General features: G+C 41.8%; 1 long non-coding RNA gene across 1 annotated transcript; it reads left to right on the top strand.

Moving 5' to 3' along the window:
• Positions 1–18,058: 18,058 nt before the first annotated feature.
• Positions 18,059–70,642, top strand: LOC108545332 (uncharacterized). The gene is made up of 3 exons (XR_001890079.1): positions 18,059–18,130; positions 70,096–70,200; positions 70,302–70,642. It is a non-coding gene; the product is annotated as an uncharacterized LOC108545332 (long non-coding RNA).
• Positions 70,643–72,089: the final 1,447 nt, after the last annotated feature.

Below are 72,089 nucleotides of genomic sequence, written 5' to 3'. Positions count from 1 at the left end.
TTCCAAGGATCCTCACCCTCGCACCCCTGGTTCCATTCATCAGCCATCGCGACCCTTATAATTATCCAAAGGAACGACCGCAGCGATCGGCCAGGGATGGTTTATAATCATTCGAAACGCGATTGTCCCGCGAACGTGCGAGGTTCTTCTCACCCTCGGGGCCGAAGGTATTTCGCCTGGGATCTCTTTGTTTAATATAATTCGTCCTGGTGGTCGTGGTCGTAAAAGCCCGTGGAAACTGTCGAAACGAACAGGTCCGGGCAGTTACTTGGAAGAGGTTTAATGGCCACTTGAATCCAGTTTGCAGTCCCTTCGCCTCCCCGCCGTTCCTTGGCAGGAAAAAAAATAGGGATCCAGCCGGGCGACGAGAGGGTTGAGTGGTGGTGGAAAAGGAATAGGAGGAATCGTGAAACGAAAGATCCAATTTACTCGTAATCGCGTCACCGCTTTCGGCTCGATTAATCTCTCGTTTCTCCTTTTATCCCTTATCTCTGGCTTCGGCGAGACGATATCGCGTTATGCTTCTCCTCTCCGCCGTTTTCACCTGCTAAAAAGGTTTGCACGGGTTTTTCTTCCGCTGGAATCGACGACCGTGGAACACGGCCGAACAGACACCGCGAAACACCGAGATTGTTCGAGGTATCGGTAACACTGGGATCTATAGGGTGGTCGCGAAGATGGGGGATGAATTTCGTGCATGATTCGATCCTTCGTGGATGAGACCATTTTTGGATTCTTGCCTGTTTCCTATATTTCCTATAAAGCAATTTATGGGAATTTTAAAATCTGAAAAGAAAATAAATCAAATCTAAAGAAGAAAAATTATTATTAAATTATTGAACAACCCAACCACGAATAATTCTCAAGTGAAAATTAATAGAAACGAAAGAATAAAATCTGGGAAGAGAATAATAATTAAAATCTTTAAAAAAGTTAAAACCTATTTTGAAAACATATTTTTTTTTTTAATATTTCGGGATCTAAAAGGATTAGATATTTTTCTCGAAATATATCTTTTTACATGGTGAATGCAGGCATGAAGAGATTTTTATGAAAGATTAATTTGTTTAAATAATATATTGTAAATAAATGATAATTCTAATGGAACGTGGAAAATAAATAGGTATATGTAATAACGTTTCTATCTATAATATATAAAAATGAAAATTAATTTTTCTAAAATAGCCACATGTTCCGGGTAATTGTAAAAATAAAATGTCTGAAGCGAGTCGTTTTAATCTCCTTGGTATTTTTAGTGTTAATGGATAATCGATGTCAAGTTTAAAATAACGTGATATTATAGCATTGAAACGTATTATGGTAATAATATAACGTAATGGAATAATTTTATATATTCCTTTTTACGTCATTGCACCTTCAAAAACATTTAACTAAAAAGTCGTCTTGATGGTAGATTAACACAGTTCCATTTCATATAAATTAATTAACATTATCTATGTAAATTATATTTAAGTAATACGAATTAATTTTCCTTTTATAATTTATAATTACTTATATCCTTCTTCGTTTTAGAATTACAAAATAATAAAAATTAATCGATGTACAAATAACATATATATACATAAATTTATCCTGCTCCGAATATAATTTATATAGGTAATATTAATTAAAGTGCTAGAAATAAACGTATATGCAAAATATTTATATAAATAAATGATATACGCAATCGAAATAGATGGAGAGATAAATATAATGGATATTTAATTTTTCAAAAGTAGCTATATGATTTCGGTGACTGCAAAAATTCTACTTTCGACACCCTGTATATCCCGTGTATTTCCACGCCAGGGTGGTTCTAATCGAAACTGTTTTCCGACGAGTATCGGTATGATCGTTGAATGATTAAGTTGGAGCGCGTGTATTTGAACGAAGCGTATTGATCTAGCGTACAGATGCGGGGGATTTAATACGTAATTAGAGTATAGCGATCGTGTTCCCGTGTTCCACACAGGACCACTGGACCATTGATTTTTTCACAGGCAGCCAATCAATTTTTCAGTCCTCCTTTATTATAAATGACTGCTTTTTTTTGCACTCCATTCGATTTCTCTTATCTATCGCTCGTTCCCGTTCGATAAAGCGTTTTCGTGTAACGTCCTTGTGTCGCTTAAGCAATAATTACGATGCAAATTAATCGAACTGATTAACTAAAAATAAATATCAACGGGAAAAGTAAAATGAATCTCGTATTTGGTCGCTTTATCGTAAAATTTACGGAAATAATTCGATATGTAATTATATTGTACAAGTTGCCTAAATCATATATATCCGTTTTTATATTATTCGAAATATTAAAAGTTTCGTGCTTTGAGTGTATTACAAATTAAAAATTTAACTCCTCGATGAAAATCATTTTATTTTGTCGAAATGTGAATAAATTCGACACGAAATGAACCATAAAAACACTTCTTTTGGATCTCTTGCTTCAACCATTTTTATAATTACTGGTTCATGTATAAAGTGCCTTTATCTAATTAATTATGCAACTTAGACAGATGTATTTATAGTGAGAAATGACAAAATTTCTGGTAAAGGATTAATTTCTGAATTAATCAATTTTAATTCAACCAAATGAAGGTAAAAATATTCGTAATTACGTGACGAGTTAACTCGTCGTCCTTAATTAATTTCTGAACGAAAGGTACAAAATTTTCAATGAAATTTTCAAGAAACTTAAATCTTTGAGAATTCGATATTCGAGGAATCCAACATGAATCGCGATCTAACCTAAAAATAACAATTCAGAGATAAATCAGGGATTAATTTCAATGGAAAAGGGACACGAAGTTACGTCGATAGGATTTCCTTGTTTAGCGCATCGGGGATGAATCTTCATCGGCCATTTTGAAGCGACTTCAATGGATCGAGGAAAATCTTTCACGCGCTTTCTTTCGCCAGTCCACTGTTCGATCCCCGTGAAAGCAACCTTGTCATCCGACGAGTCAAACTCCGCGTTGGATCGTCTTTTCATCCCCATTTCATCCCCATTTCGCCCCACTGTCTTCCTCCTTCTTCCTTCCGGTCCACGTCCCTCCAGCGTTCTACCGATTTCATAATTCTCACCCCAACGGCTTCCTTTTTACTCGCTTTCTTCGCTTCTCCTAGATTAAATCGCATTATTTTCCAACCCCCTAGCCCCTCGTCTTCCATGCTTCATTATTCCCGCGAGCAAGAATTAATTTCTCGCGAAACCGGCGTCCTTCTTTTTACCATTACCCTCGACACGTGCGAATTGGACATGACACTGACGTGCTGAGTTTTTAATTTTATTATTAAAATACGACGCCATGTTGAAAATTCTTCTTTCGTAACAGATACACGAGATATCTAACAGGTTTGATATTTTAATTTTTGAAGCACGAGAAAAATTAATTGGAATAATTAGAGTCGTTCCTTGACTGCCTTGTCATCCTTTATTCTTTAATGGGTGTTATTACAGATATGATATTGGCATGAATGGTTGTCAGTTTAGATTATGGTATATAATTCGATGTCCATGGCTATGTTTAGCGGAAAAGTATGAGAAGAAATTGGTATATTCGATTTTTCTAATTTTTGGAACCCAGGGGTGGATAAACAGACATAGTTGCGATGGGAGAAATCGCAGTTTGGTACCAGAATTTTCTTATTTTTTGGTATCTTTTGGTTCGACCGATTTATTGCAATTTCACGTGGATTTTATAGCGAATGATCGTCAGATTTTAATGCACCGGAACAGTCGTAAAGTACATATAGCCATTGGTCCGAGGAATTAAAAGACGCAGTCGTGAGGTGGGTCACGACGTAAAGTTTTACGATATTGCGTTTGTTTATCAGGAAGTTCGTTTGCTTATGTCGAGATGGCGGAATTTCATGGTCACCCCCTTCCGAGTCACCCCCATAATCGAAAGAACACGATACCATGCCTTTACAGGTACTCCGAAATTTATACCTATACCACTAATTTCCTTCTATTCTCCACGGGTCTCGAGAAATCGAGATCGAAGCTCAATTAACCTAAAATTAAGAAGAAAAAATACGATTTCAAAATTTGGAAGAATAATGCAAATTTATAAATCAAATTTCACCTTTAAAATTTCCAATATTAATCCCGACAGGAGAAAATTTAAAACAAAACTCTGAAAGAAAATGAAGAGTACGGGGAATTAAAGATTCATTCACAACAAATCTAAACCAGGGACCCAAACTCCGCGTTCCTGCATGGCGAAAATAAATGGAAATGGAAACAAAGGAGGACACGAGGAACAGGATGATAACGATCTGAAAACAAAATTCTGAAAGAAAATGAATCGTATATAGAATTAAAGATTCATCCACAATAAAACTAGAACAGGGACCCAAACTTCGCGTTCCTGCATGGCGAAAATAAATGGAAATAGAAACAAAGTAGGACACGAGGAACAGGATGATAACGATCTGAAAACAAAATTCTGAAAGAAAATGAATCGTATATAGAATTAAAGATTCATCAACAATAGAACTAGAACAGGGACCCAAACTTCGCGTTCCTGCATGGCGAAAATAAATGGAAATGGAAACAAAGGAGGACACGAGGAACAGGATGATAACGATCTGAAAACAAAATTCTGAAAGAAAATGAATCGTATATAGAATTAAAGATTCATCCACAATAAAACTAGAACAGGGACCCAAACTTCGCGTTCCTGCATGTCGAAAATAAATGGAAATGGAGACAGAGGAAGAAAAGGGAAGGAAGACCCGAGGAACGGGGTGATAGCGATCTGAAGGCAGATGGATGAGCAGCGAGTGAGATACCAGATATCCAGGGAACGGTTTCTCGCACACGTACAGTAATTTCGTAGGTCGACGTCTGCTTTGAACGGGCAGAGAGCCCGATAAGACCAGGAAGGAAGTGGCTCGGTTGTTTCCCGTTGTTGCCAGCGAGCTTCTCAGCGCAGAACGTAAGCATCGCTCTTCCTCTCGTTTTTCCCTCGCCAGACAGTTCCTCGGTGTAATCGGCCGAATTAGCAGCCGGCCAACGTTGATCGATAACGTTATCAACGTGTTCCTCGAGCTTTCGTCGCAGGTTAGAACGCTGGAAATCCTTGCTCGCTGAAATAGGCTTAAGACGATACCCCACGAGCGTGGAATTCAGTTGACGGGGCTAAGTTATACCTCTTCGATTCCTCAGCATTCCCTCCTGCTTGCCTGGCTGTGCATTTCGCGACAGCGGTTTCGAGTCACCCTCTGTGATCGGGAAGAATACAACTGGTCCTGGCATGAGGCACAGGGGAATTCTCGTGGTTGTGTGGTTGATGAACTGGTCCGGGAGTGTACGAGGTAAATCGCGGAGACTGTGACGAAAAGTTTGGCTGCTGGGTGATTGTCTCTTGGGCTAAACTGTATTTCGTTGATCGAAGTGGATGAAATGGTGGGTATTGGAATATCGGAATTATTTTTCTGCTCTGGTCCAGAGAGAGCCTAGGTTTCTATTGGACATTCAACGACAAAGCTATGGGACCTGAAATGTGCTGACCTGGAAATAGTTTCTGTCTCGATAGAAGGCGATATTAATTTTGTCGAGGAAACAGCTGTAAAGAGAGGTCAGGGAGCAACCATTTTGAGCGTTGGAAGTAGGAGCTTGAGAAGTTTCTTGTTCTAGAAATTTCTCGACCATTTAAGTAGTACTTATCATCAGTTTGGGCTTGTGTCTTTAATATCCAACAGACATGTCTTTCATAGATTTGAGCTTCAAGAATCTTCTCACGTAGGGATAACGTATAAACAAATACTGGTATAAATAGGGTGAAAAGGTACCCCAGGTGTACCTGTAGTCGAAAATCTAAAGAATTTGAGGATTCGAAGACATGAATGTAAAAATAAGCGGTTATCCGAATAAAACAATTTTATCCTTCTTTTTGGTATCTAACAATAAGGATCGTGGACTACAAGGTCGGTCTAGAGTGCTGTGTTGCTGAGGTCGGTGATTATTAGACTCGTAGACGATTAACACTGTACTAGGGAATCGTGAACCCCTAGCATGGGATACTAGGAAGCCCTACCGATGAGTCTACTAGGGGTCCCTAGACGGGGTCTTTCTTTTTCCTTCTTTTATTATCCTCTTTCTTGTCTCTCTCCACCCAGCCTGTCGTTACAGAGACGCAGACGCAATCCCATTAAACACGTTTATACCGGCGGCATCTAAAAGCCCTGCTTTAAAAAATAATTTCCCTTTCTAAGCCGAATTACGTTGTAACCATTATCACGGTTATAATCATTCGACGCTACCACTCTGGCAGGCTTAATTTCCCCATACAAACGAATTATCCCTCACTCAATTTTCGCGCGTACCATTTACCTCGTAATTCAACCCTCTTTTCCTTTGTGCCTATTACTCGAATAATTCCCCAGCCTCGACCGATTACCCTTTGCTCGATTTTACCTCCACCTAGTGCCATTCTTGCTTTATACCTCGCTCTATATCCATCAACGAATTATCGGGTGTTCAAGTACACTTCGCTCTTCGCGTTCCATCCTACGTCTGGCTTTTTTCATCCCCTGTAACAGAGTAAACAAGCTTCGTCCAGAGACCAGACTCGCGCTGAGCTTCGAAAGACATGTCTCGAAGCACGGTTCTAGGAAGAATGGGTCCAAAATTAACGCGATATTTTTCAACATTCCGCAATCGTATCTCCACGATATATTTGTAGGAGTAGTAAATGAGGGACACCCATTTGTTAGGATAGAGTGTCCCCGTCAGGAACTCAGGTCTAGAGAACCCGTTAGGCTCTGGGTTCTGCCAGATGGGCCGTAGGAGGTCGGGGCCAGGCCACGTGAGGTGGCCTCGCGCAACCCCGATCACTTCTTAGGGTAAGTCCCAGCGAGAGAGACCCTTTGGAAGGGCTAACTCGAATAGAGGAATCTCCTCCACCCTTAACCTCGGCGCGGAGATAGTTTCTCCTCCTTCGGGGAGGCGCTGGTCCTCTGAACGGGCTTTAATCCTTTGACTGTCACGCCGAAATCACATGTTTCGTTGAGGACGTCACGGGAGTATTTTTATTATTCAAAGCACATAAGCGTTTCGGTCACCAATGACCACTGTGGTGTTACAGGAGAAACCGTAGTCGGTCATATATGACCAACATATCGGCAGTCGAAGTGTTGAAGGGGCTCGTCGATGGTCGAGATTGTCATACGAGATAGAGTTATTCAGTTTCAAAAAGCCAGCCAAAAGAAAATTCCTACGTATTTTACTTCCGATCGACCCACGAACGAGGAACAAAATGGAAAATTTTTCGTTACACGAGAAACAAGAAGCACCCCTAGCCTAGCCATTTGCCTATCGATCCCGACGTGATCTCGAAAAATACCATTTTCCCTTGACATCCGCCGTACCTTCTCATGCGAAGACGTTATTCTTCCCCTCTCTGTTCCTTTACCCGTGCAACCCCGTGCAACCCCGCCCAACCCCGTTTCACTACGGGAGCGCAACATTGGATAGGACGGAGCCGAATTCTCCGGATAGTTGTTGATTCGGCGCGGGCCGTGGGCGGGAAAAAATTCAATCAATTCCGTTGCAACTCAATCAACTTTCCTGACAGAAGGTAAAGCCACTAAATTGATCGATGCGTGTACGTATAGCCGCACACGCGCAGCCCGGCTCGCCGACGGTGGCGCCGGAAATAATGCCGTGGAATAGATTTAAACAGCGGGCCGACCGGTTACAACGCTGAAACGTATTTCGGGGCTTCTATTTCACGGTAATTTCGGGGGAAAAACCGTGAACAAAAGGCCGGTCGCGGAACAAACGGTGAAAAGCGGCGTTATCGGCGTACAAGCTGCGGAACAATGGGAGATCCAGCTGAAAATCTTTATTATCCAGCCGGATCGCCCTGGGAATCGGGCGTAGGGCGTAAGGGGCGAGAGGGTGGATCCCGTTTAAAGTTACACGGCAGCTCGGAAGGCGAGACAAATCGTCCCGACTGTTTACGCATCGACGTGCTCTGAAGTGTAACTTGCTCGTACGAGCGCGAATTCGAGATTCGTTTCGTCCGGAATTGCACGGTTTTTGGAGCGGAAAGCTCACCGTGGCCACGCCACGCGGTTCGATGTGCCAGTTGTTCGCGGAATTATTATTTACGAGATGTTGCCACCCGTTCCTCCGTAATCGTCCTACGACCTGGTTTTTAAATATCTTGAGCGATGCACTTTGGGGATTCGTTCGTTGCAGATTCGACTTGGGCAACTGGGGTGTCACACTGGGGTGGGATATTTGAAACTGGGCTAGTTCTTCGGCTGCTTGTTGTGCTGGATTTGGATTTAGACTCGGTGTAGGTTTTCGTATTAAAGTTCGTATTAAACTTCCCAGGTCTGTGTAGGGATCAGCGTCAGATGTCTGCAACGGAGATTGAGCTTGGATCTTCGACCTGAAAGGTAGAGGAAGTTTTGTCTATTTATATTTCAGATGCTTCTGTATAGGAAGTAAGGGTAGATTGACCTGATTCGGCGTTGTAACGCTGTTTCCATGTGAGGGATCAGGTTAGGTGTGATCCGAATATGCGATTTCTTCTTGGTCTGTTTATTGGTTTGAGAACAATTTAACTTCAAACTATAATATTTAAGACTCAGTTACTGATTAAAAATATTAGCTTCAAATTCCTGTCACTTTCAAGAATTTAATTCCTTTCCGATAATTAAATTGCAACGACCATCATGCTCACTTGCTACTAGATGAATCCTAACTACATGGAGGTTCGAGGACTTTCTCGCAACGAGGATACTTGTGACCAGTGAGCGTCAATAACCACGAGAGAGGACCCCCTATCAAATTATAAATTGCGAAAGGAATCATAGTCCTGTGACTATTCAAACTAAGTCCGTTCCATTAATCATCGTCCTTTTTATCCTTTTCGTTCATTTTCGCGGTACTCTTAATACAAAACCTACCAGGGCCGATAAAATTGACCGGTAGATGAATAAAAAGGAGGAAGAAAAATCTTCAAAGAATGGAATAATGAAATATCGAAAAATTGATTATACCTATACTAAAACCCATATCACGCTGTCAAGTGACCAAAGCGATAGCGTTGTATGCGAAATTTTGAAACAAATGTTTCGAAATAGTTATTTAAGTCGTAGTAGATTCAGTGTTAAAGATGAATATTTTTATCCTAGGGCCCATATGGTCGATAAATAATCCACTATGCAAATGAAGTCTCCATCCAACAAATTCTCACGTGCTAATCCCAATCCCTAGTCTAACATTCGACACTCGGGTACTCTGAAAATTTCCCATTCTTGCGTTCCTGTTACGTTCAAAATCTCGCACTATTCATGGACAGAATTACGAATCACGAATCAAATATACTTGTCTTTTAAAGATCAGATTCCAGGTATCGGTAGCTAGGAATCCAGGATCCAAACGTGGTCTCTCGATTACCATGGGCGAAATTGCTTGGCTGACCGTGACAGTGCGAAATGAACGGTCAACAGGACGGGGTAATCAGGCCAGAGGATCCTGGTCGCGAAACTTATCAACTCCATGGGACGGGTCCGCGAAAAAGGGAGCCGCTAAAAGCCTGGTGACTGCCGGGAACGAACGAACGAAGCCGGAATAACGACGTCAGCTCGAACTAGTTTGGAACTAGTTGGGGCGGATGGAGGATCGGCCGGTCGGTAAAAGACGAGCGACTACGTACGGCCAGATGCGTGGCCGGTTGATTGTCGAGGTGTGAAATCGCGGCGATTTCGTGCAGAAGAGGGCTGCCGCGAGTGTAATCACGGGATTCCGTGGAATTGGCCGAAACTCCGGGAAAATTCAGGCCGTGAGGTCGATCTGCGGAACCTGCAGACGAGGCTTCGTCATCACTCGCGCGATTCGATTAATACGAGGATTGCCTGCGAGCTTACGATGCCGTAATTCTGAAATTTCGATCCGAGGGGATGAACCAATATCCTGTGTGCCTGGAGAAAATTTGCACGAAGAGCACCGATTTATCGCGAAGATTCGTTTTTCCAGATGAAGACGGAATCTTGACTCTTCGAGAAGGTGCATGCAGATGAAAGTGGATGCTAGAGTCTTTGAGGTGCAGTGACACAGAGACTTGTATCCAACTTGTTTCAATATGGAGTCCTTTAATGAAGATGAAACTAATAGAAACGTCTATGAAAATAGGCTGGTATGAAAGGAAGTCTCAATTTTCTGGCAGAGACCAGGGCAACATAAGATTCTCGACAAAGGAGTCTGCATTTTTGTTCGTGGAATGCACAGTTTCGTTGAGAAATATTTAACCGAGTACTCGACATTTTATTAACGCAAATTGCGAATGATCCAGCAAGTACCTCGATCCTATAAATATCAGAACGACAAACACTGGCTTTATCTCCAAGATACCAACTCAGGAGGTATTATTGGATCAATCCAATATACCAATACTCCATTGTGGATTATAATATATTATAATTGTAAGAGTACCTTAAATCTTCAAAGAATCGATAAAATCTTATTTTTTGGAAATTTAAATTAGACCACTTGCAAGTTTACCAAAATTATCTCGACTATCATAACCTCAAAAATATCGAAGGAACGGATCCCTGGGATACGTAGCTAACTTCCTAGATACCAAGACAGTCCCAATTACAATCTCCGGGATTCCAAAGCGACGACCGTCGAAGTCAGCAAAATGGCGGAGCCAATAAATACCGCGATCCTGGAAACAACGTACCATGGAATACCGAACCAAGCAGCGCTCGTGTCCCGAAGAAATCGACGTGGAACACGCGCGATTACACCGCGAGGCGTTTCAGAAAGCGGCACTCGAAGCGAGCGGGGCTCAAAGAAACGCGCGAACAGAGAGCGGGAAAAGAGAGACGATGGCGAGAGAGAGGGGGTTGAAGGAGAAACGCGAGAGAATTCGAAAGGGGATGTCGCGTGGTTATGAATGAAGGGAGACGAGGGAAAATCTGGGTCAGTCAGCGGGCGGAAAATCGCCGGTTACGGCTCGGTTGCTGGCCGACAGATATTAAAGGGCCGACGACCAGCTTCGTCCCAGAGTCTCTTAATGCCTCTTAATTAACGTCGACGAGAGGCTCGCTCGTGTGCATCCCTTTACCACCTTCCGCCACCTTACCCACATTGCCGCCTCGCTAACAGCCTGCGGAAATTGCCGCGGTTACGCGTCCACGGCGAAAAATGGCGCTCGCGCTCAGCCGGCCGCCATTTTCTCCACACTTCGCCGCCATTTTGGTGTCACTTCGACGCGGTGGTCCGTTAGAGCAGCGTTTAGACTCGGATGGTTCACCGTTTCCAATTTTGTATCGTTAGATTTGGAATAAGTGAGTGGTGAACTAATTTATCATTTGATTTATAGGTTAGGTGGATTTGCGAGTTTTTTAGTAACATTTATTAATTAATCGACCGAACTTTTCGTAAATTTATAGAGATGGTCATGGTAATATTTTATTTACTTTCCACGATAGTTAGTAATCGATGATTTCTTTAATTAGGCATGCTGATTGTGAGAAATACAGTAATTGACTTGTTCTTATACGTGAAAAATAAGAATTTACTGAATTGAAAACATACTGGGTTATATTTACATTTTAATGAAAAATTCAGGATATTCTACAAATTATTCTGGTAATTATTAGCAAACTCGTTTTCTAGGCAATGAGATCTCACAGACGATGTCCATGGTAAATGGATGATAACTCCGATAAGAGTTGCGAATAATTATTCCTGTTACAGGATTAATGGAGAAATGTGCCTATGGTATCTACACAAAACCAGGATTAAAAATTCAACTAGTATCGTCATTTTCGTTTATTCTTTTCTGCTTGTCAACTTCCAAGTTTTCAACTTTCGACTACACTCAACGCGATATTTGAAGAACTCACTGTCAATTAAAACAACTTCCGAATTCCATCTTATTTAATTGCTGAAAAATCGAAATAAGAGATGGAATGGCAAAGGAAATTCGTAGAAATGGAGCACGGGGCAAGGAATAATGTGTTCTGGCGAATGGTTTTTATCGAATAACAGGGGAAATTCCTGCGCAAGCCACGTTAGAAGGGTTGACGCGGTGCAGAAAGGAGCGAATTCCATCGCGATGAAATATTAAACATCACGGCGTGCGCAATTAAAGGTACACGGACGATATCTCGATATTGAACTACATTCTTCCTTTATGGAAAAGATATCAGCAGCACAAAGCGTCGACGTCGCGCCGCCATATTTCACTTAGCAATTAATTCCGCCGCTCGATGCAATAAACTCCACCGAGCGGATAAATCGGGAATAAAATTTTCCACCCTTCGGCAACCGATAATAATCCCCTCCGAGCCGTCACTCCTGGCACGAATCCGAAAAATCCTCGAGAAACTTCCAGCTCCCTTATCCGCGATTAGAACCATAAATTTCGACAACCACCGGTTCTTCGAAATCCAGCGAATTTTTTCCAACGTCTCTTCGGAAACGCCGGAAGTCGGGAGAAATTCCCGCGCCGTGGGAGTCGTCGATCTACACCGTTAATTTCTCCGGATCGAAATTAATTCCGCGACGGGGGCGGAAAGGGAAGAGGGGGAGTGGAGTCCGCGCGAAGAAACACGGGGAACAAAGGTGAGAAACGGAGACGGCGAGTCGGGGCTCGAGGATAAAGCGGAAAAACGCGGCCGTTCTCCGCAAGCTCAATTTCTACGGAATGCGAGCTGCGCACGATCCACTTTTCTACTTTATCGTTCGAGAGAGACTCCGCCGTTTAAGCCCTGCCGCGCGCGATCGACAAGGAAATTTCTGCACGACTTCCCTGGGATTATGTTGTTCCCGTGCTCGTAAATTGTCCGGTTGTAGTTTAATAAATTCCCGACCACCGCCCGGCTACTTGCCCCGCGTTTTCCATTGCGTATTCGTATAAACCGATTTCTTATCCGCACGTCCTGCCGTGTGCTTTTTGGCACCGGAGGTGTGCCGTTGATCCCCGATGAAAATGATCGCTCCGAGGTCTCTTGCGGTGAATTCGGAAATATGGTTGCTTGCAAAGAAAAAGAAAAAGGGAAATTTTTGACGTATAAGACGAGGTTTTTATGGTTTCTATACTGTGTAATCCTCGTGGTGTAAAGTTTGGACGAATCGATGCGCGGAAAATGGCCACTTCTGTGAACAGTTAGTCTAGTGATCTGTGTTCTAAACGCGTAATGTTTAATCAAAAAATTGGAAATGATGATTTAGATTGATCGTGATAGGTTCAGTGCTAGCAACGATAGCTATTGCTGACTGATTTAGAAACAATATTTCTTTACTAAATGAGAAATTAATATATCCAAATAGAGTTAGTATAAATAAATAGCTATAGGATCCATTTTGCTTATGTACACCATGATTGAAGAGATAGAGTTAATTATAAAATAAAATCTAGATTTTACTGATCTTTGTCATAAACAAATTTAAAGAAAAATTGCGTTCAGATTCTTTATAAAGCTCTCAGCTTATAAAACCAAAGCTTCCTCAAAGTTCACGAAACTGACGGAGACAGGTTAACCTACAAAAATTCCTGAACCATGGAATACCAACCTAAGCAACCCCTAATGTCGCACGGAGAACGTACAAGCCCCGCAAGTAAATCCCCGTATATTTACAGGACAGATACGAAACTATCCTAAGGAAAGGAAAAATACAGAAGAAGGGAAACGGTACGATGTATAATACTCAGCCAGAACGCGAAACCTAACGAAATCCGGCATTATTTCGGCCACGCGATAGGGAGATAAATCCAGCATCCCGGTGCTCTGGAAGGCCGGTCAGCGCGCAACCATAAATACAGTTGGACCTGTCGATACGGGGGTCCGCTTCTTGCCGGGACATTCAAAATTCCCCGGCATCCGTCTGCAAAGTGGATTCCGATAGAGATGTCTCACTCCGTCTCCCTCGCCACCCCTATCTTCCGCCTTTATCCGACGATAGATTGTCTCCGAGTCAAACGTCCTGTCGTTCTAGCCTCTAATCCGAGGGCGGAACGTCTGTCTCTCTAAATGGCCATCCCCCGGCCGGCTGTAACAGGATTTCACGATCCTTGCGGCGAATTCCGGGGCAACGGAGCACGCGGATGTCCCGTATTACACGGCCGCAGCCCTTGAATCGATCCTGGTACACTTTCGTGGCGTTACTTGAGCGTCGACGAACGGGACACCCTAACGATGTAAATTACAGGCCAACCTGCTCTTCGTCCTTCGCTCTCCTGCATCCCTTTTCTCTTCGGTTCCCCGTCCTTGGTTCTTGGGTCCGCTTAGCTTCGAATTAATTTCCCGGACACTGATCCTCTCTGTAGGACCCCCTCCTCGCCACGCATAGCGCGTGAAGCTGAGATTCCATTGTTATCTTCGTCATTTCGCTGAATCTTCAATTCGGATCACCCTGTCTGGAAACGGGACGAGATTTCAGCATTTGGAGCGCTTGAGATTCGTTTTGAGAACTTCTAGGGGTTGTCGGATTGTGAACTGTGTCTTAAGTGGAGGATTTTGGGGAAAGGGTAGGTTTGGAGATGTGCGTTGATAGAAACGTATGCCGATATTGCAATGATCTTGATTTGCTAACACTTTCACGCGTGAGCGTTTAACTGCCTCGAAGTAACTTGCGCGTAACTCACTAGCGCCACCACGGTCCGTATCTACGGTGAATGTAATATAAATATCGTGTATATAATCGAATTGTTTTTTAATTTTACTGACATAATCTTGGGTCATGTATCTATTGTTTTTACAATATTATTGGCTATCTCGAGACATTTTGTCTGAAATTGTTGTAAAAGAAATTCGTACATCTATAAATATATATTAATAATGATACCGGAGTATCAATAATAGAGGTGAGAGTGCTACTAGATTATTACTATTCCCTCAACTGTAAATCCTCGATATTCTCGAACAAGATGCATTTTATGATACATTTTATATCCACCTACCCCAGCGCCGCATCTTCGATAGGGTAGACAAATACATGCGAGCAGCAACGTGAATTCCCATCCAGGCGAAGCTATTCACCCTCGATCGAACAATGAGCATGAAAACATCTCTGCTAAACTCTGGCTAGCAGCAACTGAATAATTCACCTCTTTGCTCGATTTAATTACCACGTGATCCGATTGGTCGCGTGTTTATCGTAACCGGTGAAAGCGATGCCCAGGTGGCGCATAGTCGAGTCGTTCGCAAGCTGTCGCGAGGTATTTTTGAGCGGAATGTCGCGCGATTAAGCTCGCGATACGGAGTGCTCGGGGCCGAGTCGTTAACGTCGAGCATTCGTAAACTTCTCCACCGGGGATTTCAGAGGATTTAGAGGGGACTTGCTCGCTTAAAGCCCGCCATGAACGGATGGACAATTGTGTCGACGTCGAATGTTAAGACGCTCGTCGAGCTTCCCTTTTTGCCGCCATTGTCGCGCGCTTCTTTCAGCCAGAGACTTAAGGGAACGTTAAACGGGGAACCAATTTGAAAATTTTTAGGTGGCTACGATTCGACGGATCGTGGAATATTTTGTGGAGAAATTAAGGTAAATTTGAGTATCAAAATCAATTTACGTATTGGAAGTAATTTATTGCTTCACTATTTCTTGTTTTCCTCGAGTAAAAGTGTCGGAATACTTTGAAGAAGTATTTATTGAAAGAATTGTTTGGAAACATAGTATTTTGAATCAAGTATAGGAATTTATTCGATAGCACGAAATAGCTACTACCATGCTTCATCGATGTCCCGTTTTCTCCAATTTAAATTCAAATTCTCTCGTTTTCCCGCCATTTCTTCGCGAGAGATTGCTAAATTTCCGTGTTCGAAAATTCGATTTTCACGCTAGCAGGCCAATTTATATGAAGCTGTTTAATCGAGGAAATAACGATGGTCGTGGATCTATGATCTATGGATCGCCATTCGCGATTAACGATAGGAACTGGTGGAGAATTTTCCGCTAAGTTTGGACCATGATGAAAACCGTCAAGACGGATAGTTGCATAGGAATCAATTTCATCCGGAGCCCTCTGGTATCAAACCGCTGGAACAAAGTTGAGATCACGCCGCGACAGCACCGATAGCGGTATTCGTGATGCACGCCTGCTAGGGTCCCTAGCGTGGCCTTCGGGCGAACGGTAACAGCCGACTAGTTCCACGAACATTTACGAACGATGTCGACGCGTTCTCGACGATCTTAAGAACGCCGCTCCTATTCCGTGTAGTTCATTCTACGGGCGTCGGTGCTCCACAACAGTGCACGGGCGGTGGCTCTTAGGTAAAGAAACATTTTTACGTGTACGGTTACGTAATTGGGTAACATACGGTCAGACGTTATTTTTATTACGAACGAGTAACGAATCGATTTTCATTGTTCGAGATTATTCCAATTTGAAATTGTAGTTGGGCCTTGGAAATAATTAGTTATTAATCTACGAGCTTGAAATTTATTTATTTTTGAATGTTGAAGTTTTAGAATTTAAAAATTTTCCAATTACGGAATTTTAGAATTTTGAAATTTTAAGATTTAGAAATTGGGGAATTACGGAAGTTTAGAATTTTAGAATTTTGGAATTTTAGGATTTATAAATTGGGGAATTACGGAAGTTTAGAATTTTAGGATTTAGAAATTGGGGAATTACGGAAGTTTAGAATTTTAGAATTTTGGAATTTTAGGATTTATAAATTGGGGAATTACGGAAGTTTAGAATTTTAGAATTTTGAAATTTTAGGATTTAGAAATTGGGGAATTTTGGAACTTTAGAAGTTTGAAATGTTAGAATTTTAGAATTTGGAATTTTGGAATTTTGGAATTTAAAGATTTGAGAATTTAAGCGTTCCTAATCTCGAAGTTCTGAAATTACAAAACTTTAGAAATCACAAAATATATCTTAGTATAATTTATCGAGGCCAGTTACTTACGACTATACGAATCAGGATTACAATTGCAAGTATCGTTATGTTCACAGACGCATGAAATTTAAGAAAGCCGGATAAGCAAGAATGGGACAGTAACATTGGAGCAGAGCGGTGGAGGGATGCTATGAAGGGTGAGTTCTGTAACGCCTTATTTACAATTTATTACGAAATATTATAAGAAAGCTAGAAGACACGGAGTTACATTGGCGTAGAAAGAGAATCGTTTAGGAAAATACCGCAACGTGGTACGTGATAGATCATAAAGTAAACAAGATGCATCGTGACGTAAAAATCTTGCAGAAAATTCCGTCTGGGCCCCAGAGTAGGGGAAACCAGTATAAATGACCGAGGAGAAGCAGAAAACAAACACTTCGCTTCGCATTACTCGAGCTCCCCGAGACTTTAACTTTTTACTCCGTCAATTTTTATCTCGTCCCTTTTACTCCTCGGATAAACCTCGTCGTTTGCTTAAAATCGTACCGCCATTTTATTCGAACACGCGTGGCTGGTGAGTTAAATATTCTTCTGCGTGGAATAAGAGGATTCGAATTTCTGATCAATTTATTTGGAAAATTACGAACACCTTGCGCATAACAGCGATAGTAGGAGTCGTATTAGCCGCGATAATTAACGAGTTCACGAGATCAAGTTCACTATTATAAACTGATCGAACAAGCTTTCGGAGAAAACGTCCTGTTCGAAACGGGATCATATTTCTGGGTAATTCAGGTAACGAACTAAATATCGGCAAGCCAGGAACGTTGTATTTAATACGATAATATTTGATCTCGTTGTTTAATTGATTCAGATTGTCGAAACTTTTAAAATATTACTATAACGATTATCAATGTTATTATGATAAATAATCACAATTCGTTATTAATGTATCTTTTGCTCATATCGAGTGACATACCTAAATCTTTCATTTCGATCCATTAAAACTTGCTATATACAGCTCTATATTTTACCTTTCCGTAATTCAATTGTTCCAATTGTATATTTTCGAGATTTCGAATTTTTGCATTTCAGAAATTCCGAATATTTGGATTTCACCCTTTGTTCTCGACGATTTTTTCGTTACAGGAAAATAGTATTTCGAAGATTTTCTGCCATTATTATTAATTATTTCACTCAATTGCAAGTATCGTTATGTTCACAGACGCATGAAATTTAAGAAAGCCGGATAAGCAAGAATGGGACAGTAACATTGGAGCAGAGCGGTGGAGGGATGCTATGAAGGGTGAGTTCTGTAACGCCTTATTTACAATTTATTACGAAATATTATAAGAAAGCTAGAAGACACGGAGTTACATTGGCGTAGAAAGAGAATCGTTTAGGAAAATACCGCAACGTGGTACGTGATAGATCATAAAGTAAACAAGATGCATCGTGACGTAAAAATCTTGCAGAAAATTCCGTCTGGGCCCCAGAGTAGGGGAAACCAGTATAAATGACCGAGGAGAAGCAGAAAACAAACACTTCGCTTCGCATTACTCGAGCTCCCCGAGACTTTAACTTTTTACTCCGTCAATTTTTATCTCGTCCCTTTTACTCCTCGGATAAACCTCGTCGTTTGCTTAAAATCGTACCGCCATTTTATTCGAACACGCGTGGCTGGTGAGTTAAATATTCTTCTGCGTGGAATAAGAGGATTCGAATTTCTGATCAATTTATTTGGAAAATTACGAACACCTTGCGCATAACAGCGATAGTAGGAGTCGTATTAGCCGCGATAATTAACGAGTTCACGAGATCAAGTTCACTATTATAAACTGATCGAACAAGCTTTCGGAGAAAACGTCCTGTTCGAAACGGGATCATATTTCTGGGTAATTCAGGTAACGAACTAAATATCGGCAAGCCAGGAACGTTGTATTTAATACGATAATATTTGATCTCGTTGTTTAATTGATTCAGATTGTCGAAACTTTTAAAATATTACTATAACGATTATCAATGTTATTATGATAAATAATCACAATTCGTTATTAATGTATCTTTTGCTCATATCGAGTGACATACCTAAATCTTTCATTTCGATCCATTAAAACTTGCTATATACAGCTCTATATTTTACCTTTCCGTAATTCAATTGTTCCAATTGTATATTTTCGAGATTTCGAATTTTTGCATTTCAGAAATTCCGAATATTTGGATTTCACCCTTTGTTCTCGACGATTTTTTCGTTACAGGAAAATAGTATTTCGAAGATTTTCTGCCATTATTATTAATTATTTCACAGAATTATTTTACTTCGATATTCCACGCATCGTTAGGTAATTGTAAATTTGATATATTAATTAATATCCATGTTTAGAATCTGATTAAATGGCGACTGAGAAGCGCCCCTCGAGTGCAAAGGGTTAAAAATTTCGAATTTTTATTTTTCCAGAATTCCAAACTCTCGAATCTTAATATTTCTTTATCGTTCGAATTTCAAATGATCGAGTTCTCGAATTTTAGACATTCCGAATTGTTTAATTTAAAAATTTTGGAATTTTTGATTCTGAAATTAAAACTTTCCAGATTATTCGCATTTCAAATTCGCCAGCTTCCAAACTTTCGCTCCTGCAAACACTGGAAACGATATTTTAATTAGCAGGGAGTAGAAGTAAATTCGCGCTAAATATACTTAACATAGGATCGTATAATTAATCCTTGAAAACGGTGGAATCTCACCCCTAGCGCAGTTGCCTAATACAGCTGCAGTTGGGCGGGATCCGTGGAACAAAGTAACCGGTCGCGAGCGATCCCCCAATTATTCGAAACGTCACGCGAATATCCAGCGTGGCAATTAAAATCCGGCGTAGGAGAGGCGGCGCACCTCGGCGAGAGGCAAAGTCGTTTGAGCGGCCGATCCGCTAATTATTTCCGGCGTCAAAGTTGAAACGAAACGCCCGCTTGTACACCTGTGCACGCCCGCTCGCTTTTTCCAACGCGTGTCCAGCGTTTGTAAGTCAACCGGCTAGTCAAACTTGTCGCGACCTATTATCCCGTCCCGTGTGCGCGACGTGTGCCACGCAACGGGCGGAAAAATTTCGCCAAGGAATATTTTCCGACTGTCAGCATTGTTTACTTGCTCGTGTAAAAGCTGCGACGTTCCCGTGCCGGGCGAAAACTGAAATTTCCCGGGCCAGAGGCGAATATCGTTCGAATTTTATTTCATCTGGTAGATAAAGAGGGGCGAAGGGAGTATCGGCTCGTCGCGTCGCGAAAGAAACACAATAACGCCCAGGGTACCCGGGGAGAAATTCTGCGTTCCAGCAGGAAATTTATCGACGATGAAAGGCGGCCTGGAAACGTCTCTTTCTTCCCTTATTCTCTCTTTATTCTCTCTGCCTTCTCTCCGCTCGTGTATTCGAGATCGCATCCACAGATGTAATTGTTAAGCACGATTTTAGCGATATTTGATTCGGTACGCGGAAAACCGGCTTGAAATTTGCGTGGAACGAAAGTGGGATGCTGCGAGGGAGAATAGGAATGGGACTGGTTTGTTCGTGGCTCTCCGTGTACGCGTGGTTCTCAATTTTTATTCTACTTTGGCTCGCAGTTTGGGTGTATTTAGAAAACGGTGCTTTGGATTCTTTTTTAACGGGTTAAGGGAGGTTTTGGGTAGCGAAATATTGGAAAAGAGAAGATGAAAGTATCGGTCACCTGTGTGTATATATTTTTGGGTGTCTGCATTTTTTTTTAAATTTTAAGATATCAGGAAAAAATTATATATCTAAAACCCTAAACCAGAATTAGTCAAAGTCGATTTAATCATCTTATCGTTATTCGATTCCTGTTTAACGAGTTAGGGGATGTTTTGGGTAGCGAAATAGAGAAGATAAAAATATTGATCACGTGTGCATATATATTTTTGGATGACTGCATTTTTTTAAATTTTAAGATATTAGGAAAAAATTATATTTCTAAAACCCTAAACAAGGATTAGCCAGAGTCCATTTTAATCATTTTATCATTATTCGATACTTTCTTAACGAGTTAGGGGAGGTTTTAAGAAGCGAAGTATTGAAATAGAGAAGATAAAAATATCGGTCACCTGTGTGTATATATTTTTGTATGACTGCATTTTTTTTTTAAATTTTAAGATATTAGGAAGAAATTATATTTCTAAAACTAAACAAGGATCAGTCAAAGTCGATTTAATCATCTTATCATTATTCGGCTCCTGTTTAATGAGTTAAGGGAGGTTTTGGGTAGCGAAATAGAGACGATAAAAATATTGATCACCTGTGTGTATATATTTTTGTATGACTGCATTTTTTTTTTAAATTTTAAGATATTAGGAAGAAATTATATTTCTAAAACTGTAAACAAGGATCAGTCAAAGTGGATTTAATCATCTTGTCATTATTCGATATCTTTTTACCAATTTCTGTGCCTTGTTGAGTTTTGCTCGTTACCGTACCTCCTTCCACGGGATCCAATTATCATCTCCAACATCCACCTAACAACCCTCTCGACGAGCAACGAGACGAAACATTCTTACACACCTGTACATAGCTGACGGGAGATCAGTCGGCTTTGACACCGGAGTCTCCCGGCATGGAAAACCTAATGGACCTTCGTCCGTTCCGTTTCGTTTCGACGTTTCGAAGGGTGGAAATAAGCCCCGGTGTCCTCGAACGAGTAATTTAGCCCGTGTCTTCCGGCTTAATTACCCTTGGCCGGAGGCTGTGTAGCGTTGCGTATTCGTTTGTCCCGGGCGCAATTACGTAAGCGCATATCCCATGTCAAAGGGGCTGAAAGAGAGGCGGAGAGAGAATTGACCGTTTGCAGGTTGGCCGTCGTCCTAGTTGCGAATTTTTCCCACGACTTGCCGCGCGCGGCCGGAAACCACCCCCTGGCCAACGGAGGCGAACGTCAGAGAAGAAACTGTAATACGCTCGTTAGCATGGTCATCTAAATGCAAAAGTGTCCGGCGGAGGATGCTCCTTGGAACTGGTTGCGAATTTAATTCCATTCCTTCCTTCCTTGCTACCCTGGGGAGGAAACGGTCGTTCAACGGACCGTGGTTTCTTCTTTCTCGAATCTTCCGCGAGTTACCCAAGCCTTCTTTTCGCCGTTTATGCGCCGATTATACAGCGTGCGCGGAAATTGCGGCCCATCGCTGAGTGATTCCGTAATGTGTCTTTGGATAGGCGAAGGTTAGGGGTGCGCGCCACCCCGAGAGGGTCCCCGAAAATCCGTTGGGAAGAGTAACGGCGAGATGGAGTTACGTTCGCATTAGCATCGTATTCTATTGGTCGCGAGGAGAAAATTTTTGAAGGGAACGGTTCTTTTGAAAAATTGAACGGCCATATTTTTACCTACTGCGCGGAGTCCCACTCCGTGACTGCTTGCTCAATATTTCTCCAGCATCGAGGGGGTTGTTCTAATGAGAAGCGTGAATAAGAAAAGAAGATAAATTGAAAATCGTGTGCATCAAATAAGTAAAAAGAAATTGAAAATTGTGTGCTTCGGATAAGAAAAAGAAAATTAAAAATTCTGTGCTTCGAATAAGAAAACAAATTGCAAATTCTTTGCTTCGCATAATTAAAAAAAATGCAAATTGTGTGCTTCGAATAAAAAAATAAAATTGAAAATTGTGTGCTTTGCATTGTTCTGGACATATTTATATTTATTCGCATATTTACAAGAATTGTAATACTGCACACACGATTGAATTATTTTCCAATTTTACTCGACTAATTTTACGAATTCCTGTTTGATATACACATCGCTGACGTTTCAAATATTTTCCTGTTTATCAAATATATCAAATATATTTCCTTTTAAGAACAGCACGTGTAAACTTTCGATTACTTTGATTTGCTGCTTTAATAAACTACTTAATTCTCTTAGGGCCACTTCCCCCACCCTAAGTAAAACTTCCTAGCGAACTCTGCTTTCGTGATCGGGATATAATTACGGAATAATTGGCACGAAAGAATCTTTGAACAAGGATCGTTAACCTGGAAGAATCTTTAGAATAGGATCGCGCGAAGGTATTTTAGAAAAAGGATGACGTGGCGAAATATTGGTTCTCCCATCGTTGGTTGTAGCTCGGAATTATTTCTTTGTGATCGATGGACCAATTAAGTGGGCAATGAAAATGATTTGTGTAATTATCGGGCGTGTCGGGCGTATGTGACGCTAAACAAAAACCTATTATAATATAGCAGGCGAATTTGAATATCGACTTAGTAATTAATGCGACTGGAGCAATTATCGGTGCTCATTTGGTTACAGGGGCTGATATTCGCGCGTAATGTATGTAGATCAAACGAGATTCCACGTGATCATACAATGGCTCGCGCTCGATAATGAATCTCTCGTATAATTTCCCTCTGATAAATAACAAAAGATCCACGAGCAAACGATCATCGCAATCATCGGTGTAGACACTTGATTGCAAAAAGGGCTCGTTCCCTTGACAAGATTTTCAACTCCGTTCTTCGAAAACGATCTCAAAGCGATTAAAGGAAGTTGGGTTTCTTTCAGGATATTACTTGCTACTTGCTTCGAGTTAATTTCCAAAGTTGCAAGTTTTCGCGAGACACTCGCGCCATAATTAATATCGAGTTGTGGTAGATTTTATAATTATTATTACTTTAGCTTCTTTAGTAACTGCAGAATATTTTATGGGTTTCGTTGTAGCTGTAGATTTTATTTCTTCACTTTGGGATACCATTTTGTGTCACATTCGTATCGAGGATTGGACAAATTCTTTTTTAAATACCAAAATTCGTTTCTGTAGCTTACTCCATTATTATTATTCGGTTGTGCCTCTGCAGTAACATTTTGAAAACAGTGTATCAAATTCGGAGTACAATTGATATTTCGCATGAATTTAAAAAATTTTTCTCCGAATACTAAATTATTTCAGAAGCTTGAAACAAATTTGTCCATTTTTTCCATTATTTTTATCGCTTTGTATCTTTTCAGCAGCATCCCAGCAGCCATTTTGTATCGTATTAATATCACAATTAATGTAGATTACGAATTAAAAATATTTTCTTTAGGTACCAATCTATTTAAGAAAATTGAAGCAATATTTCGATACTTATATCTTGGATTCTCGCATAATTTATATCATTTTGCACCTCTCTAGTGGCCATTATGTACATCTTATATGAATATCGCAATTAATATTGATTAGGAATTTAAAAAATTTTCTTTATTTATTAAACCGCTTCAGAAAATTAGTATTATTTGTTTTCACATCTAATTCTGCGACTTTGGCATAACTTATACTTCTTCGGCACCACTCTAGGTATCATTTTCTAGATATCACAGGAATATCGCGATTAATATTAATTACAAATTTTACAGAATTTTTTTACTTATTAAACCACTTCAGAAAATTAGCATTATTTGTTTGCACACCTAATTCTGCGACTTTCGCGTAACTTATACTTCTTCAACATTTTAGGTGCCATTTTCTAGATATCACACGAATATCGCAATTAATATTAATCAAGAATTAAAAAAATATTCTTTACTTACTAAAGTACTTCAGAAAATTAGTATTACTTGTTTCCACACCTAATTCTGCTATTTTCGCGTAATTTATACTTCTTCGACACCACTCTAGGTGCCATTTTCTAGATATTATATAAATATCGCAATTAATATTAATCGCGAATTAAGGAAATATTTCTTCAGCTAGCAAGGTACTGAGGAAAATTAATACACATTTGTACACCTTATTCTGCGATTTCTGTCGACTTACAGCCGTGAAGTGGCATCGTAGGAGTCATCATGCTGCCTCGTGTCTCGTGTCAAAGAGTCAGGGGACTTGCGGTGGTAGGTGAACGAGGAACGCTAATTAGAGTCTCCGTTGCCGGCCACTCTCGCTCGTAGACAATAATTATCGCGAGATATCCTCGGCCGTGGTCGGCTGGCAGCAGTGGCGAAACCATGGTGTCGTTTTGAAACGCGAATTGCGGCCGCGAAACCGGATGCTAACAACGTTTTAACGGTTGCGGCGAAAAATCGCGGTCGCTTTTGTCCCATCGTCAACGAGCTGGGAAACTTCAATTTTTTTTAACCGGCGCGCGATGTAATTTTCGATTGAAATTAAAGTGCTTTCGAAAGACCGTTCTTTAACCGTGGCGAGGAAAAATCGGGGAAAAATAAAAAAATCAAATAAAAATGGGAGGAAAATAGAGAAGAAACAAGTGTGCAGAGGAAATATTCATCTCCAAACGACCGCGTGTGCTTTTTCGTTATTTATTTATTTTTATTTTTATTTTTTATACGTCGTTCAAAACGTTTACGTTTCGCCATAGTGAAGGATTAAAACGACGGAATGGAATTTGAAAAATTAACAAATTCGGGAAAATCGGAGTGAAAGAGTGATCCAGTAGAACGAGACTCTCGATCGTGCAATGAACGTTCTAGCGACTAATATCTAACGTTTCTCGACAAGGGGATGAAGATCGGTTCATAGAGATGCAAATTTTAATTGCGCTATGACGACACCAAACCTGAGCAACTAATATTTAACCGCCCTTTTTCTCTCTTTTTTTCTGTTACCTGGGAGATCTTCCAAAATCTTACAAAAATACCCCGACCCCCCGATGAAGACACAGGGCTATATGTAACTCTCACGTTTAAAATCTCCATGATGACTATCCTCGTGAACCAACCATGGAAACTCGAAACGAACACAACCGGTGCACTCCTGTTAATAAGCAACCCTCTGAGAAAAATAAAAATAAAAGAAAAATCCTCTGAGCTATCAAAAAATTTCCAAGCACCTGAACGCACTTCCCATAACATCCCCATAATTATCTAACATACGAAACCGATCTTTTCTCGCTAAGATCCCGCAACCGACGTCAAATTTTCCATCGCGCATCGCGAAGCTAATTCTTCACCCTATCCCGGAGAAGACGCGGCGTTACACCCTGCCGGAAGTGAACAGACAGCTGAGGAAGTTGGAGAACGGTTAATTGCCGTAGGAAAACGAGCGACCGGGACGTTAGAACACGTCGATTAGCTCCAGGGACAATGACGAGGACGCAGCTGGTCCGGTCCGTTTAACGAGCCAGGGTTTCGGTCCAGTTCCGCAGGGGTTGGGCCGGTTCGAAAGTTGGGGTGGCGCCACTGCGTGGCCGATTGCCTGGAAAATGAGAAACGTCGACTCGCGCTAATTAGGGTCTCGACCTTCGACCCGCCGGGGTATACATGATAATTATTGCGAGAAATCCCGGTTAATAGCGCGGAATCTGAAAACGTATGCAACGGCTGGCTAACCGTTAATAAAGGATCCTGTTATTTACGGCTATAATCTGCCGGTTGTGCACGCCGATCGATGTACTTTTTGTTTGGCTCATTATCGCCGCTAGGCGGGAAAACGGAAGTTATCGATGCTGCGGGTGGAGATGGGATTAGCGTTGCCCGGATACCTCGATAACGCGTTCGCTCAGGCTTCTTCCGTTTTGGGCAAACGAATTTTCACCGGATCGTCGATTTCCGCATTTTCAAACGCGATTTTCTCCTAATTGCATCGCGATCGTTTCCTTAATTTGCCGTCTTGTGATCGTAGGATGATGAGATTTTGGTACATCCGGGATTTATTTTTGGAGAATTTTAGTTTCAAAATTATTGCACGGAGTTTTGATACATGACTGTAATGATTACCCCTTTCGTGGTCATTTTGTGGTTTTTTGAATATTCGGATATTCGGATATTGATTTCCAAGAAAGAATTGCTGGAAATTATTGGTAACTTAATATATATTACAATATATTGAGAAACCTACCCCTTTCGTGAACATTTTGTTGATATTTTTAATGTAGTCCTTCTAAAAAATTGTAGGCTATTTTGATATTAATTTCCTGTAAGAAATTACTCTAAATTATTGATTATATATATCTATATCTTTATGATATCCTTGGCACCTACCGATGACTTAAAATCAAGTAATACAATCATATATGTTATTTTTATCTGAAAATAATTAAGACACAACAATTAACAAACAATTGTTAATTGGGGGGGCTGTAAATGTACCCCTAGAAACTGAAAATTTTCCAAGTATGTAAAATATTTTCTCCGATCCCTTCTCATTATTTCATTTATTTCATCAAATGAAATTAATTGTAAGAAGTCAGTATAAATGATTGGTAACTTAATAGAAGATTTATACAATCTTACACATTGTCTTAGCTATTAATTAAAAGAAAATTAAAAGAAAGTTGTTAATTAAAAATATACGCGGTGTCCCAAAAAATTGTATACACATTTTGCTTGATTATAGAAACAGTATATATTTAGATGGATTATAGATTATGCTGGTAGCACTTTAAAATATATTTACGTTTTTCAAAGTCTAGTCTAAAATCAATCGTTATTTTAACTAGGTTGTACTTAGAAAAGAAAAAATAAATTAGAAAGAATAATATATATACTCAATGAGATGCCTACTACGATATTACACATTATCCCCATCATCTTGATATAAACTATAATCTGTACATTAAAACACGTATATCTCCATTTAAAAGAAAACAATTTCTTCAAAATTGCTTTCTATTCCATTTCATAGCGGGCTAAAAATTAATCAATTTTCCTCCCAACATTTTGCTCTCCGTGTATCGGTAGCGGCCGAAAAATCCTGGGTACAATTACGCGGGCACCCCCTGTATACATATACGCTTTTCAGATATCTTCGTTATCCACGTCCCACACCACTACACCGCGAAAAATAATATCCAGGCTGCACCGCGGAAACAACGAATCCGCGTTATTCCGAGCCACCCTCGGCGAGTCACCCGGGACCGGAGAACGATCCGCCAACGAGGCGCAGGTCGAAAGAGGGTTGTAGGCTCGACGAGGGTAGCGAGATGAAAATATCCCCGCGGCTCTATCGCGTGCTCAAAGAAGTAACTCGGAAGTTTGATCGCGGCAGTCGAATTGCCTCGCAAATGAGAGACTCGTTCGAGGACGTTAATTAGGGTGGCGCGTAGGACACGCGAGCTTCGCGGTCGTCGGGACGCTCGTGCACGCGCCGCGTCACGCCGATTCCGGTGCTTCAAAGCGTTCGTTAAAATTTCCCCGACGACTGCTTTGCGTTAATGCTCGATTCCCTTCGCGATAACCTGTCGCGATCAGGCCTGAGGATAATCGTAGCGTGTCGTATCCGATAATAATAATAATTATCGGCTCTGGGGAAACTGTTCTGTCCCGAAGAGCGTGTGCCTAGCATAACTCTTACTATAATTTTCAATAATTTTAAAGACTTTGTTATTCGTATTACGACTGTTACGACGAAGATTAGACGTACCTTACCGGCCTCTCAGCGGATTAAGTTTACTTTTCCTCCACTAATATTTATCCTAACCAATCAAAACCAAACTGGAGAAAATACCGGACAGGACACGATGAGACACAAGACAGACCAAAATTGAGAAGTCAGATCGTCTTCGACACCAATCATCTAAACATCGTACATATACTTATAAACGCGTGTTCGAAACGGTACTCCGATAAACGTCTCTACTATAACTATTGTATACTTTTACTGTAAATAAACACTCTATTTTAACATCACACTCGGGATCCTTAACACTTTAATGGCCCCACGTTTACGCAGTTAAACCTTGTTAGGGGCCAGTAATATTTCTGAAGAATTAATTTAACACTAGGTTTACGAACGTCATCTGTACACCTATTTCTAAGGACACCTGTGAAATTAACAGGTAAAGGAAACCACGTGTTTTTTTTTGTTAACGATTAATTTAATTTAATAACAATTATATATTTTAACAGTCTTAATATAAGTTAACTAAATCTGTTACCATCGTATAATTGGAGCAACCCTTCCGTAAATCTAGTATTAAAGAAACTGTATTTAAAATTCAGGAAATAATACAACATGTGCGAACATACACATAAAACGAAAAACAATAACAATTTAACAACAAATGTAATATTTTTCCTCTGTATGATAATTATTAATTATTAATTAGCGGTGGCATCACACACATGTTGTTCCGGCTATCACACGCATATTTTGCTAGCGGCCATTAAAGTGTTAATATTATAAAAGTAATCACGCAATATTAATTTGCCGAGTGATAAGCGTTCTGGGAAATAGAAGAGATTCTATACGTAGGACGATACGGAAAGTATGTGGGTATGGAGAAAAAGCTCATCATAATTCTTTATTCGTTCCCACGTGTACGCGTTCCTCGGCCTTTGTTCTTTTGCGAACTACCCTTCGATTATTTTCGCGTAGGATCGAGAGGATTTTCAAACAGCTTGCTACAAAAGCGCGACTCGCGTAGCCGACAAAATATTCTCCTTGTAGAGAGACTCTCCTTTTTGCCCCTTTTTATTTCTCTTTTTCGTATTTTTTCTTTTTTTTTCCCCCCTCTCTCTTTTTTTCATCTTCCTTTTTTCGCGACCAACCGACGACGAGTTAAAGCCAGCCAGACGATAGGTCATTAAAATGCAAAGCGAGGATCAAAGGATGGGATTGGATCTACCGTTGGGAGGCTGGCTGCCACCGCCACCGCCTGCAAACTTTTTCTATACACGCGAAATCGAAATCGAACGTGCAAAGGTGACACGGTGGCTTAACTATCGGTGAACTTGCTCTTCTTTTCGCTGGAAAAATCGTTTTCCCTTCTTCTTCCATTTTTATTTTCCTTCGTATTTCTGTCTCCGTGCATTTTCCACTGCGCTCTGCTTTTTCCACCGATGCGTCCTTATTTTTGGCAGTTTCTTCGTCTCGTTTTGCGTTATCCTTCGTGGTGGTCGATTTTGCGCGGAAGATGTTTCAATTTTCGAAACGTAAATGATCGTTGATGACAGCCGAGACGAATGAAAATTCGAAAATTTAAAATTGGGGGTGGTTCGAAACGAAAGAGATTTGGATATGAGAAATGGACACCAGTGGACTGTTCTTCTTTTCCGCAATAAATGTGAAAATGGTAAAAATGGGGATAACATCTTCGAAATTATTCGGAATTTTAATTTTTGGAAAAATTGCATTATGTCAAAGTGAATTCCTACTTTTACTGTTGTTCACTGTTATAATAACGCGTAATAGGTACCAAGATAAAAATTTTCTATTTACAAACCTGCCTTCAAAACCTAGACAAGAAACTACAGCACTGTCAGCCCTTTCTTCTCGATTCAAAGTGAATTTAGCAGACCTGTCAAAACTTGAAAGTCTCATTCTCTGATTCAATTTCAACGATACTCTTCTATATTTCTAAATATGGTAGAAAGTACAGATAGTTCTCTAGGAAACTGACACAAATCCTTCTAGTTCTTCTATTTCTCACTCAATACCTGCAATCTGTCACATTCTCTGTCTCAATATCCACGCTACAAAGACCCAAACATGACAAACGATACTCACAATTTTTTAATTTATTCTCAAACATGACAAAACATTTTATTTCTTCCCTAAACATAAATCCCTTTATTATCAACCCCCAAATTTCACCCTTTCCTGTCACACCAAACTGAACTCGGTAACCGTAGCAAAACCCCAAATCCCGATTCTCCCATTTCCCACCCCCACGCCACAAGGCTGATCCCAAAAGGCAGCCTATAATAACCCAGGCCAATCGGAATCTGAAACGCAAACGCAAACTCGAACCCAAGTCTGCAGGCATAAACGCAGGCGACGTAATTACTCGACGCGTATTTAGGCTCGTTCAACCCCCGACACTCCGCGCGGCCCAAGACGACGGCGCGGAAGCGACGCCGAGTAGAAAGCCAGCGAAAATCGCCAGAGGGAATTTTCGTTCGGCTCGCAAAAGCGACGACATCCTTTTTCCACGTGGCGGTCCCTGGAATATTCCCCTGGGATAGAGGGTGGTGCACAAACTGGCTCACGTACACAAACGACGCGGCGCTCTCTCGCGCCCGCGCGCTCGCGGAGCCTCGAAGGGAATAGACACAGCGGGGATGAAGTGACAGGAAGTGGAAGGATATTAGCCTGGATGTCACTCGACGTAATAGGAAGAGGTGAGCAGCCCCTCCGTGCCTTCCCGCCACCCCATTTTCTATACGTCCCGAGGGTGCGAGACACCGTGGAACAGGAAAGAGGTCTCTCCAGTAACGACAGCCGTGCCGCTCCTACGCTTTCAGCGATGGATTTTCCAGCCGATATCGATAGCTCCTTCCGCCCTCGCACCCGTCACGCTTTATTTCGTTCTCTAATGGGACGGATAGTTTCTACCGAATTTCCGAGGAGGTCGCGTCGCACCGAGTTTGGACAAGGATTATGGGCTTTCATATGGGGTAATAGTCAGGCTGGAGTAGACACTGCTCGTAATAACGCGTTGTCGCTTGTGAATATTTTTCTTCCAGACGTGTAAGGTGATAGGGGAGAGTTTAGAATCTTATAGGTTATGGCGACCGCGCCGTAGTTCGCGCACTCTCCGCTAGGAGCGTCCAAGAAGATTCGAAGTTCCCGCGAGTAACTCGGGGAACCCTCTATAAAATGGGAGTCCCTGACTTCCCTGTGGGTTAAAATGAGTCCATCACTCGATGGTCGATTGTACTTTGTTAATTTGGATACGATATTCACGCGCCGCTCTCGTCTCTCGCGTAAAACTCCGTGGTCCGCTCTTCGAGCTGCCATTTTAAAGGTGGGCCTTCTTTATTAATTAAAGGGACCGCAGCCTCGTTTTGAGACTCCGGTTATCACTGCTACGTGCAGTCACTCATTACTTACGCCACCTTATCGGAAACCTGAGCTCGCATACTCTCACATACTCTTTCACGTATAGTATCCCGCATCTGAAGCAGGGGTCTGCTAGATAGCCTTACCGACGAATCCTCTATCGGGCCTCGAACGAAACGCGTCATTCTACCCCTCTCCTCCCTTCGTCCCAAAATACCCTCGTGCTGTTCGAAGAGCACGCCTCACAATGTACGTAATTGTAGTAACTCGTAGAGACCTCCACCCCCGTTTTGAAGTCTTCTGTTCCCATTTAGTGTCCTTAAGTCAACGATACTACGTGTATTTACGTATTTACTATTAAAATAAGATTATACGAAAACGTGAAATGGTACGAGAGTTTCAAGGAACCTGCAAAGAACTCGCAAACTAGAGTAGACTCGTAATTCTAACAGGGATTCCTTCGCACTAGGGAATACCTGGAAAGGAAAAAGCTGATTCCTACGCAAAACAAGCTGCAAACTCCCCCGGTCTACTGAATCAAATGATCCAATTCCTTAGCAAGATCTCCTCGAGTCAATCCGTGAAATAGAAAGACTGAGAATCAGGCCGAAGATACGGAATTAAATTAAAAGCAACGCGTTACAGACCCACGAGCTGCAAAATACGAGTGTACGCTAACCACCCTCGAATTTCCAGAGAAACAAGTGGTACTACACGACTATGTACGCGACAAGTAGCGCATTGCTGCGTGCCGTTTACGTCACTGGTATCAAAAGTCGTATCACTAGTATTCGAAAAAGAGGGAAAAAAATTCTGGTTACAACTGAATCGTAAATCTCGCGGTAGTCACGTTGTTTTTTCATACTTTTAACACAGCCGCGACGCGTTTCGACTATATCGACGTGCGTTTCGGTGTAGAAAAATTCCTGGCACGTCGGTGTAAATAAAACAGCGAAGGATAAAGGATAAAAGCGCGCGAAAAAACGGGTCCGCGATTCGCGTCTTTTCAATTACGAATTTACCAATGGGGTATCAGCAGAACAAGCACCCGCATTCGAATGTAAAATACGTTACTGGCCGGTTGAAATTCGCGCGAACGGAGATAACGGAAAAGTACCTTGGCAAACGGCGGATTAATATCCAGATTTACGTACTGGAAACTTTTATAGGCGTTGGGAGAATCGTCGATGGAGGGGAAAAAATAGGAAAAAGAGAAAAGAAGTGGGGAGAGAAAAATAACTGGAAATTTCCATCGGAGATTCTTCTACGGCTCGAGCACGTGTCGGTTTATTAATGAATTTCGCAAATTGCACGTTAGATACCCCGAAACGAGAGGTGTCCCTTTAACGTCGTTCAAAAGCGATTCGATCGTGCAAAAATTTCGTTTGTCCAGTGGCAAACATGTGTATGGATCGTACTGGACGTGTGAAATAATCAACGCGTGTTTCGTATTCCTTTTCCTATTTTTCATTTCTTTTTTTTCTTTTTCTACTGAAAGTAGAGTTTATTTTTAGAAAAATTTATATTTCTGATTAATCTCCGTGAATGAAAAATTAGTAAAAAATTAATTTCCATCGATGGTACGGAAAAATTTGCAGATATATAAAGTATTTTGCAATACAGTGTGAAAAATAGATTCTTTAAATACGCTTTGGTATGTTAGATTAATTTTCATGTCAAATGGTAATTAATTTACATAATAATACAAACGAAAGAAAATTGTGTGGATATATTCCAGAGCGTTGAAATAGTGCCTAGAATAAATTTTTCTGTCAAATGAGAATTAATTTGCACAGCGAAAAGCGGCTAATAATTCCGGCACGTTAAAATGGCACCCTCGATTTATTTCCGTTTACTATGAAAATTAATATACACGACAGTGTAATTGAAATAGCGCCGTAAAAGGAAGGAAAGAAGTCGCGTGTATTTTATTACGTAGGAATGGTACCTCGAATTAATCTTCGCGTTAGAAGGAAATGAATTCGCGTAATGGTGTAACGTAACCGAAAGAAAATTCCGTGGATATATTTTGCCGTGTCGAAATTTACCTGGGATAAGTTCCCGTGCCAATAGGGAATTAATCTGCAAGCAGAGAGAGAGAGAGAGAGTGGCGAATAATTGCGGTACGTTAAAATGGTACCTCGGATTAATTTCTGCTTAATATGGAAATTAATGTACACGATAGTGTAACTGAAATTGCAACGTGCAAAAAGGAAAAAAATTTCGTACATTTTATTACGTAGAAATGGTACCCCGGATTAATCTTCGCGTTAAAAGGAAATTAATTTGCATAATTGTGTAACCAAGATAAAAGTGTAAACACCGGAGAAAATTCCGTGCATTTCGGTAGGTTGAAATGGTACCGCGGATTAATCTTCGCGTTAAAAGGAAATTAACACTGGCGACGATGTAACTGAAACAACGATGTAAAAGAAAACGGAAATTGCACGTATTTCGAGACGAAATGGTAGCCGGGATTAACTCGCGAGTTAGAAAAAAGCTCGACTCGCATAATGATGTAATTAACTTGACTCGTTGGCCGTGGGGTGCTCGGGGAAAATTAAGTTGGTGTTAATGCCGCGGATAGAGATTGGATTTACGATACGAACGTGACTCCTTCGCTGTTTTTCGGATTAAGAACCTCGGCGCATTTTCTCCGTCAATATGCTCGCTCCTTTATACCCGGGAAAAAGTCAAAAATTTTAATTAAGAGCGCGGAGAACATGCAACGCCTTCGTGAGTCGAGGTAATCTTTACTGTCTCGCAAAGTCTCGGCAATTTGACAAAAGTATGGTGAAAATTTCAAACTCCATGCTTAATTGACACGTCAGAAAATAAATTTCCGAAATTAACGCTCATTTGAGAGCTTTTGAATTATACTTAAACGCACGGCCTTTGTTCTTTGTAACACGATAATTGAATGAAAATTCTCTGAGAAGTTCCATTTCTTCTCACGATTTGTGTCAATAGTGAACCAAGAGTCAAATCTAGAGGCAAATTCGTATCCCATCCTCGAGGCCGAATCTAGTTCCAGATCGTCATAGACGAGCCTCCAAAAACAGCATGGAAATCAGCGCGGAGCCAGCCGCAAGCTTCCCAAACACGCAGCTAGCGGTGCCAATAATTATAATTGGCAGCTGGCCGCCCTCGCGACACCACACGCAGTCGGATGCCAATTACGAAACGCAACATCGATAATCCGCTAATATATCGTTCAGACAGAAATCTCATTTCACCGCGGAGGTAACGTCGACGAGAGAAAGAGACGCAGGCAGAGAAACGTGAGCCTACTGTACGCGCCTGATAAGAAGTCTGTTGAAATGGAAAAATTGATCCATCAGCTAAATTGTTCAATTTAAATCTAATGGCGTAGGGTGCAAGGATCCATACTTGATCAGTTGTCCATTGGAAGCTATAGTCCATGTCGACTGACTTCTTCTAAACCTTTCACAGTAGACAACGTTTGTCAAGGAAAACAAATGACACATTATCAAGAAGACACGCTCATATCTATAGTCCATATCTGCTTACTTCTTCCAAGCCTCCTACACTAGGTAACGTGTGACAAGGGAAATAAGTGTCACGTATTAAAAAGAGACGCTCTTATCTATAGTACATATTCGCTGACTTCTTCCAAGCTTCATGCAGTAGGCCACACGTGACAAGGAAAACGAGAGACACGTATTAGAAGAGACATTCTTATCTATATTCCACATCGATTGGCTTCTTCCGAGCTCTCAAGGCACTCGACACGTGTCGAACATGGCTACTCTCACCTACACGTCACGTGGTTCGACTTCTTCCGAGGTCCCCGCAGTACCTTCGGCATTGCGATGCCTCGCGCTGCGTCGCAACGCGTCGGTTGTTAATTCGCGGAACGTCAGCGGTCCCCGATTTCGCTCGCAGCCACCGCGAATGTTCGCCAGTGCTAGCGCGCTTCCGGCCGCTCGGCGGAAGTTCGAACGCGCCCCGGCGCCGGCCGAAAACTTGCGACTAACGAGATAATAATTTTGACACACGCGAAGTTCGCCGAGTTTACACGCGTGGACTCGCGAGTGAGAACGGGATCCCGTCGTAATTGCACCTCTGTTGGAAAAGACCACGCAGCAGCCCGTTAATTAGCCACCGCGACGAAAACTTCGTATCACGCACAGATAACAGAGGAACCAGCAGATTCCTCGCTGTTTTCCGCGAGAACGCCGGAAATCACGCGTGAGGCTGTCTCTTTTCCTCTGCCTAAGCGGAAGCGAAGCAGACGCTCGCGAGACCTAGACTTCATCTGCACAGCTGGTACAGAGTGTTCAAAAAATTTCTAAAATGTATGACAATCGTTGCGGATGAGGATATTTCAAAAATTTTGATTCGAGGATGTTTCGGTTTTTCGTTATAAATTTTGGTGTTTTTCTCCTACTAGTGATCTTGAGGATTTTAATTTTTATCCAAATTTAGAATGCTTCTTTAGAAATTTTGGTACTTCCTTTCCATAATTAATTCTGAATTATACTTGCAATGAATTCATGAGATAAACGTCGATATTAATTTATATAAAAATAAAAATTGTATACAGCATTTACAGATGCACTGTCAACTCCAGCAAACTTTTTACTTAAACATTTCCTAGGGAGACCATAAAGTAAGAAGTTAGTAAGAGCGAAAAGTAAACGTCAGAAAGTAATTGCTTGTCTGTTTCGACAATTGTAGTGTCGGCTCCTGGAGACAGCAGCTGTAAGTTGGTAGCCAGTTGACCGTCCATCCATAAACGTCTCCAAGCTAAAACTTCCATCTGCAAAGAACCCGATTTATCTCCAACCTCCTCCCCCTATTCCCGGATCACTGCTGCCACGACAAATCGCTTAAAGCTCGGTGACTGCACAGCCACGGCATAACGGTACACGTGTTTACCAATCTTCGCCCCAAACAGGAGCCACCCTATATCTCCAGAAGGAACCATTTTTAGCCCCGCGTTCCTAAACCAACATCTCCTCCGCTTTCGCGAGGAATACGTCACGGATCCGAAATTTCTTGGTCAATTTCTCAAACGCCCTCCGCTTCTCGCTGTATCCCGCCGTGAACTGAAAACATTCGAAAAATAAAGCTATTTGTCGGAGGAACATTACGGTAAATTCTCACCGCGACGATCCGTCGCGAAGTCGGCGACGGAACGCGTATTCCCTGGTCGGCGTCTGGTCTCTTTGTGAGAAAATCAGCGCGTCGGGCTTGTTCACCTCTCTGAAAGGCCGATGACAACGTTCGCCGCGGCAGACGGTGGTGAAAAATGATTCGCGACTGCGGCGTAGTCCTTTTGAGTTCGCGAACCTTCTACGGTAAATTGGAAAGCGGCATTCAGGGCTTTGAGCTCCCCTGCGTCCGGATCAAAGTCTAACGAGACGGAGTTACCGTTCCTACGCGACGTATTCCTCCAGTCTATGCCTTTTTCAACCCTTTCGCGCGACGAGCGCGACGCTAGCGCCGCGCGCGATGGAAAACGGCGGCTCGTTCGATGGCTGGTCTTTCTATCGTGTAGTCCGTGACGTACGGTGATGTGTGCCTTACTGACACGTGTTGTCTGGAATTTTCCGATTATTAGCTCAAATTTATCCGCTTCTCTGTCTAATTCTTTACACGATTTATTTATTTTTCCTTTTTAATGGTATAAGAGAGTTATCTATAAAATATATCAATCGCGTGCACTATATTTAGGTAACATTAAATCGGTAGTTCCAGTGTTACGGATTTATATTTTTTCTCTTTCAATCCTGTGGAGAGTTTATGTATACTTTTTGCTTTCTTTCTAACCTTTTACAGAATTTATCCGTTTTCTTCTCTAACCTAGCAAATTTAATTTATCTTTCATTCCTAACTCTCTGGAGAGCAAGGGATTTATTTATGCTTTTCTTATCTAACCCTTTACCGGACGCGTCTATTTTCTTTCTCTCTTTCAACCTTTTAAGGAATTTATTTGTCTTTCTTTTCCAACTTTTTAGAGCGTTTGCTCGTTCTTCTCTTCTAACTGTTCGTAAACCGAAGTTGTAGAAGTTTAGAGGAATGGTGACGGATAAACCAGGGAAACATGGTCACGCGTAAGTGCGTTTGAGAAATATACGCTCTTGGGTGTTACTCTGTTCCTCTTTCTCGACTACCATAACACAGCCTGGGAAAGGTGGAGAGACAGTGGTGCCCTTGCGCGGGTGTGACCGAGATTTCTCTGCAAGTACTTGCAGACCACACCGAAAAGGGTCGACTGATCAATAAACAAAGGCTAGACTTCCTGGAGCCACGCTGGAGAATTGGACCTGAAATAATTCGCTGGTAGAACCTACGAAAATTATGTAGAATCGCTGTTCCACTTCTAAGAAAATTTTGTATTTATCTTGCACTCGAAGCAGAGATAGATAGAATATTTATTCTTACGTCCAGTATTTATCTATGTATATTTCAAGCTTTATTAAATTCTTACTCCTCGATGCTTAAAATTTTTCGAATGTTTATCATCCACGACTGTACTTTTGAACTATGCTTGTACAGCCTTAGGTAGACTCAGGTTTCTCAGGTCAGGGTGACTACCCTCGTGACTGTGAGACCTCTAGCCCCACACCTGCCTGATGTCGAAGAAGCAAATTTAGATTTGTCCTTTTAATTTTTCTAAAACTCGGGAATCATGCGTCTTAAATATTATATTAGGATGACATCGTGATAATTGGAACTGTTATATTTTAGTCACCACTTTTATATTTCTCGTCGGTTAATTTAGATGTGATATGTAATATTAATATGTGATATACCACAGGAGACGTGTAATTCGTTTCGTTAAACTTGACCAAAGAGATTGGGATAAATAAAATAGCTGGACCAATCGACAGGGAACATTGTCCGGTCGAATAACTTCCAGATGTCCGTAGCCATTAACGGGACTCCCATCGAGCAGGAAATTGTCACGAGGAAGCGTTTTGCCACGGTCCCTTGAGTAGCCGAAACCGATTTTCACGCTCCGCGAAGCAATCGACTAACGATTCGCGACCAAACCGAGAGCTAATTCGAGCGGATGCTCCAACAGCTGTCCTGCTATTTACACGATACATATGGAACTAGGAAGCACGTGTTCCCTTTCCAGACCGTTCGCTTTTCCCGCCGAATTTTCGTTTATCACGTTGCCCGACCATGTCCGACTATGATCGCGCTCGATCTACTTTCTGTGATACAGGTATTCCCTGTTGGAACACTTTCCAGTTCCTTTCATTCGTACTGCATGATACGTATTACAGTCCTTGGATTTCTGTAGAGCCCTCGTGAGACTTTGAGGTAAGCTTTTTGGCAGATCTGATATTTATTTGGCAATATTCGGTTAGGAATTAGTTAATAAGACGTCATGTCTTTCTTTGTTTGTTTTCTTGTGTTTCTTTCGACCATGACTTATGACTCAAGGTCTCATTTTCGTATAAACCTGCCTATTCTCAGCATCAAAGGTGTCAAACACTTCCATTCCAGTTCCCTTGGAACATTTCAACATCTGCTTAATCTAAACTTAATCCAAACTTGGTATAAGAATGTTATATTTTGTACCATGACGTATGATCCAAACCCTGATGAATTCTCGCGACCATTTTCCTAATACATAATTCCTTGCACTCCAAAGTCTTAGTCTCATTTAACCCTCTCTATTCTCAGCACCACAGATCTCAAAAGCTTCCATCCTACTCTCCTTGTAATATCACAGTATCTATCTAATCCAAACCTGACCCAAACCTGGTATAACGAAGTTAGTTTCTGCGTCATAGCTGTACATCATCCAAAGCCTTAGTCTCATGTAACCTTCCCTGTTCTCAGCAATAAAGGCACCAAGACAGCCTAACTTTCTTCGCAGTCACTATCTCGACGACTGTATAACAATTACTCAGACCAAGCCGGGCGCAAAATGGTACCTCGTCCAATCTCTCATGAATACTCATCAAACACCAATTTCGAAAAAATGCCACCTCGTACTCCAAAGCTCACTCTCATCTAACTTTCCCTATTCTCAAGCCCAGAGACCTCAAACCCGCCCATCCTAACCACGACATTCACCTAATGACCACTCAGCTCCGGACCTAGTAACCAAAGTACCCTCTGTCCCACTGCATAGTCATCAAAGAAACGTCCACCGATCGAACGAGACACCGTGGAAAACCGTGATGCTCCTCTGTCTAGGAAATGACAGGGCTGGGCTGCAGGTCGATTTCCACGGGGTCGATGACAAAGGTGTCCAACGGCATCCAATGGCCGCGATCGATGATCGCGGAGAGCACAAAGCTCCGCGAGCTCGCGCGGGTGCACCCTCGTGGCCACGCGTGCACGACCGTGCGGCTTCGCGTGTGTTTGTCCACGTGCTCCGGTGCGCGCACGATATTTGCCATAGGAAACCGCACAATGGTCCGTCACACCGCAGCTCGAGCATGGCGGACGTGCCGTACCTACGGCAATGCGAAATACGCGGCCGAGCCGCCGGCGCGGTTCGAGTGCAGATACAGCACACACAAAGCCGTTCTTCCCTTTCGTGTCTCCGGGTCGAGAGGAACGCTTCCGTTCACGTTCCCTCTTCTTTTCAACGGACAGGGTGTGCTATCGGGAACGGCGGCTACGGGTGGTGAGCTGCTCTGGGGTAAGTATGGTAAGGGTCTTGGTGTCCTTTTATGTTTAGGATTGGATAAGTTTTTTGTTGAAATTATGTTGCGATTTTTGTGTGTATTGCGTCCTCTGTGAGCATATCGGTCCCTGCATCCCCGTGGCCCTCGCGGTCCCTTTCGATTCTTTTCGGACGTCGCGGCGGTCCTCCTCGGTCCCCGGGGCAATAATCTTCGGTCCCAACGGTGGTCCTCTTCGGACGTGGCAGCGGTCCTCTTCGCTCCCCGCGGCGTTCCTCTTCGGACATAGCGGCGTTCCTCTTCGTTCCCCGCGACAGTCCTCTTCATTCCCTGCGACGATCCCCTTCGGACGTGGCGGCGGTCCTCTTCGGACGTCGCGGCGTTCCTCTTCGTTCCCCGCGGCGTTCCTCTTCGGACGTGGCGGCGGTCCTCTTCATTCCCCGCGTCGGTCCTCTTCGGACGTCGCGGCGTTCCTCTTCGCTCCCTGCGGCGATCCTCTTCGTTCCTCGCGGCGTTCCTCTTCGGACGTCGCGGCAATCCTCTTCGTTCCTCGAGGCGTTCCTCTTCATTCCCCGCGTCGGTCCTCTTCGGACGTCGCGGCGTTCCTCTTCGCTCCCTGCGGCGATCCTCTTCGTTCCTCGCGGCGTTCCTCTTCGGACGTCGCGGCAATCCTCTTCGTTCCTCGAGGCGTTCCTCTTCGGTCCCCGCGGCGTTCCTCTTCGGTCCCCGCGCCGATCCTCTTCGATCCCCGCGGCGTTCCTCTTCGGTCCCCGCGCCGATCCTCTTCGATCCCCGCGCCGATCCTCTTCGGTCCCCAATTCTCGGTCCTCCTTCGTCGGCGGCTCGACGAGAAATGACTCGAGCAGCGTTGCGTCGCCCTTTATATAGCCCCCGATCGGCCGAAAATCCACAGAAATTTCCACACTTTACCGATTCCATTAATTCTTACTTTTCCGCCTTAATAGCCAATAATTTATTAATTTTTCCGTTTTTATTATATATTTATATTGTGCACAATTTGTTATTAACAATATTAATTTGTTATTAACAATAGCTGTAATAATTCATAAACTTTTTGCAAATTATAGAGACATTTTCACGCAAGTGCATCCTAAGTTCAAATAATAACCAGTAATTTCTGATTTTTTTCACTTTTATTATAAATTTTCGTTGTAAACAATTTGTTGTTAACAGTTTTAATTTGTTACTAACGATAAATATTATAATTTATAAACTTCATTTATGCTTCTAGAATATAAATTTCCATGATGCATTTATATGAAATATTTTTGTTTTACGCAATTTGTTACTCACAATAACATTTTGTTACTAATGTTAAATTGCATAGTTTATACATTTTTTCTAATCTACATCTGCATTCGCTCTTCCATAGAATACATTTCCATTATACATATATCCATAGAAAAATAATTTTATTTCCTCTTTATTTTTGGCTAAAAGGGAATATTACATTAATTTCTTATCCTAGCTTAACAATCTCGATATCCACTTTCAAAATTCTAATTCTTTAAAATTCTCGAAATATTTTCAACTACACTCCCAACCTTCTTTTATGCTTTATACTATTCAGTAGTCTGCTACCCTGTAGTTTAGTACCCTGATGCATCAACTATTAGTCAATAGATCATAGACGATTAAAAATTTCTTCATTTTTACCAGCGTTTAATTTAACCACACACAGACACTACCAATTACAAATACAATTTACTTTCAGATGATTAATTATTCCCAAACTTCTAAATAAACGTAAACTCAACCCAAACAACCCTCAAACTTTTTTCTCACTTCCCCAAAAATCAAAAAATATTTTCACATCCCGAGACTAGGCTGAAAGAAAAAGAAAAAGAAAATCCCTTTCATACCGTTTAACCAAGAGCAACATTATGAAACGATCTTCGCTCGGATCAAGGGTGAGAGAAACCGATCCACCGGTTTTTCATTTCCACCCGAGGCGGATAATGGAAATCGGGATTACGCGGGGAAAGTTATCGCCGTCGAGGGGGAATCCGTTTGTTCGAAAATATTGTCGGACGATCGTCTGATCCGTCGCGTCAGACTCGTGAAACGGTTTGAAACGATGGCGAATCGATCGATTTCCCGCGCTCCGGAAGCTCTTGTAAGCACTTCGGAAGGATTAGAGACGGAGTGAAAAAAAAAAAGAAAAATCGCAGGTGAAAAAAGGTACGGAAAAAGAAAAATCGCGTATCCCGTACAGGATACCCGATCCGTGTTTCGAATCGTGAAACGCTCGACGATCTGTCCCGTTGGTGTACCTAGCCGTGCAATTAGAACGTTAAATCGCGTCTCGTCGCTCTTTATTCAAATTACCAAATACCACTCGCGTCTTTCCCATCTGCGCTTTCTCCATGGGGTCTCAAAGAACCGGCTGTCACCGGGTATTCCTTCGTAAGATATGAGTAACTCATTGACGTGAAGTTCAAAGGATGAGTGATGAGAGGGACTGAATCTGAAATGTAAAATTTTAGCAGTATTTATCAATTTTTGAAATTCGTTGTCTTCGACGAATGTTTATAAATTTACACGCGAATATCTCGGAAATTATTGCAACAATATTTAAATCATCTCCTATTATAATTTGGTTTATCGTAATAAAGACTGTTAGATTTTATTAACAATAATTCTATCGATAGAATTAAAATCACGAAAATTAATAAATATTTAAATTCTGAATTTTATATTTTTATATATAATTAATACATAATTATATATGCTATTGTATATATAATATAATTTTATATATTTAGAGTACGACAGTAGAAATAACTGTATTTCTAATGTCTGTATAAACTTTGACTTATACTACTGAAAATTCTTCCTACTAATATCTCGAAAGTTAATAAATATTCGAGGCTAAAATTTTATTATATATTTTGGGTCCTACCCCCCTCCCCACTATGACTTAGAGTACTATACTAAAATCGACTATATTATAACATGTGTATATATAAAATTCGACGTATAGTACCGGAGATTGCTTCTACTAATATACCAAAAGTTACTAAGCATTCAAAAATAAAATTTTATACCTTGGACCCACACCCTCTCTCCCCACCACCCTCTCAAAATTCGTACGGATGAAACATCGACGTGTACCAGAGGAGTACAATGGTAAAAAACATTAATTATTTTTGAAAAATGTCGAACGAATGTGCACATGTGTATGCACATATGCTTGTGTACCAGTGTCCGGGTTTAATTAGAGGGATGCCCGATCGTTCGCTGGTTTTGTTCGCCCCTGCTCGAGCGTGAAGCGTGGTGGGGATTTGGATAGAGAAACCGGGTTAATTTAATGGTGGACAGTTCGATGGTTTCGTGTGGTAAAATGATTATTTAATTTCGATTCCCGATTGTTTTACTTTATCGGGAATTGTTTTGGAATTATCAGAGCCGGTGCTGCTTATTTATTCTCCATGCACGTTGCACACGGGAAGTTTGGTGTATTTCTGGAAGTTGTCCAGACTCGTATTTCATCCGGAATCGAACCTCATATCCTAAACTGCCACTGAATTTCTCCTCTAAACAAGTGCCTCTCGCAGTTGATACAGGGGGTGTTTAACCCTCGCCGTTATAGAAAATCCTTCACGATGGGCATTTAAATTTCATACTCTCCCCTGTAAAATAATCGAAATGGAAAATTCGATACATAATCCATGTTGCTCCAATTAATAACCATACTTCTGAGAAGGTAACTTGGAATCAACTATTCAGTATTTGCATATAAATATTATATATTCGAAGCAAAGCCTTTTAAATAGTAAGTACTTGTTCTTTTTTGAAATTTCTGTGATCGAATATTAAATTACTGTGATCGAATAAAAATTCCGAATATAGTGTGGATTCCCATCTATCTTATATAAGGCGTATTGTTTTATTCGCCAATTAATATAAGAATAGAATCAAATTTTAAGTAACATTCCCGAGTAGGTTCTCGCAAGTATCAACCAGTCGGGATAAAGTGTCGAGTACTACTTGCACCATAAAGTCGAATCGAATTCTTCCTGACGAATCCAAAGGTACGAAATTTAAAATCAAAATACCAACTGCACTCGGCAGAGGGACGCCAAGACACGATTCTCTGGAAAGTTCTGGGCAAAAGCATTCCGCAAATACATTCTCGATCTCTCCTTCAGCACCTCGGTCTCTAAGACTGGAATTTGGTGGAGAACCTCACGGATCCACCAGCACATCCGCTTCCTATCTCCTCTTCCTGCCCACTCCCCTTTCATTACAGCGCCACGCGACTAAAAATCGAATAACTACCCCGGGATAATTTCACGTACCACGAGCACCCAGAGTGGAAGGCCGAATCGAATCGCGGAGGAAGAAACTAACCCTCGAATGCTGTAGGAGTGAAAAAGAGTTCCTGGGCATCGAGGGTAGATAATACTGGCATGGCCACGGCTCATGAATTTCAAACGCAATAACCAAGACGCGAGTAGAATAATTTTTGCAGCAAGGACCAGTGGGTAACGGTCCATTGGACTCGCGTTGAACAATCGTTTTAATAATCGTCCGACGTGCAACGCAGCGACACGATCGATGGCGGCTTTAAACGCCGATGCAGAGGACACAAAAGCCATTCAGGACGGCGGGTACACGCGTCGAGATCAGAAAATTAATTTACATCCTCGCGGCACGAGTGTCTACCCTGGCTTTCCCGCGGTCGTACGAGAGACGAGCATTAATGAGACCCTCCGCCACCACGACCACACCCCCGAGCTGTTTGAAAGAGCAAATCGCGCCACAAAACATGCAAGGTGCTCTCGATGCCGACCAGTCCTCTCGACACTCCTCGTCGAGGGTACCGGTAATTTGGATCGAGCTGTTTGAAAGAGCAAATCGCGCCACAAAACATGCAAGGTGCTCTCGATGCCGACCAGTCTGGGACTCCTCGTCGAGGGTACCGGTAATTTGGTGGATGCGATGGTGAGAATGGATTGGAACGGTGAGAGTGATTGAATGATCGTTCTTGGGAAGATACAGCGAGGAGCTAAATTGAATCTGTACTACGTTAATATTTCAACAGCAATAATTTTGTGAATATAAATCGTGCAACAATATTTGTGAAGCTCGTATTATAGAGCAAAGCCTGTACTTTCACGTCCCATGATTTAATTCCTAGTTAGATCTTTTTATAGTAGAATACGAAGACAGTTTCTCGCTTAGGAAATTGTAAAGATTCAGACAATGGTAGTTCAATTAAAACATTTTTTCCGGGGTCCAAATTTCCACGAATTGAAGTATTAAAGTGTCTAGTTTGAATAAAGTACTGATACCCTAGGAAATCGTGAGTGTATCGGTAGTCCTAAGACGAGTTCCACTTAACTCACTAGCGCCACCGCGGCTCGTAACTACGATAAATGCAGCTCTCGTATATATCGTTGAACTATTTTCTAATTTTACCGATATAACCTTCCAGTTTTCTTCTTATTACACGTGTTATACTGTTTGCACGATATTGCTGTCGCAAATTTTTCTCCTGAAAGGGTTTTAAGTCTTAGGAATTAGTCTTCGAGTATCGAAACTATTGTTTCTGTAAGTTTGTGAATTTATAAATATTCGACTTGGACCATCTCGACAAATAGTCCTTACTCCCAAAGAACATCTCAATTCCCACTCATCCCTGTTCAATCAACAGCGTGGTTTTCAAAACCCGCCATCGCGGACAAGAAAATATGCACGGAATAATGACGGAAGACAACTTTTCGTGGGAACTTTCATCCCTGAAATTAATTACCGTGTAAATCGATGGCGACGCGATTCTCCCTGTGAGCCAGGAAGCGTGCTCGAACAGAGGATGGTGGGGTATAGGATGGCCAGAATCGATTGATCTCTTGTCTTTGAACACGAGAGACAGACACTATTTGCCCTGTCGCGCACTGTATACGTAGTTACCCGAAGCTTTGGCGGGTCAATGCGTCGAATTGCGCTATCGAGTTTCGGGTGTACGCGCCGCTGCAACTATCCCGCTTCCCGTACGTACATATATTACCCGGCCTTGTAGAATGTGGTATCATAAACTAAGGGCCGTGGATAGGTATTTGCGGGCAACAGTTCCATTTCCTAACGCGCGGGAATACATTCGCCCGGGCCCTGGCCGTTCGTGTCCACGAAACTTTGGATTTATACCGACCGCGCTCTGCTGGCCGCGTCGAAAGTATCCGGAATAGGGAATGCCCCGTGCCTCGTGTCGTCTGTGACACCGTTTCGGCCTATGCCGCATTTAGGTCCAGAGTATGCGTGTCTACGGACTATCGAATCGCTGGAATAGCGTTCTCTGAGAAAATATCTTTTTTTTTTTTTTGCTTTGAAGCGTAGAGGAATTTTTGAGAATGCATTTTGGAATAGAAAGTGTGTGGAATTTGTAATTTTATTGAAAAGAAAATTTCTTTGCCGTGACGAGTTTGAAAAGTATAATTTTATTCGAGGAGAATGATTTTATGGAGAAAGTTTTTTTTATGGGAGAATGAGAGTTGTGAGGATTATAGTGGCTAGAATGGAAGAATTTCTGAATTTGGTTTGAATGGGATTTTGGGGATGACGTTGTGGCGTGAGAAGGGTGTGGCACGTGTAATTTTGGGGGGAGAAGAATATAGACGAATATAATTTTGGAAAGTTTAAAATTCCTAAGATAAATGTAATCTGATTATTAATATAATTTTTGAAATACTATGAGTGTATGAATACAATTTAACAATATTTTTGTATTAAACTGTGTGAGAATTTAGAAAGCGGGATCAATAAGGAGACTTTGAAACCAGTCTACACGAGTTGCAATATTTCTCATTTCATACCTAATGAGTTTCTGTCTGGAACTAAACTCGTTCTATGTTGTCACTTCAGAATTATCTCATTAGATACTCAAACTAGATGCAATTCGTTCTCATCTTAATACAGCATACTCTGTGAACTACTAAAAACAGTTTTATTAAACTAGTTGACATATTTCAACGATTACTAATAAATAGCAAAAATTGTATCCAACAAAGAAGACCAAAAAAGAAAACATATTCCATATTTATACCCATTTACATTTAACAATCAATTCCGTTAATTCCTATGGAGACATCTTATTGGAATATATTTTCAATTATTCCCCATGAGGCCACCCAAATCCCTGTGGTTGTCCAATTAATCGATCGATTAATCCATCGGGTTTTCATTTCCGGGAGGCATAGGTATCGCGGTGTTTTCGCATCCAAGGTATAGAGTAACGTGGCTGCGACTAAGCACCATGAAACTCGATGGTGATTAGCAACGGTGCGTCGAAGCTGCGGCGCAGTCGATGTAATATGCAGCCAAGCTGCATCAGCCGGGATGAATAATTAACGTTAATTAGCCGGCCGAGCCGAATGTCAAAATGGATTACGACCACTGGTATTCTTCGCTTTGCTTCCATTAATACGTTTGCAGCTCTTTGATCCCTTGTCTTTCATCGAACTAATCCCATCCAACGACAATCCAATCCGCCATATTGACGATGCACGTGGATTTGTCCCTCCAGAATCTACTTTTCGCAGTTTAATTAGGATTTTTGGATACTTTATCTTTGGTAAGTTTATCTATAGATTTAGATTTCTGCACAATTGGAAAAGTTATCTGAGGTTCATTTTCTATCGTTTAAATTATTCGGTAGTATATTTAATCTGGAGACCTGTATAGAAATATCTAACTATTTTCTTAAATTTTACTCTGGTGAATATCTCTGGAACCCTTTGGTTCCTTGATTCTCGTTGACATAAGTTGCAATATATAATATTAGCAAAAAGTAGGAATTGGCTGCCCTAGAATTTGACATTTTAAAAAATGGAAGAAACTTATTAAACACAAAGCGTTAATTTCAATTTTTAATCATTTCATTTCACACGGTTATTTATATTTTTCCCAACATTAACATTAAAAATGATCAATGTTCTAGGAATATCTATTTTCTCGTATTTTGTTTCGCGAAATTAATCCTCATTCGCAATTCTAACCTAAATTCGGCATCTCGGCGTTGCAATGGAACTTCGTAAAGTACCAGGGAAATTAAAATACATCGTCAAACTACCGAATTTCCGACTAGGCCATAAATCATCCAACTAAGAGATAGGTCTCCTATATAGGTGCTCTCATACGCGCCGACTACCTCCGCGACATCTCGCGGACCTAACCCGAAGCAACGACGCCTCGATCTCGGCCAAAAATGGGACAATAAAAGGGCCGTAAACGCCGCGGCGATTTATCGTTTCCCCCAAAACAGTCGGCGATATTCTCCGGGTAGATGCACATTTTTTTCGCTTTTCCTCTCACCGTGCTTCGAATTATTGTTTCGCCGGGATTCGGCGTGGCCGAAGCGGCGGAGAGAAAACAGGCCGCCCCCATCCGTGCTGGTTACACGAAACGCCGCTCTGGGTCGAGATTAAAGTTCGAATTGAACTGGAACTACTTGCCGGGGATCGGTTCGAATTGGGGTTAATTAAGGATTAAGAGTAAGGAGGCTTTCGTGCCGCGGATACGAAACAGCGCGCGCAATCGAAAGCCACAGATAACCGCGCGCAGCGCCGCCACCGGCAGCACCGGAAATGTCACACGCGGGATCGAAGAAGCGACTTCGATCGCGGGATTTGGTTATTCGAGCTCCATTTCTGTCGAGTTTCTGTATTCCCTTAGGAACGATAGAACGTTCTCGGGTGAATGAATTTTTAAGAATTTATCGACAAATTTGAATAGTGGGAGTTAAGGGAAGAGAAAAGGAAGAATTGTTCCAAGAGATAGAAACTTCATCGTCGCGTTGTTTATATTTGGGTACTGAAGATGGAATGTAGGGACTATAATCGTATTTGATATAGTAATAGATTTATTTTTATCCACCATGTTCTGTATCTTGTATTTTATATTCTATGGCCTACGCTCCGTATTCTAAACTATATATTCTAAGGATTGCGCTCTGTACTCTATGTTTCGTATATTTTATATTCTATATTTCATATTCTACATTCCATTACGCTACATTTTGTATCGCACATTTCTCACGTTCTATTCCACATTCTACATTTCATCCTGTCTTCCGTCACGCCTCACAAAATGCTCACTTAACATCATCGGATCACGGATAACCACGACAATGCGACACAATCCCATAAATACCTTAACACGTCGTATCTGCAGATAAAACCGCCAGCATCCCCATCCCCGTTCTAAAATCGTCCACGTCCCTTCGCACAGAAGCCCCAATTCCGCGACACAATGGCCAAACGAATCCAAAGCAGAGGAGCCTTCCGTTCGTTCGGATGGCCCCTAAGTCACTCCGAGCTACCGTCGACAAAAGTACAATAATACCCGCGACGAGCAGGCCATCTGTCATTCTTGGAAACAATAACTTGGGCCGCAAGCTTATCAAGAATCACCCGACCGAGGCACTATCCTGTCTTTTCTTCCTGCACACCGCGAGCCCATCGCACGAATTCCGCTGGAATTCGAACGCGTGGCGACCTCGTGGTTCGTAGCCAATCCCCATTCTCGTCGCGGAATCAAACTGTCCTGACGTTTGCATTGAGAGGCCAGGCCCTTGGCGGGAACAATGCGTGCTAATTACCGACCCGCAATTATGGCTGGCTCTCGGCAAAGAGGAGCACCGGCCTCTACACGCGAAGCAGAAGCAGGAGCAGGAGCCGAAGGCTAAGATGGAAGTTTGTTCGAGTGTAACGAGGGTCGCAGTTTTGAAAAGGGAGCTGGGGGTCGTAAAGATGGCGCAACTTCCGTGGATGGTGGCACGATGAAAGAATTACAGGGACATAAGGGACCAGCGAAGAAGAGAGAGGCTAGAAGCTCGGCTGTCGTTTGAGAAATTGGAAATAGCAATGGCGATGCAGTTAAAGCTGCTGCTTCGAATTTATCGCTTACCTTTGCCGTTGTTCGATAATTTCGAACCCCTTTATGGCTCCAGACATTGACCATTTCATCCTGTTTAGAAAAATAACCACCGATAACCGCTGCCTACTCTGAGCCCGGTTCACTTCTCAGAAATCGTGTCTCGAATTTCCTTCTATTTTTCCTTTTATTTTTTTACAAGTCTCTCGTTTGCATAGGTCGTTGAACGTTGGCTTTCTTGGACGGGAAGAGAGAACTGGGTTTCTGGGCTAGTCGGTGAGCGAATAATCGTTGAGGAAGAGTTCAAAATATTGTCGAAATATTTTAAGCTCGCGTCAATGGAGAATAGTCGATGAAAATGTTCGAGTCGTTGATTGAAATCTTAGAAATCTCCAGGATCGATTAGATTAAATTGTTTCTTGATCATTGATCGCTATTAGGCTCTCCGAAATATGCAATTAGGAGGGATTAAGATGGAGTATCAGGAGATAAGGTGTCTGAAGCAGGACGTGAGGAATTGTCGTTATCAGGTACTCCAGTTTGGTCAAACGTTAAAATTCTTCAGTTCTGATGCTGTCAGTGAGGAATAATGCGCGGAGATTACCAAGTCGTCGATTAAAGCTTAGGAAGTTTCTAGAATAAAAGGGTAAGGGTGTCAACCTAGCACATGTCTGTATCTCTGATTCGTCTAGCTATTAGGCTCGTCGGTGCTCCCAGTTAGGGAGAATTATAATGGAGAATCGAGAAATCGGAAGTCGCTGTTAGGTATTCCAAGTGTTTCCAATTGTACATCGGCAGATGTATTTCTCGGCTCAACAATCGCCACGTCGCTACCTCATTCGCGTATCCTACGTCTACCAAGCACCTACAATCGGAATTCCTAATTGATCCTCGGAATCGATAACCGAATAGAGGGCATATTCTAAATTGAAAGTTATCGCTATCGAAAGCCCCGTCTGTAACATCCCAATAGCAACAGTAGTTCCCGAATCCGAGATCCGAGCTACCAAATTTACGAACTTCGAGATCGCTGTCGCCTTCGCCTATACCAAACCTCCAAGTTCACAGACATTTCTTGCTGTGTGCTCCACTTCGAATATCTTCGCCATCAGGAATCCCTCAATTCGGATATCACTGCTATTGTCACGCGATTCACCACCGTCGTGCCTTTTATCTCTGAGATCCTACTCACCGGATCCTCGTACCCTATTCTCTGTCAGAAAATAAGGGAAGATCGATTGCATGGTATGATCGTTGATCCCTGTGCTTTTTGTCTGCTTCGAGTTTAGATCTTTCAAGTTAGATCGGGTTGTGATCACCTACGTGTCATGAACCTTGTCATCCATGTTAGAAAGTTTGAGAAAGTCATGATAAGATCATGTCAGTTCATTTAAAGAACGATTGCTATGATAGGTCTCCTTTCGTTTAGACCTGTTCATCGATAGCTAATCCCTTAACTAGTCACCTGACCTGTTATGATATATGCAGTGCTAACACCAGGTCTATCTAGCTTCACCGAAGACGACGTAGCTTCTTCTACCAAAGTATCAAACATCTACCATAAACCCAGGCTACCCCTAGGCCTACCTAACTCGTTATTGGATCAACAGACAATAGTGCTTGCACATTCCCCTCTCGCGAATTCTTATCTCAACACTCCCCTCTGCACTCTCGAACCCGCCAATCCTCTTCCTCCATCGAGATCCCAAAGACCACCTCTGAATCCCCATGTCAGTCCATTTACAGAACGATTGCAATGATAAGTCTCGTTTCTTTTTGTCCAGTCTGCTTCATCATCAGCTGATCTCTTAACCGGTCACCTAACCTGTCATGATATATGCAGTGCTAACACCAGGTTTATCAGAAGGATCGATCTAACTTGACTAAAGACCACGTGGCTTCTTCTACCAAAATACCAAACATTTACCATAAACCCAGGGGCTATCTCTAGGCCTACCTAACTCGTTATTGGTTCAACGGACAATAGTGCTTGTACATTCCCCTCTCACGAATTCGCAGGTCAACACTTCCTCTGCACTCTCAGACCCACCAATCCTCTTGACCACCTCTGGATCCCCGAGTCCTAACCATTCACCACGGTCCACAAACCGGAACATAGCCACCACAGATCGGCCGCCAATGTCGACTCTGTTCCACCTTAAATTCGAATTTCGACCAAAAATCGCCGGTCATTATTCTCGCCAGGTAACCATCGTGTTCCTCATCGTGGCTAGTTTATTTCTCCACGTATTTTCGTCCACCATCCTCGCTGGTAGCAAACTACTCGCGTGACGTCATCTCTAACTCGCGTGTATAAAGACAGAGAGAGAGCGAGAGCAAAGAGGAGAGAGAAAGAGAGAGAGAGGGAGAGAAAGAGAGAGAAGGAGAGACCTGCTATACGCCGCTATCACGAAAGAGAATAAATAGCGCGGTCATGTACAGGGATAAGGATGGCGGTGTGCACGGAGGAGAATACCAGAAGGGATTTAGCGAAGTCCGGCCATAAAGAGTAAATTACGATGTCGGTCTCGCTTCACAGTTTTACGCGCCGCCGTTGTCCTCGTGCATTCTCTCTTCTTTGCTATTGTGAGCCCGCTGCCACTTTCTGACGTTGTCCAGGGGTCAGACAGGTCAGCTGGGCCTGGCTCTAGGTTATCGCTTTATGTTCGGCTTGTGTTAGCCTCGCAGCTCCATGGATATCACCTGGTCATCCTTTTTGTCGTTGTTCGATTCTTCTTTTTTCGTTCTTTTGTCTGCTGCCTTGTTTCCGGCATTTGCCGCTGTTCCTTGCTCCCCTTCGATCTTTATATATCGCGTTTATCTTTCAAACGTTGTTTAGAGCGACTGGAGACAGAGGCTAGAGAGGAGTCTCTGGAAGATTTTTCTGAAAATATCCTGTGAAAGTTTTCCAGGAGTTCGAAATCTCTGTAGACGTATATATTAGGAAAATTTAGTAAATTATTTTGAAATGCAGGGTTTCTCATGGTCGTGTAGACTTCGTGGTCCAACGTGGCTACAGCGAATTTTTTAGTCCATAGAAAAATATTTATGGAAATCGATATTTTTGCTTAAAATATTCTTCCCTCTTAAAAAATAATCATAATGAATAAGATAAAATTAATTGGTTATTTTATAATTTCATTTACATCGATTAAATATTTATTGAATAATTTACATTTCTAATTTGGACGAGTTTTTACTCTGCATTAAATCACGAAATACCTCGAAAAAGATGGAATTATCGATAAATTAGTATCCTATCGTGATTTCCAAAACGAAATTAACCTTTCGGGGCTGAATACCACGATATAGTAGAAAATTTCTTTATTTTTCGAAGCGAGAGCTGCTTGAATTATAGCGAAGAATAATTTTAGCATTTTCGTCGTTGCTATTAATATTCTTTAATTCAGAAACTTTCCTACAATTTATTATTTTCAATTGTTCATTAATCACCCCGTGTATCGTTCTCCTCCTTTCTCGTTTTGCAAAGTGTTAACCTGAGTGTGTAACGAAAACGAGGTATCGTCGCGATTTGCACATCAGCGACTTAACATCCGTACACGATTGCTCATAAATAACCGAAACGTAATTTATCAGTCTGGTAGAGCAGCTGCACGGCGAACTCGTCTTGAGATCCCCTCGAAAGAGCGGGATTAATTGTCCACGCGATGCATTGTCCCGAGAAGTCTCGCTATTCAAAAAAGCTACTCGCGGACTAACGGTGGTTTGAAGTGGTTGAAAATCCCGCGAATACTTTTAGTGGTAATTTTCCGGCGCCAATTAGGTTCACGTTAAATAACGTCGCGTGCCTATTCAGCCGGAACAAAGTGGACAGGCCGGGCACATTGTGCAGAAATGACAGACATCCGCGAACAAACCGCGGATGTATAGGAACTCGTGTAACAAAAGCGCCAACGATTATAATATCAGCGTTGTAAATAATGAACACCGGGCAAACGCAAATCCCGCTATTGTCTGGCTGCTACATGCGCGTTTAATCACCAGAAATGTTCGGTGAAACCAAAAATCCGCATAAACGATCGTTCCGCCATTTTGTCGCGACCATATCGAGGGAAAATTGCGAATAAATCACGAAATACGTTTAAAAATGCTGAAACCGGCGAGGAATCGGGGAAATTATTATTACGAAATCGATCCGCGATATTTACCTAGCGGTGTTCTCATGGGGAAATTCTTATGGGTAATCGAATTTTTGATATTCGTAATTCCCGCCAAATTATTGGTTAATCAGAGAAGAATCCCATTTCGCGTCGCGAAAATAAGAGACGAAATTATGGATAAATTTGGAAATTTTTTCGAAAACGATATGGTTCCTCCGGTTGTAATTTATTATACTTTTTCATGCTAAATTAAATGGCGCATCGCGTCAAATTAGCATCGATTATTAACTCGAAACCATTTTCGGCGGGAAATTTGATTTTACTGAAAATCTGCAAAACAAATTGGAAGCTTCGACTTATCGATATATCTATAATATTATATGACTTCATAAATTCATAGTCATTGTCATTTTCGATGCATATTCATCGCTCCGGTTGCTCTAAATTTTAATTCATCGCTGCCATATTTTTTTCTACGAAAATAATTTATAACTAGATTATTTTATATATAACTATGCTCTATATAATTCGTAACTATAATTAAATTAATACTCTTAAACTTTTTGCTGAATTTGTAATTAAACTAATGAAAATGAACTAATTTATTACTTCCGTATATATATTATATATTTTTGCACGTTCTTATCTCTGTCTCAAAGACTCGCAAACTCGACCCAAAGTACCGGCAAACTTATAAACTCGAAACACGTCTAGCCGTGAAGAATAATCCCGAGAAACTTCCCTCTCTGACTGCTCGGCACATCCGGAAAATTATCCCGACTAAATTTACCTGTGTCGCGCGAGCGAAGGGATTTTTCGCTGGCGGATATAAAATCGAATTACAAAATGATAGAAAAAATGAGTTTCCCGTGGAGAGACCAATATTCCGGTAGATCGAACGGTTTTTAATTAAGGGCCTGGGAACAAAGCAAACGAACGGGACAATGTTCGCCGAAGTTTCCGAAGGGGAAACTAGAAACGCACGATTGTCAAAGAGAATAAACGCTTCGATAATCCCGCAAACGTAATTAAATCGTAATATACAGTTTCCAGATGAGTCATTCCACGTTCGCGCAGTCTCTTGACATTATTCTTGCTAGTCTCGAATTTTATCTGTCGCCCTCTCCGTGAAATAAATTCCTCCGTCTGTTTTATCGCGTGTCACGCCGCCATTCTTTCGACGGCTGTTCCTGACCGACGGAAATATAAACAATTTTACGTTCTGCCTCGCTCCTCCTTTTCCCTATTTTCTCCCCTTTTTATCTATTTTCTTTGTCCCGCTATTTTCAACCTGCTCTCTTTTCTCTTTTCCGCGGTGCATGTATATGCACGTGTATATAGTTGTACATGGAACGTCACGAGTCTCCATAGAGGTACCGTATCCGCGAATTCAAGCGTATCACGAAGCTTGATCCCGAGTGAGTTACCTCCACCGCCTTTTATACACACTGTACGCGCCTGGCTGAAGCTGGAAGCGACAGAAAAAAGCTGCCACATTTGCATAGGTAGGAGGCCGATCATGCGCGACCCACTTCCCTGACCAACACTTCGTTAGCCGTTACGCGAATCGCGCTACCCTCTTGGCTCCACCTGCTAATGCTGCCCGTCGGGACGTGCTTCAGGATTCACGGCTGCGAGTCGAAACCGAACAATTTGCGAGTTCCGACACTGATCCGGGAGTTCGACCTGATAGCTTCCCCGCTGAATGAGATTCGATCGTGACGCTGTAATATTTGAAGGGAGAAAGAGAACGAGAGAGAGAAAGGTGGAGAAATGCAGTGGAAGAATGAAAGGGAGTTTTATTCTGGGTCTGTGAGGATAGATTGTATAGGGAAGAGTAGATATGGACTGGTCTATTTTGCTGTGACGTGTGAATGATCACTTGCTGAGTGGAAGAATGGAGAAGATGCGTTGTTCCAGATCTGTGAGGATAGATTCTGTAGGAAATGGTAGATATAAGCGGGTCTATTCTACTGTGACGTGTCGATGATCACTTGGTGAGTGGGAGAATGGGCAAGGTGCGTTGTTCTAGGTTTGCAAGGATAGATCGTGTGGAAAAGGGAAGATACAAGGTGGACAATTCCTCTGTGATCTGTCAGTGATCAATAGATAATTGGAAAAATGGGGGAGGTGTCTCATTCTAGGTCAATGAGGATAAATTATTAGAAAGGGTAGATTGGAACTGGTCAATTCCTCTGTGACGTGTCAGGGATTACTTAGTAAGTGGAAGAATAGAGGAGGTATCTTATTCTAGGTCTGTGGGCATAAATTATTAGAAAGAGTAAATTGGAACTGGTCAATTCCTCTGTGACGTGTCGGTGATCACTTGGTGAGTGGGAGAATGGGCAAGTTGCGTTGTTCTAGGTTTGCAAAGATAGATCGTGTGGAAAAGGGAAGATACAAGGTAGACGATTCCTCTGTGATCTGTCAGTGATCAATAGATAAGTGACAAAGTAGAGAAGGTGTCTTATTCTCTTAGATCGTGTGGAAAAGGGAAGATACAAGGTGGACAATTCCTCTGTGATCTGTCAGTGATCAATCGATAAGTGACAAAGTAGAGAAGGTGTCTTATTCTAGGTCTGTGAGGATAAATTATATAGAAAGGATAGATTGGAACTGGTCAATTCCTCTGTGACGTGTCAGAGATTACTTGATAAGTGGAAGAATGGAGAAGCTGTGTTGTTCCAGGTCTGTGAAGATAGATTGCGAAGAAGAGGGAAAATTCTATCTGCGCTATTCCTCTGAGACCTGTCAGTGATCAATTGATAAATAGAAAAATGGAGAAGGTGTCGTACTCTAGATCTGCTGTGAAGCTTTACTCTGTAGAAAATGGTAGATGTAAACGGGTCTCTTCCACTGTGACATGTCACTGATCATTTGGTAAGTGAAAGAATGAAAAGATAGGAAAGATAGGAACTGTTCTCCTCTGCTGTGTCCTATCGCTGATCAACCATTAAGGACTTGGTAAATCGTGTCAGAATGCCAAGAAACCCAGTGAGCTTCCTCATCGTGTCTTTCTGTTTACTCAAAATCATCACACTCGACTCTCTATTTAGACAACTGAATTAAATGCAAACAATGGTTAATTATATAAAATCGTAAATCATCGAGTGACTAAATTAACCGTAATTGGCAGCTAAATGAACGACTGTGTGGACTGTAAGGCCAACAAGTGGTTGCAGTGACGGTCTCGCGCACAAATCACGATGACCCCGGTGACTATAAACTACAAAACTAATCAAGTATAGATTCGTGGTATATAAAAACATGTTAAACGATTGTCCAACTGTATTTCCAATTAACAATTGCTTTTACAAAAATTCCATGCGACGTTCAGAAGATTATCAGTTTCTTCCAAGCATCCAATGATCAACTGTGCACAGACCTAATCATCCACGCAGACAATCTGCCGCAACAGTGCATACGAAACTGTATTTTCCTGGACTCTCTAAATCGCTGGTCGGAGAAACAATTTTAGCCGCGGGACAGAATTGCAACGGCCTGTATAACTCACGTGGAAACGAAGGATAACAAGGAACTTCCTGGAAATCGTATTTTGAGCGCGGAGTAGGCAAAACGAATTAGCAGAAAGCGGCCACGGCGTGGCATTTGCATATCTCTGGCACGGTTCGCGTGTCGTGGCCGCGATCCGAGAAGACGAGGGACTTCCGGTTCGCGCTGCATCCACGGCTTATCTTCCTCTACTACCGGCGCAGGAATTCGTGAAAGGAGACTGCCAATCCTGCAGACGCGAGGATTTTTCTCGTAGAGGCATCGAGGAGAATCATATCCCATCGAATCTCTCTTCCGTGCTCGGAGTAATTCTCTCCCCTTTCTTCCTCTTCCTCGTGAACATGAAGAGCCTCTAAATTTTTATTAGCTTCGGCCGGAATATTCGACAGTTTTGTATAATTGCAGGAATCCTTGGATTAGATTCCCTTGCTTTTGCGTCCAGTCGATCGGGAATGTAAGATTTAACGAAAGAAATGGAGAAATTCGAAAATGCTATCGAGAGCTCGTGGCATTCTTCTTGCTCCCCCCGAGGATGGAAAATTCGATGTAGGAACATTGGTCTGTACTCCTTTGAAAGACACCATGGTACTTTCTACGTTCTTAGGACATTTGGTAACTCGTTTCCTCTCGTCTTCTCATTTTAACAGGTCTCACAGCGACTGAATTTTGGTTGCTACGAGAAAATTAATATTTGGAGGAAGGTACGTTAAAACCTTCTGTTTTGGACGATAATGCATAGTAGTTTTTAATCCAATTAAATTCTAATAATCCTGATAATTCGTAATAATTCATCCCGTGTCCTGAAATTCTAATAATTCGCAAATTTATTCGTCAAAAAACATATACAGTGAAATCGTAACCTAATTCATGAATATTCAGAACGTTAATACTTTAGAAAACATATCCACTGTAATTGTAGCCTTAATATATGTACATATAGTAACATCAGGGTCCAAAAATATTACATGAGTATTATGCTAATGTATAATGATGTTGAAAATGATTAAACTGGACAGCCGGTTAACCGATTTATTTTTGGTTTACGTTATAAATAATATAAAGAAACACACTTATTTATTTATCAATAATTATAACCATGGAAATAGAAAATACAAGCTTAAGAAATTTATTTATCCCAAAAAATCTATTTTTAAGGAATTAATTAATAAATCCGATTAAATAACTGATTAAATAGTTTCGAATGTAATCGATGACATCCCAGTTAATAGTTGAAATAACAATTAATACGAAAGAGTAATATTCATTCGTAATCTCGTAAAATCTTTCTCCCCTCGATCTAATTTCTACCCCATATCGAGATATCGAAGAAGACCGCCCTAATTCCCACCCCATTTCGAAATATCAAGCAAACCGACTCCAAGGTTTTCACCGGAACATGAATTCTCTAGGACAACGTACTAACTGCAACACGAGAACATAAGAAACTACGATGCAGCTTATTTCCATGACCGCGCTATGCGTTCAGAAGCGAAAACATGGCGTCGTATCTCCCGAGTAATGCCCGGCCGCGTACGTGAAACCGGAAGACGCGGAGGATGGGAACCGGAAGGGAGAAAACGTCGCGAAATTCTACGAACTACCTTTTGCTCGATTTTTCCGTAAGAAAAATCGGTCGAAAACACTCCACTATAGCTAAGAATGGAAACGAAAAAACGCGCGAAATTCAAACGGAAGAATTACTTACACGGACAAATCGCAATTTTGAAAACTTTATAAATCATATCCCATAAGTGTGTAAAAGTTAATTAGATCTAACCGACAATTATTAGATTTCTCTTCTCTAATTTTTAGTCCTTTTTCTTCTCTTCAATTTTCTTTTTTTTCATTTTTTCCTTTTCTGTTTAACCGCATTAAATAATTCGAGGTAGTTCCGCGAGAAATTTAATTTAATCAAAGATGAACGCAATATTTGCCGTCATTTTTGTTAACGTTGCTCATAAAAATATCTACTGCGGAGAATTTAAATTAATTTCGATTATGAATGTAAAATTACAAATAAATGTTTCGGGTTTTCGCGAAAAATGTCGAAGTTATTCGACGAGTAACCGCACGATGAGGAATTTTAATGATTTCCGTATAATGCATTGTCGATTTTTGAAAGAAATGCATTCGTGTATAGAACGAGGGGTGGATGAAACGAGATTAATCAAATTTTGATCGTAACGTCTGCATTTCCGGGATGATTCGCGTTTTCTGCCGGGTTAATTGGACGTGTTCTTGAAATATTAATCGCGGAATTAATTCCCGTAGAACGGGTAGCTTCTTCCGCAGCACAATTTTCCGAGTGCAGAAGCGTCGAATTGTTTAAATAAACGCTTCTTCGGTTACAGAATCGCAATGTGATATTTTTATAAAGTATTCCGGGGCACGACAGCGTGCACATTTACTTCGCTCGCTGTATATCATGCCGGGATAAAAGTTTCCGTTGTTTATTGCTGAAAAATACGGCTGGTTCGTAGTCTCGGCGTGGAAAAAGAGAGAGAGAGAAAAAGGGAAACGATGAGAAAGGAAGAATTAGTAAAATGTGGTTATAGTTGGAGGATTTCCATGATCCATGCGAAACGTCGTACTTTTTCGATGCAGCGCGGCCATTATTCACGGTGTATTGGAGATCTTACGTCGTCCATGACGAATGAATTATTCATTTTTGTTCCACCGATGGTAGTACATCGAGTCGGGGACTGATTAAAACGAATCGGGTTCTTCGGAGTAATTAAAAATGTTAAATCTACTGGTACGATTTGCATAGCGAAGCAAGAGAATCAAAGAGTGAGTAATGAAACTGGTTGTGGGTTACATAAGTTGCAATTAGGTAATCAGTAGCCTCTATGGTGCAGCTAATCTTCATGGAAATGTTTTTAGGATTGTTTAACCTTTGTCTTTCCATGTGGTTCTGGATTTCTGTTCGATCCGGATCTAAATATAGATCTGGACCTAGATTTGGACCTAGACCTGAAACTAGACTTGGATCTAGATCTGAACCTAGACCTGGACTTTTACTTAGACCTAGACCTGGCCCTGGACTTGGACCTAGATCTGAACCTGAACCTACACCTGGACCTGGACCTCTGTCTAGACCTAGACTTGAACCTAGACCTAGACCTAGACCTGGTCCTAGACTTGGACTTAGACCTGGACCTATATCTGATCTTGAAAATTTAGGTTTTAATTTCTATCTAGCACTACGTCTAGTTTCTATAATTGAACTTGGATTCGTATTTGGATTCAAAAAAAGAACTCCGCAGCATTTCCTTCCCCATTTACGAAATAGGCTTGGATTTCATTTCGTGATGTTACAACCACCTTCATTCGCAGTTACAACGCCGGTAAGAGTCGATCGGCATTACAAATCCCAGACCGGGACACGAAATCTCGTTTTACAATATTCCAACAGGCGCTACAATATTCGTTCAAAGGTCGAAGCAGCGCAAGGTGTCGCTAATAGCTCGTTCGCCGATGCAAATTGCTGTTCTTGCATCGCATTATGATCTAGTCAATAATTCAGATCCCAGGACGCCTAGGATCTGAAACGTTCCTCTGTTTTTCTTCCTATTGTTTTCCACCAGATCCGTAAATAATTCAAGCACATAGACGTCCTTCGGCATCCTTGAGGAACTTACGGTACCTGTTAACGATACCATGTAATAATAAGCACCCCGACATTACCATTCCGTCGATATATTCAAATTGCCGTTAATTTTCCCGCTATAGATCCGACTACTTTCGGATTCACCTACACTTCCCGCGAAATCTCGAAGTTGCTCCCCTATCTCCGGCATAGAGGCGTCGCGACGCCAATGCAAGAATATCTGAAATTCATGAATCTATCGGCAACGAGACGTGCCGGTTTAAAATTCCAATCATATTCAAAATAAATAATCAAATATGCATTTTATCGATTCGTCCCCTGTTCGTTTATTTGATTTGCGTTTACGTAAGTTTAATTGAAAATGACATAATTGGAACGAAACTGGTCTAAGAATCCATTCTCCAACTATGCGATACGATTTATAATTTTATGTCTCAAAAATGGCGATGTACAGGTGCATCTATTACTCCGTTACCTTCGACGCACTGCAAGACCCTAGACCAAAACAGGTTACATAGTTACGATACCAATTGATGCAGTAACATCCATGTTCACTGGAACATTCTACTCAAATAGAGACTTAATTAATGCATCAAGTAACAGACACGGATCGATGCAGTAACATCCAGGGACGTTTCGTCAATGTCATCCACAGGTGGCGTACTCGTTGTGGCGCTCTGATCTTCCATCGAGACCACTACCAGGTCGTCCTAGTGACTCTACACCAGTGATTTTTGATAGAATCAATCCCACATCTCGAATATCTGTGTAACCTCTTATCACGGCCAACCTGGAGTCACAGAAATAAACGTGGTGCATTATTTTCATCAGAGTCGTCACCAAATTGATATAATTATTGCGATACTGCGATTTCTCGTCAGGTTCGTCACTCCAGGTCATGGTAATGACCGTGATGCTACGAATTTTCGCAAAGATCGTCGTGATACCATAATCTTACATCATAACCATCGCAGCAGTACCCAAACTTCCATCAGAATCACCTCGGATTCGCGGTCACCATAACACCGATCTTCCATCACGATCATCGGCAAGTCACAGAAGAACTCACAATCCTATATCTTTCAACACATCGTCAACCAATCGCAAGAATCCTCACAGTCCCCCGATCTACCCCTCTCCTAACAGACACCGAATCGTGAGTAGCCATCGTATACCGCGCTACCCTAATCGTGCGTTCAGATTCCACTCTCCTCAACTCCTCTATCAACTCTTTCATCCGAGCACCAGAAAATGGCGGTATCGCGGAGTGCACCGTAACCCAAGCTTCCCTCACGAGCTCAACTTATCTCGCACTCGGCAACGATCAAAGCAGCCAAGCAACCACGAACGAACAATGCCTTTCCATCAACGCTAGCGCGAAAAAGCTCGGATCGACGTAGTCCCTAAGCACGGCGGGTGGCTCGTTAAGCATCGGAATTATCAGATAATTAATATGCAACTCCGCCACCCCTTCACCCAATCCCGTCGACGTCCCTTACGCGGGAACCTTCCCTATTCGCTCCGGTAAACCGAGTCAATACATAACGCAATTACCCGACAAGTGGATGGAGGATGCCTCTGGCGGTGCATCAACGGGCCCGTTAACGCACCCCTGCGCGTGCACGTGCACATGCACGTCGCTGTAACCGGCGTGCAGCGTGCAGCTGCGCGTGCACGCACACCTGCGGGACCCGGATCGTCTCGAGTATGGACAAGGGGTAAGATCGATGAATGGCGTTGTTCGAGTTGAGAATTTGATGGACCTGCTGATAGCTAGTTTATTTGCTAGACCTATAGATCGTACACGACGTATGCTGCTTTCTTTCTTCCCCTTTTGGGAGCCAGAATTAAATTTCTGATGTGGTTAATGCCTTCGTGAATAGGATTTTTGAAGGATTTTGTGTTTCGGGGACAATTTGTATTCAACGCTGCTTTTGTTTCCTTATTTCGATTAAACCAGGAAAATATTTAATCCATTCAGATTCCTCTCGCATTTCTCTATGCATTTGGGACTGAACCGTTTGACGTTGGCTAAGGTGCCGTAGGTAAATGAGCTGAAGGGACACGGCACTAGGTAGGGTGATAATTTCTGGGTAACTCGGTTAGGTAGAGCTATTGCAATGTGTCCTTTGGGGATGTATTTAATTGGGATTACCGTTGATTGAAAGATACGTGGGTGTTGAGTCCTGATAAACGTTCGTGATAACAGTAAACACGTATATTTAGCGATCTATCTGTGTGATTTTACAAGAAATAAATACTTTCTCCAGACTTAATCTGAATAATATTTCATTCTCACTCGCGAAGGCAGACTCTCGATACTCACGCTGCAACGACGAGTTCTTCGTTCTTCCTCGATTATTTATCATTCGTTTCAACGTGCAGAAAATTCGAATTCTTTTTACCCAATTCTGTCATGGATGGAACAGGTATATATATAGTGGTTAACTAAAATTAAATACTACTTCGGTGTATAATTTTTCATAATTAAATCGTAGTGCAAGGGGTTAATGTAGAGTCTCGTGTAGAGACTCTTTGACCTAAGTAATTTAAAAAATGTCCGACATCTAAAATAAACGTAGAATACGAGATTAAATTACGCTCCACCCTCTTTTCTTCTCTTCCTTCGTTTCCAAGATAAAATTTAATTTACACCCCGATCTTTCCCTCCGAAATTCCCAACTGCGGCGTTACTCGCGTAATTAACAAAGGCGCATTATCGAGACGAACTCATTATGTCTCCGTAAAATTTCGTCGGTCGGGGGTCAACCCTTGAAAGTGGACGGGGTAGAAAACACAGGGACGCGATCGCTGAATGGATACACTCTGGTGGAGGATTTAATGAAGAATCGTTCGGAGTTCGTTGTTCGGCTTGGTTTTTTCAAGCACGCAATTAGAGTAATTGAGAGGTCTCTTGTTGTTGTTTCCGTTTGGCGGAACTTCGACTCCCCCATGGAAATGTTTGCTTTACCCGGCTTCCAAAGGGGCCACAGTGTCACGTGAACTCTCACGTTCCCGTGAAAACCAACTATCGATCCTCTTTCGCCAATTTTATTCTACTTTATTCCGCGATCATTCCGCGACAAGATCGATGACGGAGATTCGACGGAGGATTAGAAAGAGTTATCACTGTCGAATATTTAATAGCCAGACTCGCGGTTTTCTATACCGCAACAGGTGAAACCTACCCTTATTCTCGCCCACGATTCAATCACTCGCTGAATTCTTCATTGTCAGAATTCGCTTTCTATTCCACTGTATTCATTTTAAATAACCTTTTTAGTTAGCAAGAGTGAGAAATAATTTTCTCGAAATAAACAAATCACAATGAATATCGAATATCTAAATTCTTCTGCTCATCTGTATTCCAAAGAATATTTCTTTTAAACAAAGAAATTGCGACAAACATCAACAAACTACATTTGTTACATTCGAACCACCTAATATCCATATTCCATTACACAAAATCCTCCATATGAGTTTCCATTTTATACCACAGAAGGGGGTAAGAATAAGAAATAATTTTTCTGGTGATATAAATTGCAAGAAAATCGGTACTCTAAATTCGTCATACTCTAAGCACCTAATTTCCATATTCCGTTAAAAAATAAAAGAATGAGAAAAAGGTGAACAAGTACCCTTCACGCGTTTCCATTTTTTACTGGGAAGGAAATAAATAATTGTTCGAGAGGAAAGAAGCTACGACAAACATCGACCGAGCACGTGCCGATGCGACGACACGGTTAATTTTACCGATTCCGAGTAGATACCTTCTCGCGCAATGTTCCGGATGATAGATGCGCGTATTTAAGCGAGAGAATACGGAAACGTATGCCGGCCGAGTAAGGTACCGCTTTATGGACGATTATTGATTTCGCGGGATACGGTATCGAAAGCCCATAAAAACGGATTTACGGGTGCCGCGGATATAATGGCTGTGGGGGTGGTTCCGTGGCGGGGTTAAATCGTGCGTCCCGCGCTGCTATGTTCGCGAAACGACTACGTTCTGCAAAAAAGCCTCGACACACCGCGAGTCGTTTGCTCTCGCCGATTGTTCGCCGAATGGCCGGCTACCGCAGGGGCGGTCCCGGCAAATGGGAAGAGGAAGTGACGAAAGGATGGACGTTGAACGAACGACGATCGCGATGATCGACGATATTACGTCTCGAGTGCTGTTTTTAACGGACTCGTCTGGGTCCGAGCGAGGATCGTTCGTGGATTTGTCGCGTCGATTATCGAGAAGGAAGTCGCATTTGTCGAAGAACGAGCGACGATAAGTCTGTGGTGGTAGTGGTTGTCATAGAATGCGCGGTATGAGTGTGAGGAATGTTTGTGTGAACAGAGAGTCGCGAAAAAACAATCAGTAGGTGAATGACAGTCATTACAAATAGATATTGTGTGTGAGAGAGTCCTCGAGAGATTATATCGCAGTTAGAAGCGAATTTATTTTACGAGATTTAGTTATAATTTATGTTGTGGTGTTATTCTGTTCAATAAATATTCTTATTAGTTTATCTATTTACTCGCGAAGTCTGTGGCAAGATTTGGCAGCGTATTTTCGCTATGTATCGTAGTAATTATATATGTTATTTAAGTAAGATTTTACATAGAACTGATTGGTTAAACAATGATAGAAATAAAAAGAAAAGATGACTCAAGACAATTTTAAACAATTGTTCTCGCGCCTTCTTTCGACCTGTCACTACTAAGCTTGACACGACACTGCCTTCTTTAACATTAAGCGTACCGGTATTTTACACGCACCTATTCTTACAATATAGGGTGAAACGGAAAGCGAGAAATTGAACAGTCAGGTAATATGAGAATTTACAGAACGTCAGAGGAGCGAAAGAAATAACAATGAATGTACAATTTATAAAGTAAATTTTGAAAGGAGTCATTTCACCCCACTTGGTACGTTTCGTGTTAAAGGATCGTCCCTTGCTTTCTCTAATTTTCGTCTAAATTACTGCAGTATCGTATTTTTCTCTTGCCCATTTAGGGTCCTCAAGCTTACAGTATTTTCTAACGAAAAAATTTTATTCTTCCTTTCCGACTTATTTTTAGATGTTGAATCAATTTATGCTCGATGGTGCCACCCTACGTATAATTACGCTTCTGCGTGAATAAAAATCAGTATTAATTTCGTCAAAAGCAACTATATACGTATTCGGTCCTCAACTGAAGACTTCATGACAAAAACTACCCCCTCGAATTTTCCCTTTTTAAAAATTTCGTCTTCCTGCACTCGTACATGATATAGTCATTCGATTTCGACATAGCTCTCCGTGTACTTCCGTTTTCGAAAATCAAATTCTCCAATCTTTTTCTACTTAATTTCACACATGTAATTTTATTTGATACAACGATCAACCGTGACGCGATTCGACACTCTGCTGTGTAATTTTCAATTCGCTTCGATTTTAACTTCGAAAGCTCGCTATTCCCTTAACGGCACAGCTCCATAGTCTGCCTCCATAGTCTTTGGATAATCATTTTTCTTGCAAACTTCCATCATGGTACTTTGTATTATCAAGTTCCTTAGGCCGTTCGTTGACCACGTTACCTCGTCAACGAGAAAGCCAGTGGCCCGAAGTAGAAACACAAGTTGATTATGTATTCAGGATACTTCCATCCCTGTACCCGCGTTTTCCACGTAGCCTCGTTTCTAATTAAACGAACTTCCACGCTCCTCCTCTCCTCTCTCTCTCCTCTTTCCTATTTACTACGTAATTTTCCTGTAACGCGTTCCTTCCCGCACCGGCCTCCATTTTCAACGACAGAGGAGCTCAAGATCCGGCCGAAATTTGGCGAAAAAATTTTCTCGACTGTCGCAGTGGTACAGCTCGATGATTGCTCGGCCAATTTTTCATTCGTTCTACATGTATCCGCTGTCGACGTGTATTTTTCGCCTGCGTCATTGATCGAACGCGTTTTTCTCCCCCTCTCTTCTCTTTTCTCGCGTAAAAAAAAAAAAAAAAAAAAAAAAGGAAGGGAAAAAGGAAAAATCCAACTTGTCGTTCGAAGAATTCGAACGGAAAATACATTTTGTTAATAACAAATTTTTCGGCGAAACGAAATTTCGCGCGCTGGTCGTCGGGCTTGTGCGCTTTCCGCGAAACGATCGGTACTTTCATTAAAAACATTCCTTTCGTTATCCAGATTTTTTTCTGTCTTTTATATAATCGCGTTATTGAAAGCTCCCGCGTCGGAATTTCCGGCTGCAACGCGGATTTCCGGCTGCAGCCGCTTTTAGAACAACCGAGCGTAAACGACGGTCCGAAAATGAATCACTATTTGAAAAATTTAATTAAAAGTCGATTACTCGTATTCTACTACGAAACGCGAATTATATTTCCCGGCAGCCGGCGCGTTACCATTTTTCGATTTCTCTCAAATATTTGTCTATATTTTCGTATTACCGTACGATCGTATATCAAATGACGAAATAAATAACGTCGTTTTCGTATTCTCGTTCACGTTTCGAAGAAAGACCTTATTTATTTCGTCATCTGATATTAACATACGTGAACAATTTCCAGAATAAATTGCAATTTTTAAAAATTTTAATACATATCGATCACGCTGTCTCTGATCGGCTATGTTTTACACGAGTAATGCTTTCTAATAAATTAATTTTTCAATCGTTTCATTCTTTCTCGTTAGCATGATTTTTTTAATTCATCACAGACGTTTCGTTTTCTTTGGAATTATTTTTTTTACCTTTATGTGTTATTATATAATCGCCACACAACCATTTGCTATTATCTACGACTCGATACGAAAAGTCCAATCGATTAACACGATTTACTTTTATTTACTCTTTTAACACTAGAACTACCAATCTTAAACTTGTGTTTAAATAAACCATACATACACGATTATGATTCGAATGAAATACTAGAAATAAACGAGTGTACGCGATAATGCTTGAATCTCAATAAAAGTCACCAGAAATTCTCTCATAAACACCTGTATAGTTTTCCCAATTTCAAAAATAAAAAATCACACGTCGTTTTCACGGGTTTAGTAGTTCTAGTGTTAACTAGGTATATACTAGTGACATTTTAAAACCGGATTAAGGCGACCCACTTAGACATTCCATTAAATTGTCTAGACTCCGTATTATCTGCCTCGAGTATTTTCCTCTGGCCAAAAAGCACGGTATTTGTGATTATAAAAAGTTCCTAGATCCATAAACACGCGCCAATCAGTTCCCAGAATTTCAACATTTCCCCAAAAATTCTCGAAATTCGGTTTCGCGAATGTTCCGCAAGAAACACTGGAAATCTCGGTTACCTGTACACCCTGTCCTTCGAAACCTAAGGTTACTCCACTAATTTCCAAGTTTTTGGGAATTTAACCGAATTTGCTCGGCACTGCAATGACGTCCCGCGCCGTCGAAGACGTTCTAGACAAGCTATCGGCTCCTCGGATTCATAATGCATCGCACGTGCATCGAGTCAATCCGATTACACGGCTGGACGGAGTTAAACACGCTTCTCAGCCCACGGCTCGAATGACGTTTACGCATGGTCGCGCCTCGGCTTATGGGGAATCGTGTCACCATCGTACTTCCCGTTCTTTCTTTCCGCTAATCCTCCAATCGGATTACGCGTTAGTTACCCGACACACCGATACCTTTCGATCTTGTGTATCGAACCTCTTGAACTGCAGTAGTAGTGCCCACTTTAGCGTCCGATCTTTTGCACACTGAGGGGGCCTCTATATATTCTATATCTAAGAATGAGTATCTATTCTGAAACTACGTCGTCACGTTGTCCTTATGCGAGACAGATAACCTTTACAATAATATGACATCTTTGACGATAATATGAAAACCCTTGGCATCCCTTTTGATCGATGAGCGAGTGAAGAAGGGATGCGTTTCCATCCTGGGCCTGCTAGCAGAGTCTCTTCGGTAAGCCTACCTAGCAGGCCCGTGCCTCTGACATGGGAATACTATCGACACGTCGGAAACCTATATTTATTTGAAAGCGGAAGGTTCACCAACCACTTATGAGAAACCTCGAACCTCGTTAAATCCCCCTAACTTCGCGGTGAACCTGTGACTAGTCGCCACACCCACTTTAACATCCGTTACTGTCTCCACCGAATTTTCCAAATGAGACCTCCACGAATCTCAAACGTTTCCCCTATAAATACCCTTAAATATCCCTATATATTCCTAAAAGAGGTATTTCCTTTCAGAGTCGTGTCAACTTCTGCGTATCTCGGTCAGTTTCATCGAACTAGCCAAGAACTAGGCATCATGGTGAGTATCATCCTTCCGGAAGAGGGACCAGGGTTGTCCTGTTATCCTGGACACGACGAGGCCATGCTGAGAGAAACCTGTCTTCTGTTCCTTTTCTTTCTCTCTCTTTCCCGGGAAATTCGATGCCAGGGGTGTTCAAGCTCCTCTATGCGAAATCGCCCAAGCCTGACAGCTTTCGCGAGCTTCCACGGGACAAGAAAATAGAAATCCTACAGCTGTGGTGCAAGGATGAAATTTCGAAACGGTGGTCGTCCCATCTTCGCGCGGAATCTGAATTTCGGGTTGTCGTGGTTGCTGAAAACGGTGAGATGCTTCGTTCGTGGATTAAGTCGACACTGGTCTCGCGATGCGCGACGAATTCGTAGCAAGCATCTCGAAAACGGAGTCGGGAAATGTTATACATTTTGGTGGAGTTGAGAATCGGGTATCATCGATGGTGGTGCACGGTTTCGGGATATAGGGTTCGCCGTTTTGATAAATTTGACTTATTATTTCGCGATTTGTTATCACGCGGTTTCTACTTTCTGTTCCAGGTCAAAGGTGGCAGTCAGAGCTTTTGGTTCTACAGCGGAATCCGTGGAACAGTGGTAGTATCTACCTAACAGGAGATCAGGATAGCGAGGGTGAAAATGTATCAGGTATGTTTCAGCTATCTTAGATAGGCCGCTTTCTTAAACCTGGCTAGTCAAAACGGAAATGACAATTCAGTATTTGAAACACTTCTTTTATACAATTGTAGGAATGAAACGAGTGCGGCCCTGAGAGAATGCTAAGAGTGTTTGCGACATAGGACGAAAGTTACCGCGAGCAAGAGGATCGATTGTGAGGGATATTTGTAACAGAGTCGAGTGCAATCAAGGATCGAAAGTTTAGAAATACATCTTGAATATTTGAAGTACCTGGCTCATGGAGGACAAGGTTGCGTGAGAAATGCGTGATCCAGGAGGAGATCTTGAGTATGAAAGAAGACGGAGTATAGAGAATTAAATAAGGGTGCAAGGATGCGAGCGAGTCAGTTGTTGTCAGTGTGTCAGATTGAGTGTCATAACAGAATATCAGAGAGTTGTAAGAGAGTTTGAGAGACAGTGTTAGCGAGTAGAGTTAGCCTTTGCGTATTTGTTATATATGAAATGTACCATTAATTAATTATTAGCGATACTGTTCGAGTATATATATTTTTCGTGGCTCCCCAGCCATCTCTCTATTATTATCATAATTTCCTCCGCTCTGCGTAATGAATAGATGACGAATTATTTCAGTCGATCACTTTGATATCAAAGAACAGTAAATAGGATTGTACGGATCTTTAAAGATTCCGCACATCTAGTGATCAGAACAGGACTTCTTAAGCAAGACTAGTTAGACTTAAACGCAGAAAAGTCCATTTTCGCAACTTCCTACCATTTCGCACATCTTACGTTCACATTATCAGTAGCCGATAGTCGTTAGGGGAATAGGAGACTGTTCGATCAGAACATTCATACCGTGAAGCGTTCGCCTGTCTTGCACCATCGACTATCCCACGACTGTGTCTGGGCGTGTAACAGGGCCGAGGGGAACTTCATAAAGGGTCGACGCGTTGAAAAGGGCTCGTACGACGTGTCGCATCGAGGACGTTGGTTCGCCAAGGAAGCCGGCCCTTCAGAACGCTTTGTTAATGGCGCACCGCGAGATCATTAAACTGATTGCCGCGCCGCGGAAATCACTCTGGGAATCGTGGGCTGGGTTTTTACGCGTTAATACTACTGTGACGGCGGTGTAGAACGAGGAGTGAATGCGTGAGAGAAGGAAAGAAGAAGAAGAGAATGGGAGGCGTTTCTGTCTACATCAGTCCTATGAGACTGATCAAGTCAGGCTACTCTAACAGGCCCGTGCATTAGATGTAGGATATTTTAGTAGCAAGCCAGGAGAAAGTAGAGGTTCACTGTCAATGAATACTCTTTCGAGAAACCTCAGATTCTTTCGAATTCCTTTGGTGGTGATTGTAGTAGGGTGGTCGCTGCACTACCATCCATGTCTCCTATAATGATTAAACGCAGCCATCCCGGTGAATACTAAACGTTAAGTCACGACACCCTATTCCTTTTCTTTCTTTACATGTGGGAAATCTCCCGAAGATACTCCAGTCCCTTAGGGGAAGGGGATGGGGTTCTGTGGAACTTTTACTCACTGAAACCCCCACACAGTAATCTTCTCCTCCCTACAATGAGGGAGCACAGGGAACTCGAAATGTACACAGCCAGTACTCCCTTGCAAATTCAATGAATTTTGAAACTCGAATTTTTAGACTTCTACGCTGTTATTCGTGTTAAAATATTCGAAGAAAAATCGTACCTGGACCCACCCGATTACGAGTCTCGACTCTACTCGTTCAGCCATTATATCTGTTCAGTCACGACACGTCAGCCTTGACCCCTATGATACCTACGAGACCAGAATGCGTTGCTTCATTTTAGCGTACAACCACGGTGCATCTTTGCCTTTGATCACTGAGTAACTTTAAGCAACAGTAGTATCGAGAGGGTTT

Source organism: Eufriesea mexicana, unplaced genomic scaffold (genome assembly GCF_001483705.2).
Source record: "Eufriesea mexicana isolate 0111107269 unplaced genomic scaffold, ASM148370v2 scaffold395, whole genome shotgun sequence".
NCBI classification, from domain to species: domain Eukaryota; kingdom Metazoa; phylum Arthropoda; class Insecta; order Hymenoptera; family Apidae; genus Eufriesea; species Eufriesea mexicana.
Note: the sequence above shows the minus strand (reverse complement) of the source record. Positions and strands in the feature narration are given on the sequence as shown.